General features: G+C 43.6%; 2 protein-coding genes across 7 annotated transcripts in view; both read right to left on the bottom strand.

The window, feature by feature from the left end:
• LOC128321938 (vitamin D3 hydroxylase-associated protein-like) overlaps positions 1-22,832 on the bottom strand; it is a 31,714-nt gene extending 8,882 nt beyond the window's left edge. For 3 of the 6 annotated variants that reach the window (XM_053242499.1, XM_053242497.1, XM_053242501.1), the window contains exons 1-12: positions 22,574-22,722; positions 16,388-16,654; positions 14,720-14,833; positions 13,273-13,416; positions 12,275-12,408; positions 10,216-10,422; positions 8,208-8,248; positions 7,464-7,588; positions 6,394-6,519; positions 4,231-4,328; positions 2,089-2,188; positions 1-5 (exon numbers count right to left, since the gene is read on the bottom strand). The exon at positions 1-5 is cut by the window's left edge and continues 39 nt beyond it. In XM_053242499.1, the coding sequence (XP_053098474.1) occupies positions 1-5; positions 2,089-2,188; positions 4,231-4,328; positions 6,394-6,519; positions 7,464-7,588; positions 8,208-8,248; positions 10,216-10,422; positions 12,275-12,408; positions 13,273-13,416; positions 14,720-14,833; positions 16,388-16,597 (1,304 nt within the window). In that variant the 5' untranslated portion in view covers positions 16,598-16,654; positions 22,574-22,722. The other 3 variants (XM_053242498.1, XM_053242500.1, XM_053242502.1) reach the window with 3 other exon arrangements.
• Positions 22,833-30,187: 7,355 nt separating this feature from the next.
• LOC128325035 (vitamin D3 hydroxylase-associated protein-like) lies at positions 30,188-71,464 on the bottom strand. The gene is made up of 15 exons (XM_053250386.1): positions 71,179-71,464; positions 64,743-64,856; positions 62,993-63,133; positions 61,192-61,325; positions 58,311-58,517; positions 56,535-56,575; positions 55,470-55,594; positions 53,159-53,284; positions 52,142-52,239; positions 51,083-51,182; positions 44,617-44,660; positions 38,441-38,480; positions 36,242-36,350; positions 32,342-32,487; positions 30,188-30,398 (listed from the first exon to the last, which is right to left on the bottom strand). The coding sequence occupies exons 1-15, from the start codon at positions 71,392-71,394 to the stop codon at positions 30,264-30,266; spliced, it is 1,776 nt and encodes a 591-aa protein (XP_053106361.1). The 5' UTR covers positions 71,395-71,464; the 3' UTR covers positions 30,188-30,263.
• Between the last annotated feature and the right edge of the window lie 625 nt (positions 71,465-72,089).

Raw genomic sequence — 72,089 nt, 5'->3', positions numbered from 1 at the left:
GGAAACTGGAATGAAAACAAAATGGGGTGAGAATAAACTTTCAGTAGTCCCATCATCATTCATACCATTATCAGGTAACAACAGGAGAAAATCTCAAAGCTTAACACTTTTTATGCAGGGGAAGGAGAGCATTTCCCTTCAAATTTCAGCATCTTGGGGAGCATTTCCCTTCAAATTTCAGCATTTCCCTTCAAATTTCAGCATCTTCAAAGATTGTTGAAAATCTTTCAACAGATTTTTTTTTACTACACATCACAAAGGTGGGAGGGGGAGAGAGGCTCAGCTCCACTGAATACAAAATATGGAAGAAGATTTGCAGACTTTCCCAAAATGTGGAGTGGAAGATGCATCCCCATTTTTTGGTAACTGGTGAAATTCTGGATCCATGTTGCCCCTTACTTCCTTGCTTCCTTCCTTCCCTTCCCTTCCCTTCCCTTCCCTTCCCTTCCCTTCCCTTCCCTTCTAGACAGGAAATATACTGCTGTGCATACATTGATAATAATGTGGGAATAACTGTACATGCTGATCCATACAAGCATACTGTATACACATTGTATGTGCATCTAACATAATATGTGAATCGAGTTACAGTGGAGGATAGAACTAATAGTGTGTTGCCTGAGGTGTGTAGATTTGGTGTCCAGTGTCCCACACCTAGAGACATCTGGCTTCATTTAATATAAAAACTGCAGCTGGACCAGAGAGATGTCCCTGCCAGTTAGTTGATAGATTTATTGTCCAGTTCTTTCCTCAGCTGCTACAGAAACCCAAGTATTTTACCAGATTGGTAGACCTGGTATCCACATTTTCTCCCATATGCTCCTATTGTTTGTGCCCAGACCCCCCCCCCAAGGAGACACGGAGACATTGCTATGGAATGAATGGTCGATTTATTGAAGTTTATGGTACAGGCTCATTGGCTGGGATTGCATGGGCATTCCCCACAACAGTGCGGTTCCTAATAGGCCGGCCACATCGTGGCCACCCCCACCTAACAGACCATGGCGATAGCACCTTGGCTCCAGGCAGCTCACCCGCTCTCCAGCAGGGGCGCCCTTCTCCGCTGACCTAAGGTCAGGTTTCTGACCTCCCAGCGGCAACCCCACCGACGCTGCACAGCCATACGGATGGGGTGTAGCCTGAAGAGGGGCAGGAGTCAAGCGTTATCCCTGATCTGTCAAGCCTCAAGGGATCAGCTCCTCCTCCCTGCTTTACATCTTACCTAAGGTGCCACACCCCCTTAATTAGCATTTCCTCACCGCACTGTACCTGCTGACCTGCGGAAAATCACCCTATTTAATCTATGACTAGCTACCGGGGAGCTCAGATATAGCCTGAGGCAGGCGAGAAAAGGTGCACACCAACAGCCCAAAAAGGTGTAGACCCCCGGCCCCAAAATTCCTGCCCGGCCCCAAATAATGACCAGCAAACGCCCAGTCTATATCTAAGGGCTGGGTGGGAGGGTCCGAGAATGAGAGGCAGACTGAGCCCGCGCAGGTGCGCTGCAGGGCTCAGCACTTCCGGTTTGCACTGGAAGTGTCCAGGAGCCAATGAAAAACAGCTCCCTGTCCCACGTGCTCCCCGGGTAAAGGGGGCTGGGACAAAACGGCCGCGCCGCAGAGGTGCGGCAAGCAGCCACCTTCTACCTTATGTTCCTGCCCCCGTCCCCCAGAGCCTATGCCTTCACAATGTTGTCTGCCCTCAGCATCAGCACTCAACAGAAAAGATGAAACTTAGCATAATTGTCATTCATCTGCAGATACTAATGGACAAAAATCTGAACTAAAGAACATTTTATTTCTAATAAATAAAAATTGGAAAGTAAATAAGTGCCTAAAAAGATGGTCAGGCTCCCCAATTTCTCTAAACAAGTCAATAGTGTGTGTGATCCTTCAAGTGGAGAAATCAACACTGCATAAATTTCACATAAGTGATGGTTCATTTTCCATTCTCCATACAAAATGTTGTAATATGTTATCATTCCAATAACAACAACAACAACAACAATAAATAACTTCTTTCCAAAGGCAGAGAACAAGATTAGTAGTATCAATAATATAAATGGACACAAAGAGGTCCAAGACTTACAAATGGCTTGATGATCATGGCCAAAACTTTCTTGATCACATTTGGGAGTCTAAGGAATTTCACCTGGCATTTCAAGCCTGGATCTACTATGTCTTTTTCACTGCAAGACAACACAGAAGGCAATGAAGTAGCCAGTCCAGTTCAATCATGATTTATCATGAGAATGTACTTGTCTGGTATCCAAGAAAGTTTCCTATGCTAAATATGCAGCATTAATTACATTTTATTATTAATATTTATATACCACTTTTCAACTAAAAGTTCTCAAAGTGGTTTGCATAACAAAATGAGTAAAAATAAGAAATGGTTCCCTATGCCAAAAGAACTCACATTCTAAAGAGAAACACAAGGGAGAGTGGCCGCCTTCAGACATACCTTTTAACTGCGGGTTCAACAGAACCGCAGTTTTCCTCCGAGTCCTCCAGCGTGATCCCACACAATCACGATCTGCAGTCTGAGAGACTGAAAAATGGGGCAGAACTGGCTGTGAGGGTGTCCTCCAACCCAGGAAGGAAAGCCGCAGCAGCCAATTGAGTTTAAGAGCAGGAGGAGCTTCCTACACTTATCTCCGATTTGGGCAGCTTGCACAAACCAGACAACATTCTCCAGTCTCTGGACTCTCGGTTTGGTAAGTGTACTTACTTCAAACCGAGGGTTCATCCGGAGGTTGGGGGAAGGGATTGGAACCACTGTTGGGTCTTGCAACCACATTTCCGATAATTCACACATCACGCGGGGCCAACCTGAGGTCGTTTTACCTCAGGTTCCTTGTGGCATCTAAATTCAACCACTAGCAACAGCCACTTGAGGGATGTTATGCTGGGTTGAACAGGGGCATCTGCTCTCCCTCTGCTAAGTTGAAAAGAGCCACCACACTAAAAGATGCCTCCTGGCCCATTTAACAAGGCTATGTACACTGATGGACAGAACACCACTACAGTACTTTCCATACAATCCTGATCCAGAGATATGCTGGGTGTTGCCAGGCTTCATGCGGCAGAAAAGCAGCATTATCACTCTTGACACCAAGCAAAGCACACTGCTGCCTGTCAAATGTCTGAAGAACAGGGCATATAGTGTCAGCCAGTTCTAATCTTTACACTACATTCCCCGAAGGAAAACCATACAGCTCCAGTGATGCTCTGGATGTTCATTTTGTACAGAAAACCTCCTATGATTTGTGTTAATGATCCAATGCTGTTTTATGTTACACTTCTTCAAGCTCTCTAATCCTGACAACATCTTGATGATAGGTATTATGATTATTCACATTTTACTACAGAGGGACAAAGGCTGAGAAGATTACTTGCTCCATATCTCCTAAACTTGTTTGTTGGGCCCAGTTATTCCAAAGTTTTATAATGATCATGCAAAAAAAAAAGGGCAGTAAGCAAGATTAATAATCTTGTAAATGAGCAACCATCTTTCGGAATTAAAAACTGACTCAAAGCCACCATTTCAACTACAACAATCACTGACTGACATCCGGACATAATTACTCAATGGAAGTCCCAGTAAAATTAATAGGACAGTTTAGTCATGACAAACTTGTCCTATTAATTTCAGTGGGACTTCTGTAAAATAATTTAGTCTGGATGTCTAAATTATAATAACCACTGTAAGAGCTGCTTTCTGTTTACACTATTAACACCAGAAGTTATTTGGTTCTTTTGAAATTTGAATACATAAAAATATAAAGATTTTGGCCATATAAGTTATTTCATTTTTAAGAAGAAACATCAAATGAAATCTGTGAATTCCAAAATATCAAATTCACTTGGGATAAGAACTAAGCATTTGTATTCAGATTTTGATTTTTTTTAAACTCACACAAATGTGTACATAGTATTGCTACTAGTCTAGGCCACAGGCCTGATCTATAGAAAGAGGAACATAGCAACCAATGTGATCGTTGTTCAAGTGAACCTGGTGAATTTGACTTGGAAGAGGTTAACTTATTGCAGAAAAGAGACTGCACCAATCAGGTTTGGTGACCATATCACTCACATCAGTTCTGTGGCTTATCAGAAAAAGTAAACTAATATGATTACTACAGAGTTTGCTTTGAATGCCTGAACAGCATTGTGTGGCGGTATGCTTACTCTGCTCTTGAAGTGCCCCTTACAGTTTGTAGTTACTTACAACTTGGCTAACAGAGTTGAGCCTCCATCAGCAAAAAGACTTTTGACAAAAAGTTCATCCATGACATAGGCTACTGACAGCGGGGTGAAGGGAACCAGCTGCAAATAAGGTAAATGGAATAAATCACCAAATGCCAGCTAACTGACTGAAAGCCTTATTTCACGGGTACAATCCAACAGCCTGCTGGACTGAGGCTGCAGAAAGCATGATGCAATAAAGGGGAAGCACTCAGGCTAGGTTTGCTTAAGTATGTTATAGATAAGAAAGTGGGGAGGGGGGGAGACCAATGTCTAGGTTCACTCAGAATCCATAATCAACCCAAAAGAATCCAGATTCATATGCTTAAAATGTTATATTAGTAAGAATAAAGGTATATTAAAATCATCATAAAAGCAGTCACTAAATCATTCAAATACAGTCATAAGAAATAACTACCATGAACTATTTTCACCAAAATAGATTAATGTATCAAGAATATAATAATTCAAAAACCATAATATAAAACACAGAAATTGATATTGACTAGTAATTCCCAAACAGAAAGAACCTGTTGACATATTCTGCAGGGACTAACCCACATAAATAAGGATAAATAAAAGTCTTTCAAATATGTACTGTGTTTGCTGCCAAAGGCCTTGATTCTCATGATCCTATGTTTTCATTGCCATCGTGCTACTAGAATGTCAGCAATGGGTGGTAGTGAATGAAAGTATCCTTCAGGCAGATGCTGTATTCATTATCAAAAAGTTAAATCCTTGTGGTCTTATATCGTCTGTGTCATCATGGAACTTAGTGTTAACAATGTTTAATAGCCAAACACATTTCGGCCAGTAGGGACGTGCTAAAATGTGATTCGGCATCCAAATCACAGCACACTCCCTTTAAAACTGAGGGCTTCCACAGCCCCTTTAACACGGGAGAGAGCAGGTCCATCCTTGCTCCTCCTCTGCTCGCTGCCATTTCCATACTCACGGTGCTCCCCTCAGTTATCAGCATGCTCCAGCAGCACTCTCCTCCCCCAACTGCCCTCATGCAGCGCCAGCATGCACATGGCCGCCATGTATGCATGGAGGCCATATGTGTGCCAGTACGGCATGGGGGCAGTTGGGGGAGAGTGCCGGTGGCTGATAGCTGAGGGGAAGTGCTGTGGGTCATCCCTCTACTCACACTGCAAAACCTTGTTGCAGCACATGTAAAGGGGCAATTCAGATGATTGCTCCTTACATGTGAGTAAAGAATGTGCAAAGAATGTCCCCTGCAAACTTGGCAAAGAGGCACCTTTTAACGTGTTGATTCTCTTTATTTAGCAGGGGGAGAGTAACTGGCCCTATCTACCTCCAGCACAGTACCTCCAGTGACTGTTGCTGGTGTCTCTCTTAGGTTTCTGTTTAGATTGTGAGCCCTCTGGGGACAGGGATCCATCTTATTTATTTATTATTTCTCTGTGTAAACCACTGTGAGCCATTTTTGGAAGGGCGGTATAGAAATCGAAAGAATGAATGAATGAATTGGCACATCCTTGAGTGACATGGGGTGGGCGTATTCACGTCGAGGCTCTAGCCATATGAGTGGTGGCAGGCTGAGGTTCATCTGAATTGATCCAGAATCTTCCATAAACATTTTACTCCCCCAAGGCCTCTGGTAGGGCTTCTTTCAGAGGAATGACTGTGACCTATTTTAATTTTTAGTTAGAGCATTTTTAGTCTGCATATGTGAATCCCTTTAATACTATTATTTTCAAAAGACTCCATGCAGAACTAAAACAGACCAGAACCCCATATATTCCAACACTGATGTTTGACTTTTGTATTATGCCCATGTGAGAAATTCATGAGGCATGTTCAGCAGGGGGGGGAATTGGTACATTGGAAAGCTAAACCACAATCCTTTACCACATGAACACATTTCAAATCTATACATTCCTATAATGGGAGACTAAATAAACCCCAGAATAGTTCTACCATTGGAATGCAGCATTTAGCTCTGTGTCTGTGTCTTGGATGTGAATGGGGCTTTTGCAGGAAGTGGAGAGAAGAGAAAATCACTTCCCCCGCCCACTTTGCTGGCATAGAATGTACCATATATATATTTTGCAAGCAACACTCTTCCTTGGCCTATCTAGAAAGGAATGAAAGAGACAGCAGCAACACCAAATGTACATACCGTATGACCAGCTTCTTGGAGAAGCTTCCTAGTTTCATGCACAGCCCTCCTCATGCAGGGAGGGAGCAAGAAATAGTTATCAGAGTCATAATATCCAATCCTGAGGGGCATGGAACTGGAGTATACCTAGGGGGGAAAGTGTACACTTTTAGTAGATATCATCAATGTATGAACAGCTGCAGAGTTAAATTACGAGGTCATTCACACAATCAAAAACTATGTTCTATCTGGGTTTGGGAGCTGTGTGTGTTCCCAATTTTTTGGTTATGTGGAAGCAAGTTAAGAGGAAAACCTGGGTAGAAGTGCTTGGGTGGAAGCAAGATAGGAGGAAAAACTACCCAGGTTTTCCTGGGTATGACCTTTCCTGTGTGAATGACCTCTATGACAATCACATTTTTATTTTCTTTGCTCTGACAATCCACTGGCTGGAATGGTCCCAGCCTTGGAAAAAACTACAAACCCAGCAAAGGTGGGGAGAGTCAAATCACAGAAGGTGGTTGCTTGTTCCCTCACAATAGAAAGTGAAGAGGTAGAATTGGTTCTTCGTTACAGGCCAAAGGCACCAGTTGGTGCTTCACTTCAGGCCAAAGAGAGTTGAAGCAGGTCGAATCTGAATAATCCTGTGAACATGAATCCCTCTGCTATGTATATTGTGTCTTTTTAATTTTTATATCATAAATCTTTTTACTATAAATGTTTAATGATTGTAAACTGCCTTGGGGGCCCCTTTTAGGGCCAAATGTTGGGATATAAATCCCAATAAGGAATTAATCCCAACTGAAGAAATCCCAGTTTAAAAAGCACACCTTATTTTTTTAAAGCTGCTCAGGCTACAATAGCAGGCAGGGAATAATACAGCCTCACTGCCTGGCCTGCTTTATATACAGCATTATATACAGCTTATATACAGCCTCACTGCCTGGCCTGCTTTATATACAGCATTATATACAGCTTAAAATGAGGCATTTCTATTTTCCACTTTCCATAATGCCAGGGATCTATGCATTGTCAACCACCGCACCAAATACAGATTCTCAATCACAATCACTTGTAGCCTAACCTTCATCTACCTTCTCATTGAAAGGCATAGGTGGCACAGTGGGGTCCAGCTGGAACATTTCATCACATAAGAGAGCCTTCATGCACAGTACCAGGCTGTCGACATCCCTTGCCATTGGACCCAGTGTTGATGCAACTGTAGTTGAAAGAAGAAGATAGACATGTGGTTTATTGACTGATCAATTTAAGAACTAGTATACAGCCTTTCCAGTTCTAAAAATGGAACCACTCAAAGTGGTTATGGATAATTCAACTCATGGGACCTGGTGTTGTCAATCAAATATGCAATGAAAATGTGAGAAGACTTAACAAGAGCCAGAGAATGCATTCTAGGAGAGAATCCTTTAAGGTAAAAAGGATGCCCTCTCATCCAAGAAACAGTTTCATACATGTTTTAAAAATGCAATCTTTTATTTTTTTAAAAGTGAAAGATGAACAAATACAACCTGCTACTAAAAAAAAATGGGGGTAGAGAGCTCACATGAAGCATGGGGAGAGGGGCAAGTGACAGTTGACCCAGCAATTAACTTGTTGGTATGTATGTACTCATTAAGTATAGGTCATGCCATGGATGAGCACTGTTTATATTACCCTGACTTCACCTCTTTTGGAAGATGATCTCTTCCTACCTCCAAGTTTGCATTTCAACAACCATTCACACAATATTCATTTTGCCCAAGCCTGGAAAGCCACTTCTTATATTCATGCATTTCCTTCTTTCCCCACTTTGGACAGAAAAAGAAGAAATAATTTACCAGAGAGTATTCCATCAACAGGGGCCTTTACTCCTGAATAGCTGTAGAATGGAGACATGTACAAAAACATGGTTGATAAATCTGATACATTCACAAGCAGAGGAAGCTATAAACAGATTACCACCCTGTGAAAGCAACAATGTACAAATTTGATCACAGGCATACTGTAACTAAAAGACAGATACCTATTAGTGATACAGAATAACCCATCTTTTAAAAAAATACAAGGCTCATTTGCATACATTTTAGAAATCTGTCCCAAAGTATTAGGTTAGATGACAAAAGCCAATCTAAGGTTCCACTCTGCAGGTATACATGGCAAACATTCTACAAATATTATGCACAGTGAAATAGAACCTAGCTTCTTGCTACAAATTCATTCATCATCACTGAGCTAGGTTATGATAGCAGAAGTGTTTCTCAAGAAGATGTGGCACATACTAACACAGGGGAAAGAGTCTTATTAGTGACCCACTTATGCAAATAAAAAAGAAACATACACATCTAGTGAATGAGACTATTATTTCATATTCAAAAGATGAAAAATCAGTCCATTTTACATATAAACAGAACCATGCATAGTAAAAGTCTCTTGTTAAAAGAAAAAGGATAAGAATGGGATATTAATAACACAGAAAACAATATCCAATTGCCAGTGAGCTGAAATTATTGCTTAATTCACTTCTCTACTGGAGAAATGAGCCTTGCATTTATTTCCACCAATTTCTTGTGAACCAATATAAGAACATAAAAACAGCCCTGCTGGATCAGGCCTGAAGCCCATCCAGTTCAGCCTCCGGTTTCACACAGTGGCCCACCAGATGCCTCTGAGAAGCCCAGTGGCAAGAGGTGAGGGCATGCTCTCTGAGGGCATGCTCTCTCTTGCTGTTGCTCCCTTGCAACTGGTATTTAGAGGCATCTTGCCTCTTAGGCTGGAGGTGGCCTATAGCCACCAGACCAGATCAGACCAGATCAGAGGCCTACATAGTTACTGTAAATCAGGAGGATAGTGCATTCAGATGCAAGGTCTGCCACTCAGAAGGAGTTACAGCTTACAGGATACAGGACGTTCTACCAGTTCTATTTGTATTAGCCCTAAACCAGCACAAGCGAATGGAGAAAAATCTTGCTGGAGAGTGGGAACATCATGCTCAGGGGCATAACTGTGATCATCCTATTTGTCGGGCAGGTTGTTTTAAGTAATGTGAAATGTGCACTTTTTGCTGTGTTGCTTTAATTTTGTTTATTTGCTCTCCCAGTGTTAAAGTAAGTGTGTGTGTGTGTGTGTGTGTGTGTGTGTGTGTGTGTGTGTGTGTACACAGACAGCAGAGCTGCCTTTGGAAGAAAAGCAGTCCTAGTGGTGCAGACTTAAAGGGCTAGATGATCTTTTCTCCACTGCAGTGAAGGGATGCCTTAATTTCAGCACTTTTAAAAGTACTCAAAATCATGTTAGTCTGGGGATGTCGCAGGCACTTCCCAAGAGGTAGAGGTAGTTATACCATGATAATCAAATGAATGAATGACTAAATAAATAAATAATAACTGTTCAGCCACATTTCAAATAGCACTTCCAGTCTCAGTGCCTGCACTCACAGGAGAAGAATTAAGCTCTTTCAGCAACTATTTTCAAATGCCTCAATGCTTGAAAATGTGAATTCCCTACAAGGCAAACACTTGCTGAACAAACATTTGGATCCTGTTGTGTGTTAAATACACAAAACCCATAAGACATGTAAAGGCCCATAACAGGAATCACTTAGTGAGTAGGCATCTTCACTGCCAATGTCTGTGCGTGACCGAGTCAGTCATTTGACTATCTCTCTCAAAAACATTGCAAATGTTTTCTTTGCACATGAATTCGTCCATGCTGCTTCTTTAAGTGTTTATTAAAATCATTACAACCTATGCTTTGATCCAAAATAGGATCTCCAAGACATCTAACAATAAAGTTAAAACAAAGAATATCAAGCATTTACACTAGCGTGCAAATAATAGTTTCAGCACATACCTCAGCCTGCCTGCTGTTGGCTTTAGCCCGCAAAGGCCACAGAAGCTGGATGGTAAGCGGATACTTCCACCTACATCTGAGCCAAATCCCAGGATTGAGCCTCCTCCTGCAATTATTGCACCTTCCCCTCCTGATGAACCACCAGGGCTTCTCTTGTGATCAAAAGGGTTCACTGTCTGGCCAAAAAATGAGTTACTGCAGTCATAGCTACAAAATGACAAAAAGGATGCCTGTTAAAAAAAAATTTCTAGACCATTGGACCACTATAGGGTAGCAGACTCTAGCTGTCATTCCCTTCTTAGAATGCAGTCCCCAACACACTTACTAGAAATGAAAGTCTGTTGGACACAGTGGGACTTATTTCTGAATAAAAGTATTTTGGATTCGGTTATTAGAATTAATACTGGCACATATTAGGTATATCCCAAGAGCTCTAGCAATTTCCTCAGATCACGCCGATTACAATGTACTGGGAACTGAGAGTAGGAACAGCAGGTTGTACTATGCCAGAGTCTGGTTAAAATGTCTGGTTAAAATGTGTAGCACACCAACTTTATCGCTTGGAGTTCTGCTTGGAGCACATTCTGCAAGTTCAGTACTAGCTCCTGAGTGCCTGCTAGGCTCAGCTGGAAGTGATGAACTCCAACATCTTCTCCAACCTGGGTAGCATCTACTCAGAGATGACCCAGTAGCCTGCATTCGTCTGTGATCTGCTAAGGGCACTTCCTTGACATCAACTGCACAGAGACATTTTCATTGGCAACTCATAAGAACATAAGAACAGCTCTGCTGGATCAGGCCCAAGGCCTATTAGTTCAGCATCCTGTTTCACACAGTGGTCCACCAGATGCCTCTAAGAAGCCCACAGGCAAGAGGTGAGGACATGTCCTCTCTCTTGCTGTTGCTCCCTTGCAACTGGTATTTAGAGGCCTCTTGCCTCTGAGGCTAGAGGTGGCCTAAAGCCCTCAGACTAGTAGCCATTGATAGACCTATCCTCCATGAATTTGTCTAATCCCCTTTTAATGCTATCCACTAGTGGCCATCACCACATCCCATGGCAGAGAATTACATAGATTAATTATGTGCTATGTGAAAAAGTACTTCCTTTTGTTGGTCCTAAATTTCCCGGCCTTCAGTTTCATGGTATGAGCCTTGGTTCTAGTGCTGTGAGAGAGGGAGAAAAATTTCTCTCTGTCCACTCTCTCTACTCCATGCATAATTTTTTACACCTCTGTCATGTCTCCCTGTAGTCACCTCTTTTCCATACTAAAAAGCCCCAGATGCTGTAGCCTTGCATCTGAGTTGTTTGTGTGATCTTTCTTCATAACTATGAAATGATTAAAGGGCAAGAATTTTCTTAGAGTTATGACCTGGTGACCAAAACAGAATTCTTGTTATTGTGAGTCTCCTTCAGTAAAAAATAAAAAACTGTATGAGCTGCCCCTTATAACCAAACTTATAACCAAGACAAAGGGAAGATTAACAACCCTGGTCAGAAGACCCATTCCGAGTCAAGGGACATGAGAATTAAGAAAAATACAAAGGAGGCTATCCTCACACACCCCACCTTGCACAATATATGAAAGATATTTCACATAGCTGATTAGGTTATGGAAATGAGGAAAAGGATCCTCCACTTTTCAGTCAAGACACAAGAAATATGTGGTTGGTGCACTACATATTTGGTTGGTGTTAAATATTAGAACCTCCTACTGTCGGCTTAATTCCACCCATGGACCATTCTTCCTGGTAAGGTTCCTTTCAATTTCTAAGTAGTGTGTTTCAGTTAAGAGCATGTTTGTTTAACTCCAATTAAAAAGTGAGTAAGTATGTCTTTATTCCAGAATCTAGGGCACTGTACAAAAGCTGGAGTCCGTGCTTCCTCAGTACTTCACTTCACACCCATCACTGAAAATAAAGTTCTGATCTGTCATTTTAAAGTCAACGAGAAATGAGTATTATGATTTGCTAAAAGAAAACATCAGAGTTGATGTGTGTTGTGGATTATTTGCACCAGTAAAGAAAAGGAATATGTTTTGTATTAATTCTGATAACTTACGTGAATAAGGATTGGGGAACATTGGTGATTACGAATGGATTAGCGCCCTGCCTCTTTAACACCTTAACTAATACACTGTCCTCTTCCTCCAGAACACTAAGTGACTGACTGAAGCCACATGTTGCTGAGTGGCCCTAGAAATGAAGCAGCTTGTTAGATATAAAGCATTGTTATCATTGGCAGTCATTGTTTTGTTGGCAGTGAAATATTGGGGGGGGGGGAACTGCCATTTACTGAGTCAGACCATTGGTCTATCTAGCTCAGTATCATCTTCACAGACTGGCAGCGGCTTCTCCAAGGTTGCAGGCAGGAATCTCTCTCAGCCCTATCTTGGAGAAGCCAGGGAGGGAACTTGAAACCTTCTGCTCTTCCCAGAGCGGCTTCATCCCCTGAGGGGAATATCTTGCAGTGCTCACACATCATGTCTCCCTTTCATATGCAACCAGGGCAGACCCTGCTTAGCTATGGGGACAAGTCATGCTTGCCACCACAAGACCAGGGAAGGGGGATAAAACCAAAACTTTGAATCCAGCATTTCAACAGCCATCCAATATAATCCACAGCTTCCATACTTATCCTTTAAAGGGTGTTTTCTGCTCGTGTGCATAACAAAGAGTTCTGGGCCACTTAAGCGCTTGCATACTTCTCCATCAAGGTAAAATGACCCAATAAATGTGATGTCATCCAGTGTCCCTTCTTCTTCACTACACATTACCATATTGATATATTACCATATCAAAAAGCTGAATGTCAAGTTGTCCCCTTGTTGTTCTGCTCTTATTGCAAGTTCTTTTTATTTCCTACATATGATCTCTTGCAAAGCCTTCATAGGCACACTCTTAATTTGCTGCTGGATAAGCTTTTTCTGAGGTTACAATCCTGTCAATGGACTGAACAATACCCATAGTTGCACTTTTGAGTAGGCTTTCGGTAGTACTTCTATGGTAGGTCTGCATCTGACTCTAGACACTTGCTGTAATTCATAGAAGCAGAATCACCTTGTAACCAATATGGTCTTTGATACTGACAGGTACACCATACAGCAAGCCCTTTTCCTTTTCCTTTTTCAGTTCCCGAAGATGTTGCTCACATTCTGGAATAAAATGGCTCACACAATTCACTTCCTGGGTTACTGTTAATGACTGTCCAGAGAAAGACAAAAAAACCAAAACAAAAAAATGGAGCGTTAATTAGCAATAGAACCATGCTTCCCTTTGCTATTTGAAGTCCTATGCATAGAATTTAGAGTGGGAAATGGAAAATTAAAACTGAAACATGCCCCCCACCCCACAAGTCCTTCCTTGTGGCTTTCTCATCCCAAGGCTTTCTCTTAAAAAGAAATACCTCCAACAATGTCTTATTCTTGCCCTCTGTTACCAATATTTATTGACAAAAATATTAATTCTATGGGGGGGGGGGAATGTCCAGATATTCCAATTAGAACACAATATGCAAATATAGTTTATAGACATTTGAATAGGCAACTTCCTTTGGTTTGGGATGTGGTGTGTCTGCTGGAAAATTCATACTAGCCCTGAATAACAATACCTAGATTCTTATCAAGGGATTAGTTCTATTGGCTTGAATATAACTAAAAATTAATATTTTTGTGTTAATTAATATTTGCTTAATGTTAAAATGACCATCCTGTTGCTTCTCAAACTGTTAAAATATTTGTTCTTTCCCTACTTCCATCTACCATGCAGACATCTTTGTTGAAGAGTACTGGGTAATAACTGTGGGAGACCCTTCTCTGAGGGTACCAGTGAGAGCAAATAGAAGATGAATCAATCTAGTGAAATCATGCTGTATTCACTGGGACCAGCTCCCTAGTAAATGTGACTAGGACTGCATCCTAACAATACCAAATGACAACCTAACAAAACCTCTTCCAGATGGTGATTTATTTCAACAGCAGCAGAAAATCCAAAGGGAGATTTAATGAGTTGTCCACATTATGTTCAAATACGTTGCATGAGTTCTTGGCATCATCCACCGACAACCCATGAAAATAGCCATGTCTTTTCAATACTACTTTTATTGGACTTGAAATGGATTGTCAGCAGATGACACCAAGAATTTATGCAATGTATGTGAATGTCAAGTGGACAAACTAAATAAATAAATAAAGAGTCTTTTAATTAGACTCATAGATTTTAACATTGTTTTAATTTTTAAAATTGTTTTAATTTGTGCTGTTTTACGGTAAACCACACTGAGACATAATTTTTGGGTGGAATATAAATATAAATAAATAAATAAACTCATTAAATCTCCTGTCAGAATTTTCACTGGTTGAAATAAATCATGTCTGGAAGAGCCTGGAATTTATGAAAATTTACCTAAATTATTAAGATTGCAGAATGTGATGTTTTGCACAAACATTAGAGACCCCCTTTTTTTTCTGAAGGCACAACTGAAGTAGCTGTGGTTCATTCTTCTCACCTTCTCCATATAGGCATAAAGGACACTTTCTAGAGACAAGGACCCATCCTTCTGCTTTTCCACCAGCTCTACCAAAGGCAGAGAAAGGATGTGAGCAGTTTGTATCCCGGGGTTCTGTAATGAGAGCATGCATAATAATTTGCCCTGACTTGGTTGAATGTAAATGGCTCCAAACATTTACCAGTCTTTCAACTTAGCCCTAAACCTCCATTTTGTTTCCACTTGGATTCTGAATGGCAAGATGAAAGACAGAGTCAAGTAGTGGCTAAAGTGTTGGACTTAACTGTAGAGACCTGGGTTCAAATCCCCATTCAGCCACAATGCTCAGTGGATGATGTCAGGCCGGTCACTATATCAATCAGCCTAACATACCTCACAGGGTTGTTGTGAGGATAAAATGAATGAGCAATGTACATTTTTGTGCCCTGAACTCCATGGAGGAAAAGCAAGTTTTAAAATGTACTAAGGTTAGAAGAACGAAGGGTGGCAATTTGCTTTACCTTCTGTCTGTGTCTGCTGGTTTATAGAGCTTTGTGAAGAGATAAGTCATCCTGAAGCTTTCTTAATGAAACAAATGTGAAAATCAAGCAAAGCTAAGAGTTTGCTGGTGTGTCTGTCCACAGCTTGCCATTCAGAAAGATAAAGACTAAACCAAGAGCTCTTAAACCTGGATCCTCAGATGTTGTTGAATTATAACTCCCATCATCCCCAGCCACAGTGGCCAAAGGAGATAAGAGATGTTGCTGTCCAACAATATAGGAACACAGGAAGCTGCCGTATACACTGAATCAGACCTTTGGTCTATCTAGCTCAGTATTGTCTGCACAGACTGGCAGCAGCTTCTCCAAGGTTGCAGGTAGGAATCTCTCTCAGCCCTATCTTGGAGAAGCCAGAGAGGGAACTTGAAATCTTCTGTTCTTCCCAGAGTGGCTCCATCCCCTGTGGGGAATATCTTACAGTGCTCACATGTGGTCTCCCATTCAAATGCAGCCAGGGTGGACCCTGCTTTTCTAGGGGGACAAGTCATGCTTGCTACCACAAGACCAACTCTTCTCTGGAGACCAAGTTTGAAAAGCCCTGAACTAAAGGATGGGAGCGGGGTGTGTGTGAATCATATTTGAGAATTATCAGGCTTCAAGCAATTCAATAAATATGTGCTAACAGGGTTATTAATTATATCATCATCATCATCATCGCCGCCGCCACCATGTGACCTGTGCAATAGCAGCATGCAAAAATAGCCAGTTCAGCTAATTCAGTTCTGTGGTTCAACACTGCTTACACACCAATGAACATTTCAATGGAAAGAACTTCAAACAAACTCCTAAAAATGGAATTCCTCACTCCTGGGCAATTTTACAATTCATGACGCTGGAAGTGAGCCAGAGTGAACCTCGGACTGCATTTGGGCATGTGGTTGAGGGAGCTGACCTCGAATTTCACAATTCTCAACTCTTTGCACTCTCAGTTTTACAATTCTTCTTTTTAAATTAGCTGAAATGTGTAGAACTGCAAAGAAACATTGGACATCAAAATCAGAGTATTCTCAAAGTCCGGTTATTCACTGGTGTTCCATTATGCATCATCACACAATTAGCACAAATCCTATGAACTGCAATCTGTGGTGAGACTATCCCAAACACACAAACACAGTTGGAGAAAGTATACCTGCTGCTTAAACTCCTGGACAGCTTTTGCCATTTGTTCCAAGCCAAGATCTCTCTTCCTTCTTGCTTCTTGTATTTGTTTTTTGATCCTTTTGTGGCCCACCCATTTGACTGTCAAGAAGGCTGCAACTGAGCCACAAGTCAGGGCAATTACAACACGAAGATCAGCTTTCACCTCAGGCCACGGCTGCCTCAACCATTCATGGGTCATAGTGAAAGCACCTTGCAGATATTCTAGAATCAGAGCACTGGATAGTGTTTTGGGATCCTGAAAGGTACAGCAAAAGTAAGGTGAAAACCAACTGATTTAATCCCATCAAGCTAGCCTGTGTTCACAGCAACTTTATTTTGAACCATATTGCAATGCCTTATTCATTCTTGGGTGGTTCAACAATTATTTTGAAAATCAAAGTTGACAACAATTGTTAAAAGGGTAAGAACAGTAACAGGTGGCAAAGAGTTCCACGTGCTATTGGACCTCCTGCCTATAATCTTTAAGACGTTGAATGAGGAATGATTGGCAGCTTCGGTAAGATTAGTACACACACACATGTTTTTATTATTCTTTACACAGCAGATGCAATATGTGATTAAGTATATCCAATACAGGACACACCATTTACACATTCACACGCTATTACCACTAAGTGAATATAAGATCAGTTCTAACCAGTCCTGCAAACTATTGTTCCAAGTTCTCATTGCCACTCAGTCTAGACTTGCCAAGGAACCCAAACCAGGATTATGGATATCAGGAATGGTTAAGCATTTGTCTTCTTCCTAAGCTCAACAAATGAGCCCAAATTCATCCTTTTTATGCTGCTGGACAAACAACATTTATATTAGCAATAGCAATAGCACTTACATTTATATACCGCTCTATAGCCGGAGCTCTCTAAGCGGTTTACAACGATTTAGCATATTGCCCCCAACATTCTGGGTACTCATTTTACCGACCTCGGAAGGATGGAAGGCTGAGTCAACCTTGAGTCAACCTATTAATGATACAGTTGGGTGTGTGTCTGATAAACAAGTCCAAATTGATATTGCTGGTTCAGCTAATGGTCCCAAAATAGCAAGTGCCCAGGCCAGACCTTCTGAATTCAGGTAAACCTCTTAGCCAATGTCACATGTGAGCTGATATCAAATCACACCCTTAATAGATCTTCTGGTTATTTTGTCTGGTTGCTGGTAGATTATGAAATGCCTATATAATCTATATTTGGTCAACTACTTGTGTTTTATTGGCTCTCAGGATTCAGGTTAGCATTTCTCCAATTTCTGGATAAATGTGGAAGAGTGATTTTAGTTGCTCAAGAGAAAATTGCAAGTTAACTAGCTGTTGGAAGCATTAGGCCATCAGGTTTAAGTCTCTGTCAATATTCTTGGAATGGTTTGGGATTCCAGTCCTTGGTTTAAAACATGTTTTCTTACGCTAAATACAACACTCCAGCTGGAGCCCTGATAATATATTAGTATGCATATTTCTGGTTTTGGAAATTTAAATACAAAGTTGTGGCATGCTTTCTGTCAAGGTAGCCAGCTAGCAGACAACAGGAGTGTTGTATTCTATCCAGTATATTTTATGTTTTGTTGTATAGAAGTTTGTCCCAGAGGGGATCTTGTAGTGTAGAGAGGGTGGAGGGTGGAGTCAGAAAGGAAAAGGGAGAGAATGGAGAAGGAGAAAATGGAGTTGTTATTGAATAAACTTAGTTAAATCTATACAAGATTACTTTGTGTGTGACAGAAGCAGCTATAAAACAAGTAGCTGTGTAGGCCATTATGCAAATAGATCAGAGACCCTTAGGCCAAGTTTCCTAACCAGAGGAATTGCTTACTGACTTCTACCAAGGCACACACAGCAAGGAATGCAGTGCTGCTGTACCACAGAACGGTTTGTTGACACACATATATACTAAGACAGGCCATGGTTCCAACCGCCTTGGGATTTTTTAAAATGAAAGGCGGTACATAAATTTAACAATAAAATAAATAAATAAATGTATTGGGGGACCATCTAACCAATAGAATGGATGTGTTCTGTTCAACATGTTTTTCAAGAATGGATGAAATGTATGGAAAGGGTCAAATTCTAGAGAAAGCTCTAAGATCTATTACTTGGAACACTAATCAAAGAGAACGCACTTTACACTCTGGTACAGCCTGTACTTCAAGGCAAGTTGACCTACTGAATGATTATTGGAAGTATGAACAGCAAGTGTGATTACAAAGTTGACACCAGCTCAAGTCAAGTCAATCTTTATTTACGGTCATTGACCAAACAAGAAGAAGAAGAAGAAGAAGAAGAAGAAGAAGAAGAAGAAGAAGAAGAAGAAGAAGAAGAAGAAGACTTTACATACTTAAAACAGTCAATCATGCATATAAAGATAAACATTAACAATTATATATAGTTACATTAAAAATCTATTCCTTTAAATTTCGCATTCTGGTGGCGACATAACAAAATTTAGCTACTACATATGATACTGTTACATTCTTATCTGCTAATAGGTATGTTACAACAAAGTAGTCTGTCTGTCCCTTGATTTCTTTTATCAATGGGCTAATTAGTTGATACCTCAATTTTTGATAGATTGGACATTTTAAAACAATGTGAACCATAGTTTCAATCGCCCTTCCGCAAAAGCATTTGCGATCTTCATACTGTGATTTCAGGTACTTCCTGTAAAGCTTTGCGGAGGGAAAAGCATTGAACCTAGCCCTAGAAAAGACCCAACAAAACTTGCTCAAAGTAACTGTAAATAGATATGTTGCCAGAACAAGATCCGACTTCGTGTATATTTGTTTATAAAAGGATGATAGGTGGGCTTTCTCTTCTTGGATATTAATATCAATTAATCTCTGTCGTAGGAGGCTACAAGCTGCATTATCACCACTCTCTAACAGTAGGACGGATGATAGGCCACATTGACACAATTTATCTATTATTTTCCGGAACCAGGATGTCTGAGGCTCGGCCTCAGAGATAATCACTGTTGCCTTCTCTCCCCACCTTCCACATGCTGAATACACATTCATATGCAGATACCACTCAGTTCATATCCATCCAAATTTTACACGCTTTACTTCTATTGTCTTCATGTCATATAGAAATCAGATGGTATGATTCCCCTTTCTTCTACCCAGTTCTGGTATTTTACAGTATTATTCCTGTAGCTTTATTCTTTATTACATCGCTGCTTTATTGCTGTTACCATATACACATTAAGTTGCAGAAATTTTAAAATAAAAATAAATTGTCTCACAAGGGAAAGAAGTTCACTAGAGATGTGCACAAAACCGGCCAGGTTCGGTTTTGGTTCCCTCGAGCCCGATCTGGTCCAGTTCGACCACCTAACCGGTTTGGACTGGTTTGGGTGGAGGTCTACTGGTAAAGGGGAATCTGGTGAGGATTCTTCTTTGCCAGTCAAGGGGCAAGGGACTTCCCTAAGTCTAGAGAGTGAGGGGGGGAGTTATTTAGTACTTACAAGTCCCATTTGTTGTGGTGGCTGCAGGCAGGGCAGCTCTCCCTCACCCCGCTGGCCTCCTCCAAATTAGCCCGGGCCAGTGGCAGCCTGGTTCAGGCCTTCTTCAGCCTGGTTCAGGCTTCTGTGCATGTATGGGGGCCATTTTAGTGACTTCTGCACATGCACAGAGGTCATTTGCACTACCACAAATTGTGTGGTCACACAAATGGTCTCTGCACATGTGCAGAAGTCACTAAAATGCCCCTGTATGTGCACAGAGGCCTGAACTGGTCTGCCGCCAGCCCGGGCTACTCTGGGGAAGTCCAGCAGGAGTGGGGGGACCCCCTGACACCCCCTCCCCATGGCCACCACTGCCACAACAAATGGGACTGGTAAGTACTAAATGATTCCTCTCGCGCCCCCTCTAAACTTAGGGAACCCCCACCACACCCCTTTACTGGTAAAGGGGAATCCTCACCACTGGATCCTCAGCATCCTCACAGGTAAAGGTGAGGAATCCTCACCTTTACCAGTAGACCCTGCAAACTGGCCCAGTCTAGTTCAACCCCGAACACGCCTAAAGTCCACATGATAAGGGAGGCATACTTCCCTACAGTCTAAGTGTCCAGAGAAGCATGGAAATTATTTATTCATGATTTATTAAATGATTTGCATCTCACAATATATTTTCTATTAGAGGAGTGTTCAGTGTTGCTAGCATTTCCAGTCAAATACAACACCAACAAAATATAAATACAAACTATCAAAAGAAACCATGAGTATTGCATAGTATCAGTATTATATGAGGGGCACACATAATCATGAGCCCTATGGGACAATGTCATTTTTATCAAATGATAAATCATCACCAAGAAGGAGCCATATGGGTTTCTTGAGGCAGTGGAGAAGACCCTCCCCTGCATATCCACTAAGCACACTTCAGGTGGTGTGCAGGGGTCCATCCAAAGATCTGAGCAGCCAAGCAGGAACACAAGGAGGAAAGTAGGGGTATGCAGATCGATTTGAATCTTAATCAATTCAACTCAAATCTGGGTGATTGGAGTGATTTGAATTTGAATCAAATCACTCCTTAAAAGGACAATTCAATTCTAATTCGATTCAAGTTGATTTGATTTTCAAAATTTGATTCAAATTCTATTTGAGAGCCATTTGGCATCTTTTTTAAACCATCCAGACCCCCTAATTGGTTTTAAAAGGTGCCAAAACAGGCTCGAATTGATACAAATTTGAATCAAATTTTCAGACCAGATTAGAGTTTGATTCAAACTCAAAATGAATTTTTGGAATTTGATTCTTATTCAAAATGAATTTTTAAAAATGGTTTCTTGCACATCTCTATAAGAAAGTGGTTCTTTCAGTCCCTTGAGCCTAAACAGTTCAGAACTTTAAAGGTGATAACCTCTATTCTGAGCTGGTATCTGAAACAAAGAAGAAGCCGACTTGGCTTATATAAGAAGAGTCACATTATCTTTGTTTTTTAAAAAATCTATATTTTAATCCTCTCCCTTAAAGTCAATCATCTGGTGAGGTTCTCTGATAGACTTTCAGTAACTCTCTGCCCTCTCATGATTACTAGCTATTCAGTAGAAAGCACCCAGAAATAGGAAGACAGAATGCTATACACCTCCATCTGCTCTGCTTGCTGCTTCCTTCCTTCCTCAGCCAGATAAACTAAACACCTAAGACCAAATGATTTCAGAATACAGAATGAAGGTAAGGTAATCACACCCAGTTTCCTAAAAAGAACTAGGGGTGAGGGGGGAAATGCAACAGTACATCAGCTTACTGTATCTCTCAATGCAGAGTAATTTGCTTTTACATTACCTAGCAATGGTTAAAACTAAAGGCAGGCTCACACCACAAATACATATTTTCTAATCCGAACAATGTTCACAATTTTGTCCTTAGTAATCAAGTCAGTTACGCTAAACTTTGATTTAATAAAGTTGGCGCCTCAATCTAATTTTTTAAACTTCTGGGTGACAAACGCAAGTTCAGATAGGAAGAATGGAAGAAAAGGTAAAAGGAATATTCCATTTCTACCTGAATGGAAAATGTTCTTCCAACAAACAAAGAAAGGAAGGAAGGAGTCTTGTTATCTGGGGCCAAGTGGTAAGTAGACCTATGTAAGAATTCATAGCTCCGTTAGAGAGGGGTGTAAATGGACAATGGAGACTAATACCCCTAGTGCTGCATTGCTTCCTTGATGTGGGGAGATCATTGCTGAGGAAAATTTTGCCACAGGTTCCTGCCAGTCAATACCTCCACCCCTGCAGTTTTACTACCACCACCGGTCCAGATCCTCCTTCCCAGCCCAACTGCCTCTAAAGCCCCCACTTTGCTACAACACATTTACAAAACTTACAGAAACTTGCTTTGCTCTTAGTTTCCCTCAGGCACCGGCGTGTTCATGTTCTAGCTGAACTGCACATAAGAAGTCCATTCTGCAAATTGTGTGAAAACAGTGCCAGTTTGTGGAAGAGGGACTCCTCCCCACCCCCAGACAAACAGGTGCATGAAGTTGTCCCACATACAAAGAAAATGCACTTACATGCATATACATATACAATCCAAGTTACAAAATAAAACTAAAATAAACAAAACAGTTCCACAAAATAAAAACAATGAAAAACAATTCACAGAATAAAGCAATTAAATTTCACAGAACAAACACTGCAACCACATTCCAGGACACTCACTATTGTTGTCCTCTCCGTTTCACTCTTCCTTTTACAGATAACAGATACTGCATCGAGCAATCACCCTTTGTCAGTTCTTAACTAATTCTAATCCTTCCATCTCATTTTGTCTCTCCCACACTCTCCAGGTCCTTTCCACAGAAAGCCACACTCACCTTCACCTATCCTCTTTACTGCGGCACACACTGTAAGGCATATGGACTGCCTGAGCCCTGGGAGGGACTAAGTCTACATGCTGGGCAAGGTGATCCGAGAAGCATGAGCAATGGGGGTGGAGTTCCAGAGAGTGCTCTTAATTTACCTCCTATGTTAAAATGAGCTGTTCAGATGGAAGGCCAATGAGTTGATGCACAAAAATAGCAAGGAAAGCACAGTGCAGGAGTGTCCAGCAGGCTTTGATCAGTTAGAGTTATACTTGCATAGTACTGTACAGACCTTCAGCCTATGGTGGCAGTTTTTAATAGCAGCATGAGGGGTAGAAATTGAACAATCTATTTATGCTTTTCCAGCATGAAGATGCTGCAATATAAAAATATTCACATGTTGAATTTATACTCGTCATTAAAAGGTACACAAGTCTGCAAGAAAACAAGTGGTGTCTGTCTTATTAGATTGTGAGCCCTTTGGGGACAGTGAACAATTTAATTTAATTTAATTTAATTTAATTTAATTATTTATATTTAAACTACTCTGGGAATTTTTTGTTGAAAGTGGTATCTATCTATCTATCTATCTATCTATCTATCTATCTATCTATCTATCTATCTATCTATCTTCATTACTGTTGGGGTTTGTGATAATTTAGTAAAACACCAAGGAAGCTACCACTCCAGTTACAGAGTGCAGCTGGCATATTTTCTATGTCTCACCATGTGGTGGGTTTTTGCATCTCTCCTCCTTTAGTCATGAGTGAGAGCTTTTTGGATGGAATCCCTTTGTTAGTCCTCTGTGAGTGCCTCAGTTCTGCCTCAGGCTGTGCAGCCCCTTCTGAATCTGTAGCCCCTTCTGAACCTGCTTCTGGTTCTGGCACAGATTCTTGGGGTTCACTGTCTGGCTCTAGCTTCATGAGGGTCCACTCCCATGATTTTTCTTTCACCCGGGACTCTGGTGCAAGTTCTGGTACATTACCTCTAGATGGCCCTTGTCTCTCATCAAAATACACCATATTGTGAATTCTGACCTCTCCATTTGCAGGATGAAAGATTCTGTACCCCTTTTGGCCAGGTGCATATCCAACTAACACTGCCAGTTTACATCTGCAATTGAGTTTGGTTCTCTTGGCCTTTGGGACATATGTGCAACCCTTTGATCCAAATTTTCTGATATGGTTTAGAGAGGGTTTGCGCCCATGCCATAGTTCAAATAGTGTCTTGTCTATTGATTGCTTTGGTTGGCAATCTGTTTTGCAAGTAATTTGCAGTCATCACTGCTTCTCCCCAGAATTTATTTGCCAAGCCAGCATCATATAACATGCATCTGGTCATTTCTTGTAGAGAGTGATTTTTCCTCTCTGCCACATCATTCAGTTCTTGTGTGTATGTGAGAGTAGGTTCATGTGAAATCCCATGTTCCTTTAGGAATCTTTTCATGACACTTGACATGTATTCACCTCTGTGTCTAATCTTAGTCTCTGAGGTTTTCTTCCAAATTTGTTATTGACCAGCACAACATACTCTTTAATTTTTTCAAACACTTGAATTTTCCCTATCAGAACATTTACATAAGTAAATCCTGAAAAATGATCAATAAATGTATGTAGCAATTGCCACCCATACTATTTTCAAATGGACCACAGACAACAGAATGTATAAGTTCCAGAGGATGTTGTGACTCCCTCTGTGTCTGTCCACAAAAGCTGGGTCTCACCCCTATATTAAGTATGCAACATTGACATTTAGTTGTGGCTTCTTTGCATGATTCCACTTTAAAATCCTTGATTAGTCCATTTTTGTCAAGCTCCTTTATCACACTTATCTGCCTATGCATTAGTCTTTTATGCCGTATGGTAGAACAATTCTTGTGTTTGCCTGAAACTGCAAGACTTGCCTGTCCAGACCAACTGAAAAAGCTCATCTTGACTCATATAGGCTGTCATAATTAAATCATCATCTTTGATAATGTAGCAAACTTTATCCTCAAAAGTCATTTTGCAACCTTTATTGAGTCCATGCCCCACAGAGATCAAGTTACTGTCCATATCAGGGACTAAGAGAGCATCCTGGATACAAATCCTTCCAATCTGTCCATCAGACTGCTTGCAATACAGTTCAGCTGATCCACTCTCCGTCAAATAAATTGCGTTCCCATTAGCAATAAGAATAGGAACTTATCAATATGCTGATCACACCCAGATCTATTTCTCCATACTAATGCCATTAGGAAATGGAGTGACCCCACCACCCATGTGCCTGCCTGGAGGCGATATTGGGCTTGAAGAAGCATAACAGGCTGAAGTTGAATCCAAAAAAGACAAGAGGTACTGTCTATAGGGGGTCGGGATATGAGAGATGGTTTAGATCTGTCTGTTCTGGATGGGGTTACACTCCCCCTAAAACAGGGATTCTCAACCTTGGGTCCCCAGATGTTACTGGACTTCAGCTCCCATAATCCCCAGCAACAATGGCCTTTGGTTGGGGATTATGGGAGTTGAAGTCCAACAAGATCTGGGGACCCAAGTTTGAGAACCCATGCCCTAAAAGATCAGGTTTGTAGTCTGAGAGTGCTCTTGGGTCCCAAACCCTCCCAAACCCTCCCTTTCTTGGCTTGAGGCTGTGGCCAGGAGTGCTTTTTATCAGCTTTGGCCGATATGCCAGATATGCCCATTTCTGCTGACAAATGACCTTAAAAGAGTGATTCATCTGCTGCTCCAAGCTTGACTACTGTGATGCACTCTATGTGGGGCTGCCTTTGTACGTAGTTCAGAAACTACAATTGGTTCAGAATGCGGCAGTCAGATTGGTCTCTGGGACAACATGAAGGGACCACGCACATAACACCGATTCTAAAAGAACTGCACTGCCTGCTGCTATGTTTCCGAACAAAATACGAAGTATTGGTTATTACCTATAAAGCCCTTAATGGCTTAGGTCCAGGGTACTTAAGAAAGCGCCTTCTCTGTTGTGAACCTGCCGCCTATTAAGATCATCTGGAGAGGTCCAGTTATGGCTGCCGCCAATTCATTTGGTGGCAACTAGGGACCGGGTGAGGAGCACAAGTGGGTGGTTGGGCAGGCAACAGGGACTGCCCGCCCCTCAGATGATGGCAGGCACCTACCTGTACAGTTGAAGGGGATGGGCCAAATCCAGGCTTCACCTGGGGTGCCAGAAATCCTTGGGCCAGCCCTAGTTCTGAGACAAAGGGAATTAGGACTAGATAGAACAATATGATTCCTATGTCTTGTCTTTGTGCAGCTAAGGCCAGGGCCGAGTGTGGGGGACCTGCTTCAAATGACAAGCTGCAGCTGTGTGGGGGCTGTATCACAGAGGCCTGGTTGGGAGAGGCTAGTGGTCTGGTTTGGTCCCAGCTTCTCCTAGAGGGTTACTCCATGGTGGAACAGGTGAGAGGATGTGGGTGGGGAGGTGGGGTGGCTGTGGTCTATAAGAATACCATCTACCTCACAAGATCTCTGCCAGGGATTTGGCCTATATTGAATGTGTGTACCTAAGTCTAGGGACCAGGGATAGACTGGGACTTCTGGTGGTGTACCAATCACCTCACAGCCCAGTGGAGTGCCTAACTGAGCTGATGGACCTGGTTGCTGAGTTGGCATTGGCGTGGCCTAGGTTGTTGGTGGAGGGGGACTTCAATGTTCATTTTGGGACCGGGTTGTCGTGTGTGGCTCAGGAGTTCATAGTGGCCATGACGACTGTAGGCCTATCACAATTGGTCTCTGGACCGATACATGGTGCTGGTCACAAACTCAGTTTGGACTTTTGCTCTGATCAGAGTGGTGTTCCATGGATGGTAACTCCTGTCATCTCCCCATTGTCATGGACGGATCAACATCTGGTTAAGGTAGAACTTACCACCACAACCCACCTCTGCAGGGGTAAAGGACCTATTAGATTGGTCTGCCTGAGGAGGTTATTGGATCCAATAGGATTCCAAGAAGCCCTGGAAGGGTTTAGGGTTGGCTCTGCTAGTGATTCTGTCGATGCTCTGGTGCAAACATGGAAAAAGGAACTCACTAGAGCAGTAGACACAATGGCTCCTAAACATCCTCTCTGACTTGCTTTAAAGGCAGCCCTGTGAATTTAAATGTGATGAACTATGGGAGCTAAAGTGGTGAGGTAGAAGACTAGAGTGCAAGTGAAGGAAGACACAGTGCAAGTCTGATCGGGCACAACACAGAGCACATTTGAAGATCTATGCTCTGGCAGTGCGGGCAGCAAAGAAGCAGTTATTTTCTTCCTGCATTGCTTCCACAAATTCGTGTCCAGATGAGTTGTCTAGGGTTGTGAGGGGGCTGGTATGTATCCCCTCCCCCTTGAAGTTGAACTTGGAACCATCAATTACTTGCTGTGACATTTTTAATGACTTTTTTTGCAGATAAAATTTCTCGCTTTCAGGCTGAGCTGGATTCCACTACAGAGTCTACTTTGGAGGTGTCCAGAAACTCCTCTTATGGGATTAGATTGGATCTTTTTCAGTTTGAGGAAGTGGACAAACTACTTCAGACTGTGCGTCCTACAACCTGTTCTCTTGACCCTTGCCCAACTTGGCTTATCTCATCTGATAATCATATTATCAGAAAAGGTCTGGTAAATATTATAAATGCTTCCCTGAGGGAGGGCAAGATGCCTCCTTGTCTTAAGGAGGCTGTTATTAGACCATTTTTGAAGAAAGCTGCACTGGACCCCTTAGAGTTAGTTAATTACAGACCTGTTTCTAATCTTCCATGGTTGGGCAAGGTGATTGAGTGGGTGGTGGCCTCTCAGATCTAGGCAGTTTTGGATTATGCAGATTAACTAGACCCATTTCAAACTGGCTTTCCTGTGAGCTATGGGGTTGGATGATCTCCAACTGGCTATTTGTCAGAGTATGACTCTGATGATCCTTTTGGATCTTTCTGCAGCTTTCAATAGCATCAACCATGGTATCCTTCTGGACTGCCTGAGGGAGGTGGGATTGGGTGGCACTGTTTTAAAGTGGTTCCGGCTCCTACCTCTCTGGTAGATTCTAGATGGTGTTGTTTGGCGACTGTTGTTTGCAAAGCGATAGCTAAAATGTGGAGTTCCACAAGGCTCTATATTGTCTCCATGCTCTTTAACATGTAGATGAAACCACTGGGAGACATTATCAGGAGGTTTGGTGCACAGTGTTATCAATATGCTGATATTGATTGCGTATTTGTTCACAGAGTTAATGTGAACAATTAATGTAATTGTTCACAGAACCTAATGAGTTCACAGAGTTCACAGCAATTAAGGCTACACACTATTCTTTTTCTGAATTGGGGAGGGATTCATATTCATTGCATTGACATTCTGTCACAGGCTAAAAATATTTTTTTTAAAATTTAAAAACCATGAAGCCCACTGGCCTGGGGCTTCCAGGGGAGTTGTGGCACAATGCGTCTTGCCCCCAAACCCACTTTGGGGTGCCCAGGAACCCCCAAGGGGGTGGATGGGGCAGCCTAAAATCCCCATTATTCCCTATAGGGAAAATGGGGGGACAAATGAAAAATCTTCCCCCAAAAACCCATTACAAATCACAGGAGTGTCTGATTGCTTTGGGGTTTGGGTGGTTGCTGACACCCATGGTGACTACCACCTACCCCGGTTTTGTGCCCCTAGGTGCTCTGCATAGGGAATAATGGGCCAGTTTGTCCTCATTATACCCTATGTAGAACCTTTTAGAACCAGTTTGAGTTGGGTTCAAATTTGAACTGAACCAAGGGGGCTTCAAGCAAAACCAAAACCAAACCTACCAACCCTGGTTCGAATTTGAACCAAACAGGCCAAGCTGGTTTTGTGCACACCCCATTATGTTTTCTTGGCATATAAAAAGTTTTTATATGCCAAGAGAACAGGCGTAGTAACATGCCGAATGTCCACAGCACAGTAAAATTCTGGCCAAGGTTCACCGGTGGATGGATTGCAGGTTGTTATAAACCAACAGCTCACTAACATTCACTGCTCAATAAACCACACATTGAACCAGGACCACCTCCAGGTATGACAAGGTCCTTGATAGAGATGTACATGGAACTGATTTGGCCGGTTCAGTTCAAATCTGGACTGGATTCAAACTGACTTGGCCCAGTTTCAGGTTCATCAAAACTGGATCGGGTTCAGTTCAAATCTCGAACTGGGCCGAACCAGCTCATGGACTGGTTTGGGTATACATGTAAAGGGGAATCCTTGAGGATTTACAAGTAAAGGGGGCATCCATAATCCCTGTCCTAAAGGAGAGAGAAAGGCACCTCCATATCTTTAGAGGAGGCTGTTGAAGAGGTGCCAGTGAAACATCAGAGGAGATGGGGGATCATGCCCCTGCCAGCCTCCTGAGTAACAGCCTGGGCCGGCTGGAGCCTGATTCGAGCCTCCATACACACACAGTGGCCATTTTCACACAGTGTGCACATGTGTGGAGGCCATTTGTGTCACCATGCGAACTGCATGATGATGCAAGTGGCCTGTGTGCATGCACAGAGGTCGTGAAATTAGCCTCTGCACATGCAGGGAGGCCTGAACTGGGCTGCAGCTGGCCTGGACTGTCATTCAGGAGGCTAGCAGAGGGCTTGGAGTAGCCACCACCCACCACCTCCAATGTTTCTCCACCACCTCTACCGCAGCCTCCTCTAAAGGTATGGAGGCGCCTTTCTCTCTCCACCCCCACCCCCATGCCTTAACTTGTAAAGGGGATTCCCCTTTACAAGTATACACGACCCAGTCTGCAAGCCGGTTCTTTGAACTAGGGCCAGGCCGGTTTGAACTCGGACTGTCAGAACCGGGCTGGTTCGATTCAAACCATAGTTTGAATTGAACCAGCTCGCACATCCCTACCCCTTGGCCTTCTTGTGGGCCTCCATGGGTTTGCTGTGGGTTTATCTGGATAGGAACAGCACCAGCAGATTACTTTTACTCATTTTGGGGAGCAGTGGCAGCACCAAAAAAATTTGAGGGTAGGCACAGAAGGGGCAAGGTGCATTTATGGGTGGCTGAGCTGTGTCCTACATATTAGATTCCTGAAACAGAAATGGGGGGTCAGGTGCTTGTCTCCCTGGGTCCTCGCCCACCCCAGAGCTGCCCTTGTATGGCTGGAAGCCACAATTTCCCCCCCGATATCTCTATTGTAAGCAGCATTCAGGGACATGGTGAGGAGAAAATGGCAGCCTCCAGTAGCAGCCACCATTTTGCCCACAGAATGTCCCATAACAACACTACGTTGGCACACTGTAGGAAAAAATGCAGCTGTAAGCAAAATGATGGTCAGGCCCAGTCTTCTGGGGGATGGGGTGGGGCTTAAGGACAGGTGTTAGAGGTATACCCTGGTGAACTGGCAACTGCCCAAGGGTGTCACATGCTGATAATGGGCCTGCATAGACCCATTCTTTCTTATAGCCTTGGTGAAAATGAAGCTAAGAAAATTCAGAAATACAAAACACAGCAATAAATGAAAGAAGTCAACAAAAGTGTTTATTAGTAGATACAGAACAACATTCTTTGCAGTCTTCTTTCTGACAGACTCAAACTTTCCTCTTCCCTCTCTTCTCTTGGGAGAGTGTCTCTACCTCCTTCATGAACCGAAGACACAGTTCCTCCTGCCATGGCAAGGCCACACACTGGACTGCCACAGGGAGCCCCACAGCATCCTCCACAGCCTGCAGGAGAGACACAGAGCAGTATATTATCCAAGTGTGATTAAATGTGTAAAGACTTAGGGGACATGTTTTTGTCATCTATATCTCTTTTTTCAGTTTATGCTGTAGTGGTAGTTTTCCCTATGCTCGTTTGTCAAGTTTAGGATCAGATGTCTGGGATTTTGGTGACCACATCTCTGCCAGGAGGAGCATAGATAGGAAGATAGATAGTTATAGCCACTGTCTTTCCCAAAGGCTACTGGACCAAGAACTTATAGCTTATGGTGAACTCTAGTCAAACATTTCCACATTAGAATGGAGAGATTCCACAGAGAGAATGGGGTATATAGAAGTAAAAGTAAAGTAAAGTGTGCCGTCGAGTCGGTGTCGACTCCTGGCGACCACAGAGCCCTTGTGGTTTTCTTTGGTGGAATACAGGAGGGGTTTACCATTGCCATCTCCCGCACAGTATGCGATGATACATTTCAGCATCTTCCTATATCACTGCTGCCCAATAGAGGTGTTTCCCAAAGTCTGGGAAACATACCAGCAGGGATTCGAACTGGCAATCTCTGGCTTGTTAATCAAGTCATTTCCCTGCTGCATCATTAGGAGACTATATAGAAGTAAACATAAAGCTATATAGATTGGTGGTGGTGGGTGGTAGTGGTTCCAGCTCCCCTTCGTTCCCTGTATCTTCACTCCAATTTGAGACACCCTTAAAGACAGGGAGTCTGGAACACACATTTCTAAGATTCTACAGGAATGTAACCTCTCTCTCAATCCAGGGTACTTTTCGCTTAACCTCAAATCTTGAATATGATTTTAAAAGGGGGGGGGGAACCTTTTGAAAGTAAAAATTCAAGTAAAATAATATATATTTATTCAGATATTAAATACTCACTTAACATCTATAGAAGCATATATTAGTATAGGTACAAATTGAATATTTATCAATTTTCCATCTTTGGCTCATGAACTTGTGAAACACAATTCCTACATTTACTTGTTTTGTAAGCTTCATTCAAGGATGTACCTATTAAACCTTTTAAAGAAGACATCCATCCAGTTTGTGTGATTTCTCTGTCTGAACCATACCACCCCCCACCATAGAGAAAGGGAAGGGAAGGGAATGAAAATGCTTCCATACTGCAGTTGCTTTGGCTCAGAGGAATCATTGGAAACCCCTTTGGGAAATGGGGAAATTTTGCCCACGAGAAAATGGGAGAAGGGAAAGCCCTCCTTATTGAGATCCAGTAACTTGGAATTTCAGCTTGCCTGGAATTTCTTTCCATAACATTACATGCATGCAATCCATTTTGATACAAGGGCATTCAATTGCTGAGGGAGATGGCAGCTTGCAGCTCTCAAAACATGCATCCAGAAGGCTTCTAAACCATATGTCTTTTGAGGCGATTGTGACTTTCTCTTCAAGATTCACTGGGAAGCGAGCAGGCTTGTCTTTACCAGGATAATGGAAAATGCTCCCAATAGCTGAGCAACATGGCCACATGGTTCCTGAACACATGGCTGCAAGAGCTATCATGTTTTGATACGTGCTTTGGATTGTGAGCCGTATCACACAGAGAAGGCAGGCATTTGTGGCAAAATAATGCTTTGTGGTAACACTGTGACCTTTCAGGCGTTGCTCTAAGGTCTAGGCTGTGATCCTAAGTGCACTTACAGGCTGTAAAGTCTCACTGAACTCAGTAGGACTTATTCCAGGTAAATACACAAGACCGTGCTGTACAAATTACTCTCAAATAGCCTCCCAAAACATACTGGCCCTGCCCAGCCTAGAAGCAGCCAATGGAAGGAGGAAAGGGGGATTCCTGAAGCAGTGACAATTTTACATTCAAAGGCAATGTATTAACCCTGCTATAATATCACTGATTTTAGAGGAGAAGTAAGGTTCATAGTTCAGCACAACAAATCCCAACATATGCTCATTGCTATGGGCTGACCTCTTTCATTCTCTTATCCCAGGGGTCTCCATAATGCCCTTTGTAAAGTCTCAGCTCTTCCTCATCTGCCTGCGTCACTGTAGAAACTGGGACAACTCCAGCAGGAAAATTCAGGACGTTGTACAGGTGCGTGTAGGTAGTAGCAACTGGAAGAGACCACATCAAATATAAAGCTATGATAGCTCTTACTTAAGCCCTTTGTTTTGTAAGCCCTGAATACAAGTGGCATAAGTGATACAAAACACACCTGCCCACACAAACACACCTTCTAAATTCCTCTGTTCTAATTTGGCAGTTCATATGAATTCTTTATTCAACCAGAGGCAAGGATTTCTCATTTCAGTGCCTGACATCCTGACTAAATTTAGTAGAGGAAGTCCTACTGAAATTTAGTAGGGATGTGCACAAAACTGGTTCGCCCGGTTCGGTTTGTATCCGAACCGGGTCCGAACCAGGAGGGGGTGGTTCGGTTTTGGTTTTGTCCGAACCACCCCCTGGTTCAGTTTGGATCCGAACTGGTTCAGATCTCAAAAAGTAGCTAGGATAGTAGCTGGCACCCAGGGGTACCTGTCACCCAAACCCCAAAGCAATCGGACACTCGTACGATTTTTTATGAATTTTTGAAAATTATTTTTTTCTCATAGGATATAATGGGACTCGAACCAGGCCATTATTCCTTATTGTGGAGCACCCATGGGTGCCAACAACCATGCAAACCCTGAAGCAATCAGACACCCCTATGATTTTTTATGAATATTTGAAATATTTTTAATTATTTTTCTCATAGAGTATAATGGGACCCGAACCAGTCCATATTCCCTATTGTGGAGCACCTAGGGGCACAAAAGCAGGGTGGGTGGTAGACAGGCAGGGGTGCCTACCACCCAAAAAATCCCAAGGCAATTGGACACTCCTCTGATTATTGGTGAATTGTTAAATATTTTTGAATTCCTCATAGAGAATAATGAGGATTGCAGCAAATGTATAGCTTCACGTCGGGGGGAAAGGGGTGTCGTAGAGTGGAGTGTGGTGGGTGGTAGTTCCTAGGGTGGGCAAGGAAGCTACCTGAATTATTTGAAAGGAATTGGGGAAAAGGGTGATTTTTGGTTAATTGTTGAAGTTTACGCGTCTTTAAGGTTTTTCCTCATAATAAGTTATAATGGAGCTTTCAGCAGCCCCATAAGTGCACAAGTGGATTCTATGATAGCAAATGAGATTTTCAATGAGACTCCATGAATCCACTCTAATATGCTATCATAGAATCCACACTCAATACCTCAGAAACAAGAGAACCCTATACCCCATGGGTTAGAAACCCATGGGGGTGGTTGGCACCCTATGTGCACTACTACACCACTCACTCTGGGCCACCCCAGCACCCCCCAAGTGCACTTATGGGGCTGCTGAAAGCTCCATTATAACTTATTATGAGGAAAAACCTTAAAGATGCGTAAAATACAACAATTAACCAAAAATCACCCTTTCCCCCAATTCCTTTCAAATAATTCTGATAGCTTCCTTGCCCACCTTGGGAAATACCACCCACCACACTCCACTCTACGACAACCCTTTCCCCCCGACGTGAAGCTATACATTTGCTGCAATCCTCATTATTCTCTATGAGGAATTCAAAAATAATTTAACAATTCACCAATAATCAGAGGAGTGTCCAATTGCCTTGGGATTTTTTGGGTGGTAGGCACCCCTGCCTGTCTACCACCCACCCTGCTTTTGTGCCCCTAGGTGCTCCACAATAGGGAATATGGACTGGTTCGAGTCCCATTATACTCTATGAGAAAAATAATTAAAATATTTCAAATATTTATAAAAAATCATAGGGGTGTCATTGCTTCAGGGTTTGCATGGTTGTTGGCACCCATGGGTGCTCCACAATAAGGAATAATGGCCTGGTTCGAGTCCCATTATATCCTATGAGGAAAAAATAAAAATAATTTTCAAAAATACATAAAAAATTGTACGAGTGTCCGATTGCTTTGGGGTTTGGGTGACAGGTACCCCTGGGTGCCAGCTACCATAATAGCTAATTTTCAAGGTCTGAACCAGTCCAAACGAACCACTCCCGGTTCGGTTCAGATCCGAACTGAACCAGGGGTGGTTCTGTTCGGATCCGAACTGCCGAACCAAAACCGGTTCAGATACGAACCGAACCACACATCCCTAAAATTTAGTAGTCTAGAGTAACTTCTGAGTAGTAGTACTACTGATTCTAATTTAGAATGTTGGCCAGTATCCATTGTTGGTTTTTAAGTGCACCAGCAGAAAAGGACCAGCAGAACTAGATGGGGTTGGATTTCAAAGACTTGAAAATTGAATGCTGCCAGTTCTTCTTCTCTCTTGTTCAAGAGCAAGAGTGTGGGGTGGGTCAGTTTTGGTTTTTACTGTTACTGATGTTCCTTTTTATGAAAGGACCACTTTAGAGCTGATCACAAATCCAGTTACGTAAACCACAGAAAGCTCAAAGGCATGAGCCTAACAAAATTCATAATCCAAAGTAACAGACACTAAGTAAACAGGCACCCAAATCACCTGTGCCCACATCTATAGAATCAGGTGTTGTCTTCCTTTCTGGAAGGAGGAATCAAGTTTTCCAGCTTAGCTTCAGACATGTTGCAAACCTGTGGAACTGGTTTGATCAGAGCATGTTGCAAGAAGGTTAGGTACTGTGGGCAATGTGGGTGCTTTTAGACAATACCATGAACATTTTACATTTGCCTGCAGCCACTTCTTAAGCGAACAAAGAATTCAGTGATTGGAGAACTGGTTCAGGCAAATGATGGCAATCCACTTCTGCCATGAGGTTTTTTTAAAAAACAACTGAGGTCTGATTCACATAGTTTATTGTTACTGTTTTAGATTGTTTGTTTCCACACCATTTGAAGGGGAAAGAATAAAATGAAAAGTAGGGTTCCATACAAAGTAAAGCCAAAGAAACCCCAAGCTACTCTAGATGGAAGATGGCTAACAGAAGACTGGCAACAATGACATCGAGGAGCGCTTCTGCAGCCTATAGCTCTACCCAGCATGCATGACACATTCACACAACACTGCGTTGTGGACTGCGTTGTGGACTGGTGTAGCCATGCGCTCTTTGGGTTGGAGATCCCACCTCATTGGTACACAATGGAGGGGGCTATTCGGGAGCTACTGCTAGTTTCTAGCCCTGCCCTGAAAACCATTATAATGGCTGCACGACTCACTTATGCCACGTGAAAGGCCAGAAGCAAGGTGAACCTTTTAACGTGGTGATTCTCTTTAGTGAGCAGGGGGAGAGTAACTGGCCCTATCTCCCCCCCACCCCAGCACAGTACCCCATGACTGCTGCTGGTGTCTATCTTGTGTTTCTTTTTAGATTGTGAGCCCTTTGGGGACAGGGAGTCATCTTATTTATTTATTGGTTCTCTGTGTAAACTGCCCTGAGATACTTTTGGATGGACGGTATAGAAATCAAATGAATGAATGAATGAATGATAAATAAAATTAATAAATCCAAAGAAGCTCTTCACCACTGTACAGGGTTTTACAAGAATGAACTACAAATCAGTATATTCCCCTATATCTGCCTCCTGCAAGGTGGGGTCTTTTGCCAGTAAACAGAGCAAATGATGTAACTGATGAACCTAGATTCCTTCGCTCCATAAGCATTTGCAAACATATGGATGATAAAGCTGGGAGTGACTAAAAGGTAATTGTTAAACCGACTGCACCAAAGCAGGATCCCCACACATCAGTGTCTCAGATAGACTAGTATAATCCACCCATCATCTTCAACAAGTCAAGAAGAAGGTACACAGTGCAGATGGCACCAATATGACTACAGTATACAAGCCAAGTTATACTCGGTGCTCCACATTGCCAGAGAATGGGATGGTCAGGTGATACCAAATAGCTTGCCAGCATATCCCAGATTAAAGGCTGGTCCCAGAGCAGGACAAAGCACAACATCCAGATTCAGCTTCCTCCATTCTGCAATGAATTCATCACGGTAAGCCTGGGGCAAAATAGAAAGATATATTTCGCCTTATTGTACCACACTTTGAACTTTTATAATAAAATACATGTATATCTCAGTTTAAGTGGATTATTACACTAGAAATGTGGCTACATCCTGGCATTTGGAATCTGCTAGCTACTGATTAGTAACTCAGCCAGAACAGAAGACAGAAGGAAAATCTCAAATGCACTAAATACTCAAAACAGAAGGCATTTGGGAGGGTCCAGCTATAAAGGGGTTGAGAGAAGCTTGGTACTTTGCTCATCACCCTTTCCTCACCATCAAGGGCACAGGGACAATTGTGATGGGGGTGCAGCTGAGGCAAGGCCACAGCTGCCTCTTGGGGACCATCCAGGAATGTAGCTATAATCGAGCAGACGGGTTCAAAGAACCTGGGCCCCCCAGCTCCACACCTTGCTATTTTCTTCATGGTCTCCCTCACTTCTATGAGCTGCTGGGGAGAGGGGCAAACATGGGCCCTCTCTTCCCTAGCTGCACCCCTGGGGCCACCAGCTACCTCCCCTGCACTGGGCACTCTGCCAGCTGCACTCATGAGAGTGTAAGGCCATGGGGACACCCCCTCACAACTCATGAGAAGAGCCATCTGTCAGGGCAGGTGTGTCAGGTTGAATCACTAATAATGTGTGACGACAATCCCCCTTCTCCCACAGACTGCTCTCTCATGAGAGTGTCAGGCCATGGTTGCTCTAAACAAGCTAGGCAGGTACTGCCCAGCCAGGTTACCAGGCTGGGGATGGGTATCCAACCAACAGCTCTAGCTGTCTTGGCAACTGCCGCCAAGAAGCTGTCAAAGCTTGCCCTCTGCCAGCCCATCCACCCATTTGGACATGTCCACCCTTGCTTGTGTCCCAAAACAGTGATCCCGCTCTCCTAGGGTCACTGGAGGCTTCCCTCTCCCACAATGCTCATCAGCGGCAGTTCTGCATATGGCACAATGCTGCTCCAAACCTGGGAATTCTTAACGAGAGTAAAGATCTGTTCCCGCACCAGCTGCTCTCCCTGTCCGCACATGCGGCAAGGCTCTGAGACACAGAGCATCAACATCTCTTTGGGGTCCATGCAAGCCTCCCCAGGAAGGATGGGGTTGCAGTGCCAAGGTTCTATCATCAACCAGAGAGCATGGGGGGCCCACACAAGGGGGGCCCACGCAAGCAGGGACCCCTGTATTGGGTTTTCTCAGCTCATGAGTGCACAGTCTAATGGGAGACCATGGGTGTTTGACCCCAGTTGACTGGCCCTCTCATGAGAGTGCTAATGCACTGGCAGTAAGCAGCCAGGGTGCCAAGAGTATGGTTTGGTCTGCATGGTCTGCTTTCCCGGGGTGAGTCCCTACAAGAGTCACAGCAGGCCAGACTCCCCAGGATCCTTTGCCCTCCCTCATATACATATATGAGGGGTCCTAGGAAGTCATCATGCCCCCTCCCTTTCCTGAGTAACAGGAAAATAGTATCCCTCAAGATCCCCCCCCAAAAACTGTGCATGTGCAAGACAGTTTTGTTTTAGGGCTCTTAGGATGGCGGTGGTGCAATCGCTGTTAACAGAAGCACTGGCATGGCATGGCATTTGAAGGGATTTAAATGCCCTTTCCATGCCGAAGTTGGGCAGACCATTCTCAAAAGACATGATTGCACTCAACAAGCCCCCTTTAAGGTTGTGGTCAATGGCAGCCACTCTAGTGACATGATGACACCTTGTCCACAGTCTGGCTATGTGAGTACTGTGGAGCTTGCTGGGATGTGCCCTCGGATGTGCCTTCTCTGTGCAGAAAATGGAGGTTGCTGGATGAACGTCTGTAATGCAATTCACAGTTTCAAATTGACACCATGGGTCCGTTGACCTCCGGTTTCGCATTACATGCTAATGCAGTTATTAGGTCCTTCTTGACCATTCTTTGTACTTCCCGCTAGTAACGTGTGAGGAGCAGAAACAGCCAGATATGGACAATACATATATTGTTTTCCAAGATTCTGCCCTTTGAAATTGGTTACTCCCCGGTGAGCTGCAGCTAGGGAAGAATTTCACCAAGCTTACTTTTTCTCTGTCTTGCAAAAATAAAACAAAATTACCATCCTGTCAGCGTTGTTCTTCCAAAAGCTTTTCACTGACCTAGGAAATTTCCAGAACACATGCGAATTAGCACTAAGATGCAGCAACATGTCAAATAATGAAATTACTAGAAAATCAGGGTGGCTATAAACCCCAAATAAAGAATTAGAAGCATGAACTTATGAACTAACAAATCTGGAATTGGAACACTGTTATTCAGTTAACACAGCAATTAGCTTCTTTTGAGCCGTGCTATTTCTCTCCCTCTCCCCACACCACCAATGTGTAATATTTTGTATTTTTTAAAAAAGTCACATTTCATTGCTTCCAGTCCACTGTTTTAATTTGTCAAGTCAAATCCTGTCCCTTATTGTGTTTATTTCCTAACTTTATTTCATCTGCAAATTTGAAAAGTATTTGTCTGTAAGCAGATGTCAGAAATTTTAAGGCATCAAAGGAATTGATTTGTCACACATGATGGGCTAGTATAAGGCTGTGTTAATGGTTCATAATGCTAACCTAGACTGAAGACCATTTATAACATATTTTCTACATGGAGCTAAACTAAGAAAATCATGTCTAAAATCTAATCAGAAAAAGTAATCGGGGGGGGGGGACCTTAATTCCTCCAAACCATTCAAATAACAAACAGCAAAAAAATAACAAAAGAGCAAAAAATAACAAAATAACAAAAAAGGGATAGCAAACAGGGCATTGGAGTTTTTCAGGAGTTTAGCGGGAAGTGTGTGGGGGAGCCTGGAACAAGCCCCGTTGATCGTAAAGAGCCCAGTGGAGAAGAGAACGGAAGTACAAATCCCTCCCTCAAAATTCTTGAGAAAAGCTGTTTGGAGAGTTAAATAGCTGACTGAGACCTATCCTAATAAACTATCTCTAAATACTGTAAACAGCCAACAAAACCAGTATGAAGATAGAAAGTCAGCAGGCAAGCGGGCACATCCCAGTGTATTCTACAGAGTGCCACATGTATGACGATTTTCCCCATGTGCACAAGTCATGGGTGTATGCTTGGTGCGATGAGCTCCTGGCTCTCAGGAAACAAATTCGTTCCCTTGAGACCAAGGTGGCGGATCTGGAGAAGCTCAGAGAGACAGAAAGGCAAGTGGACAAGACCTTCAGGGATGTGGTAGAGGCATCCCACTTCAGGCCTGATAGCTCCTCTGCTCTCAGGGAGAATGAAGGTCTCCGGCAAGGAGGACATTGGTCTGAGGAAGAGGGAAATGCTCCTTCACTGGACCCCTTCAGTTAAAGATAGGCCCATATCCTCTCACACAGGGGATACTCCTCCAGGGGGTGGGGGCCTCCTTGTAGTGAGTGATTCCACCATTAGAGGTACAGAAAGATGGGTTTGTGACCTGTGTGTTGACCAGACTTGCCTGCCTGGTGCAAAGGTTGCAGACATCACACAGCATCTAGATAGGCTCTTAGGCAGTGCTGGGCAGGAGACAGCTGTCGTGGTACATGTCGGCAGCAACGATGTGGGGAAATGTAGTGCTTTTTGGTTTATTCATAAATGATCTAGAAGTAGGGGTAAGCAGTGAGGTGGCCAAATTTGCAGATGATACCAAACTCTTCTGGGTAGTGAAATCCAAAACTGATTGTGAGGAGCTCCAAAAGGATCTCTCCACACTGGGTGAGTGGGCGACAAAGTGGCAAATGCAGTTCAGTGTTGGCAAGTGTAAAGTGAGGCACATTGGGAAGAAAAACCCCAACTTCAAGTATACACTGATGGGATCTGAGCTGTCAGTGACTGACCAGGAGAGGGATCTAGGGGTTGTGGTGGACAGCTCATTGAAAGTGTCGACTCAATGTGTGGCAGCTGTGAAAAAAGCCAATTCCATGCTAGGGATCATTAGGAAGGGGACTGAAAATAAAACTGCTAATATTATAATGCCCTTATACAAAACTACTAGCTGACCCCGCACAGAGCATCTGTGCGGTTGTGCACTGAGCCGGTGGCATCCCCCCGCAGAACTCCCGCTCGCTCGCTCTCCCCCCCGCAGCTCGCTCGCTCGCTCTCCCCCCACAGCTCGCTCGCTCCCCCCTGCAGCTCACTCTCTCCCCCCCCCCCGCAGCTCTCCCCATTGGGAGGGCCAGGGTCAGGCCATCCCATCGCCGCCTCCCACCTCCTCCTCCCGGCTGGTAGGGCTTTGCCTGCTGTCTGCTCACCTCCTCACCGCCGCCATTATTTCTCCCCGCCACCGCCCCTCTCCCTGGCCAGCGGGGCTTCGCCCGCCGTCCACCCACCTCTTCTGGCCAGAGGGGCTTTGCCTGCCAGGCCTCCACCTCTGCCTCCTGGCCACCGCCATTATTTCTCTCTGCTTCAATTCTGGAACTCTTGCATGCTCTAGAGCAGGGATTCTCAACGTTGGGTCCCCAGATGTTCTTGGACTTCAACTCCCATAATCCCCAACCAAAGGCCACTGGGGCTAGCGATTATGGGAGTTGAAGTCCAATAACAGCTGGGGACCCAACGTTGAGAATCTCTGCTCTAGAGCATCTTTGCGTAAGTACTTGATTGCTCCCCTCACCCACCCTCCCCTCACCCACCCACCCCCTTGATTGCTCCCCTCCCCACCCTCACCTGAGCTGCACTCCTGCTCCTCCTCCATCCCGTTGCTTCCATCCCCCTCACCCTTCTTGGTCATGGTTGCAGCATTGCTGCTGCCTACTGGCCAAGCTGCAGCCCCCTATCACCAGAGACCTCCCCACCCTCACCTGAACCCCACTCCTGCTCCTGCCTCCAGGAGCAGCAGCAGTGGTTGACCGGGCTGTTCCTCGCTGCTACCATGGCTGCTCGTTCACCTCAGGCCGCTGACAGGCCTGGGCCCATCCCTTGCCTGCCTGCCTCCCTCTGACAATGGCCTCGGTAGCCCCAAACAGCAGCAGTGGTTCACTGGGCTCTTCTTTGCTGCTAATGCTGCCATGGCCGCTCGTTCCCCTCAGGCTGCTGACAGGCTCAGGCCCATCCCTTGCCCTTCCTTCTGTCTCTCTTCTCCCTCCCTTCTTTTTCTCTTTCTCTCTCCTCCACTCGCTCTTCCCCACTCTTTCTTCCCCCTCCCTTCATGTTTTTTATCTCTCTCCCTCCCTTCCTGAGTTAACAGATTTTGTTCATCTTGTTTCCTCATTTAATTCACACAACAGCATCCTCCTTCTCCTGAAGGGGCTCTTTCCTCCCTCACAAGCCGTCTTTTTGCAGACCCCTGCCTGCTATCCTTTTAGATAGATAGATAGATAGATAGATAGATAGATAGATAGATAGATAGATAGATAGATAGATAGATATTCCTCTCCTCTACAATCAAGAACATCTTCCAACCAGTAACCATTGCATTCCAACTGACCTTAACCATCACAGGCTCCTCCTCCCTATCTGCATATGGAATCCCCACTGCCCAGTCAGGTGCTTCTGCTTGCAAACTCTATCAGCCAATTGCCTCCTTTCTACCATGTCCCCATGCATGGCCTGTCTTGGAGAATTAATAATATAGATGGTGTGGCCACACCTGGAGTACTGCATACAATTCTGGTCAACACACCTAAAAAAGGACATTGTAGAACTGGAAAAGGTGCAGAAGAGGGCAACCAAGATGATCAGGGGCTTAGAGCAGCTTTCTTATGAGGCAAGGCTACAACACCTGGAGCTATTTTTTTTAGAAAAAAGTCAACTGCGGGGAGACATGATAGAGGTCTATAAAATCATGCACAGTGTGGAGAAAGTAGATAGAGAGAAATTCTTCTTCCTCTCACATCACACTAGAACCAGGGGTTATCCCATTAAATTGATTGCCAGGAAATCTAGGACCAACGAACAGAAGTACTTTTTCACACAACGCATAATCAACTCGTGGACTTCTCTGCCATGAGATGTGGTGACAGCCAACAACCTGGATGGCTTTAAGAGGGGTTTGGATAACTTCATGGAGGAGAGGTCTATCATCGGCTACTAGCTGGAGGGCTAAAGGCCACCTCCAGCCTCAAAGGCAGGATGCCTCTGAGTACCAGTTGCAGGGGAGTAACAGCAGGAGAGAGGGCATGTGCTCAACTCCTGCCTGTAGGCTTCCAGTGGCATCTGCGGGCCACTTTGTGAAACAGGATGCTGGACTAGATGGGCCTTGGGCCTGATCCAGCATGGCTTATTTTCTTATGTTGAGTGATAAGGCAGTATCATCTAGCATGACATTATTTCAGTTTTACCAAAAATCATGAACAATGGTGAAAAACCACAAACAATAAGAAAAGCCATTTCTTATCAATGGCTACTAGTCTGAGGGCTATAGGCCACCTTCAGCCTCAGAGGCAAGATGACTCTAAATATCAGATGCAGGGAAGTAGCAGTAGGAGAGAGGGCATGCACATACCTCTTGCCTGTGGGCTTCCCAGAGGTATCTGGTGGGCCACCGTGTGAACCAGGATGCGGGACTAGATAGGTCCTGGGCCTGATTCAGCAGGGCTGTTCTTATGTTCTTAATTCCCCCCCCCCAAAAAAATGGTAATCAAACGTGCCCCCTATAGATACATCCATTTTGTTAGTCACTTCAGCATTGATACAAATCAAGTTTGGATGCAAATTAATACACTCATTTGGAAAAATCTATATAAGATACCCAGGACCTTCTTAAGAATCTGAGAAGTCCAGGGGCAGAATGTTCATTTGAGCCCTCCACACTTTCTTCTCTCTGGCTGACAGACTAGGCAATGTTATGCACACAGTGGAATGTAACATTTACACAGTTGCACAAGATTGCTGTTGTGCAAGCACAAAAACTACACTGAGTTGTATATAATAGCTGCACTTTTGTGCAATTTGTGCAACAGCACTCTTGGGCAACTGCACAAATGTTACATTCCACCACATGTGTGTCATTTAATAATAATAATAATAATAATAATAATAATAATAATAATAATAATAATAATAATTCAATTTCTATACCCCCCCTTCCAAAAATGGCTCAGGGCGGTTTACACAGAGAAATAAAAAATAAATAAGATGGATGGATCCCTGTCCCCAAAGGGCTCACAATCTTAAAAAAAACACCCATGAGATAGACACCAGCAACAGTCACCGCTGGTACTGTGCTGGGGTGGATAAGGCCAGTTACTCTCCCGCTGCTAAAGAAAGAGAATTACACAGTGTCAGCCACTGCATCCGGTGTCAATGTAATAACCCCAAATACTGAAATAACTCCTTATCCTGGGGTTATATTTGTAACTGATCCATTTTATTGCCTTGAATGAAAAGAACTGATCTGATCATTTCAAAGACTGAATCATATATTGGACAATTGCCCTCACTTACCCACCCTACAAAAGGCACATACCAAATGCATACCCACTCTCAGATCTTCATCTTCAGCTAATAATAGTACATTACAGCTCTCAGATTTTCTACTGTACTTCCTTCATAATATTAAGGCAGCTGTTCTTTCAGTCATATTGCTTAAATCTCTCTCCTTTTTGTATCCTTGTTTATCTCCATATGTTGTCATTTTTCATTTTTTTAAAAAACTATTTCCTTTGCTGTGGTAAACTCTTGTTTCTTTGCAGGAAAGCCAGTAACAATGAAATGCATTGTTTCCAATGTGCAAGAATGAAGATCAGGCAATGGATAAAAGCTTTTGAAACTTGGTTATCCAAAACACTTGGTTATTCACATTTATCGGTATGTCACCCATAAAATACTATGTCAAGATACTCCTATGTAAATCAAAACATCTTGATCCAGGCATATAAAGTTAATAAAAATGTACTGTGTACATCACACAAGTTTTTCTTTTCCAACTTTCCATGCAGAACTCATTATTTGTGGCCACATATACTACTGCACTCTACTGGATGGAATATAATATAACAACTCCTTCTACACAGATGTATCATCATCAGTGATCTACAGCCAATTCTGGACCAATATGTCCAGCCAATTCTGGACAATACCTTTCTCTCACTAGAGGCTGAATTCTTAGCACACCAAGCAAGGTGAGATTGGGCACACATATTTTTATCATTGTGCTATATCAAGTGCACCTGCTTTTACAAACATCAGTTCATGAGCATCAAATGCTTTGATCACAAATTCTAAAGCTGTTGGTATTTCACAAACACCATCATGACCGTATTTAGAGTGAAAGAACGAGTCCATTGTAAAATATATCATCATCATCATCATCACTCTTACCTTATTCCAACAAGAGCATTCAGATGTCGGGAAATCCGTGGAAACTGAAACCAAATATAATATTTGGAATTCAGTACTCAGGAATGTAAATATTTAGATGCATTTAAAATCAAGTTTTGCTTTTTAAAATGCATTTCCATTTAAAGGTCCTAAGAGCACAATAATCTGAAAAAGGAAAACATCATACCCCATTGTCGTATGTGTCCATATAACAATAAATAAATAAAACATCCTTCCATGGAAAGTACATGCCTGAGGGGTGGGTGTGTGTGCGTGCGTGCGTGTGTGTGTGTGTGTATACACACAAGTGTAGACTGACTAACAGGGGGGGAAATGTGGTTTGGCAGCATATCCAAATGTGTAATATTCAGTTCACTTGATGAATGTTTATAGCCTAAACAGTATATATCATAATCAACAACTATCAAGGAACTTCCTGACACAATAGAACCAGCAGCGGCACGGCGGGGTGGCGGGGGGTGGGGGGGGGAGACACACAAAGAGGGGAGCACAGAAAGGACAAGATGCATGTATGGGTGGGCGAGCTGTGACCCACGTGTTAGATTTCTGTAACAAAAATGGAGGCAAGGTGGGGGGAGGGGAACTACTGGTCTGAGGGGGCACTTGCCCTGCTTCTTGAGCTTCCCTTGGATAGAACACTTTGTAATTGGGAGGTCTATGGAAGAAAAGAAAACCCAGGAAGAAACAGTCAGGCCTACAGAGTTGTTATAGGAACAGATCAAGATCTGTGGCAACACTATTTTCTCCATGCCTCCACTTTGCTTCCAGCCCCTTCATTTTGTTGAGAATGGGATCATCAAAAAACAGCATATGAAAACCTGGGACTGGCTGTATCAAAGTCATTATTATTAGATTATGATTTTCCACCTTGGTTATTCCACTTTATAAGGAAGGCAGCTAGAACTTGATTTCAGTTAACAAGATTGACTGAGGCGACCGAGCTCTAAATGAAATAGTCATTTCAAGACGTTGTATGAGGGAAACAATCAAATATACAAGTTTATTTTATGATTCAGCTTCGGCTTGGAAGAAAATGGAACACGGTTTGCTTGCTCCGAAGCTTCAGAGTCACTTTCTGATTTAAATATAACAACAGTAATGCAAATAAGGTATCATACAGTATGCTTCCTGTATGAACACACAGTTAGGGAATCGGTAAGCAATCTCATTTTCAGATGTACTATATAACAAAGGATTCAACATATTTCCAAAGAGAGCAGAGCAGCCTTGCAGACTTATTCCTGGATCTCAAAATGTCTAGATCAAACAGAAGCCAACTACAAATGCCATCATCTGTCTGTGAAATAGGGATGGACAGACATCTCCTTAAAAGGTCATCTAATGAAGACTGGATATGGTTCTCTATCCTTCAGACCCCAGGCAAAAAGAGTAAGATGCCAATAGAGTTACGGTTCCAGCACAAACAGCCCTACGGCCAGCTAAATATCTAGTAGCACCAGCTTCTTTGAGCAAGAGATTAGGACTCCACTGAGCTGAGGATCCTAGCCCTTTATTGTATGACCAAATTCAGATGCAACGCAAAACCGGAGTCAAACAGAGCAGAGGTTGGAACTCCATTATGTCTGAATGCGTGCAACCACGGTTTTGAGTCAAAAGTGACCTGCAGTTTGCCTTGCCAAACTCCAATTTGAACCTTTGTTTGGAGTAAAGTTCGCCTCTAAGACCCGAGGCTTGGCCACCAAAGCATTATGTCCGAACTTGGACATCACCATAACCAAGGTTTCATGCTGTTTTTGACACTGCAATCATAAAGACAGCGGCCCAGACCCATCCAGGGATGTGGTTGCTCTGTGCATGTTGCAGCTGTCCATGGGCCAAAAAACGTGGCTCTCTCTTGGCCAAAGTGCCACGTCACCCTCCCCACATCCTCCTTTCTCTTCCCCATTCTGCTTGGCAATGGTGATGCATACAGAATATTTAAAGAGACACTACCCTTTTGACTATCCCCTTTGGCTATCCCCTTTGGCTACCACAAGACCAGGAGAGCTGGTCTTGTGGTAGCAAGCATGACTTGTCCCCATAGCTAAGCAGGGTCTGCCCTGGTTGCATCTGAATGGGAGACTTGATGTGTGAGCACTGCAAGATATTCCCCTCAGGGGATGAAGCCACTCTGGGAAGAGCAGAAGGTTTCAAGTTCCCTCCCTGGCTTCTCCAAGACAGGGCTGAGAGAGATTCCTGCCTGCAACCTTGGAGAAGCTGCTGCCAGTCTGTTAAGACAATACTGAGCTAGATAGACCAATGGTCTGACTCAGTATATGGCAGTTTCCTATGTTCCTATGTTCCTATCCAGCCACCACAGCACCCATTGTCCTTCCCATGCATGAGTGTCACAATTGTTAAGAAGGTTGCTTATTAACATCTGAACCTGCAGGGATGCTTGGATGAGGGGGTTGGTGCATGAGAGGAACCTTGTCCTGCTCCAAGAATAGGACACAGATGTTGATGCCCCTGCCTTCTTCCTCCGTACGAGCAGTCGATGAATCTGTCATCGATGCCCACCCCAGTTGTCCTTGGAGTTATCCAATGCCCCACAGCTGCCCCTTGGTCTAATGGCTCTATTGCACTATCAGGGAATGTCTGCAGTAGATACTCTTGATGAGGCCTCAAGGGCATAAGGGCTGTGTCCTTGCACCTGGCCTTATCCCACTATGGGGGAACTGCTTGCTAGAGGTGTGCACAAAAGCAGTATGCCCAATTCGGTTCGAGTCTGAACCGGATTTGAACTGGACCGGGCATGTTCGGTTTTGTGCACACCCGAACACCACCCAGTTCAGTTTGAGTTCAGGGGTTCTACCTTAAAAAAAATTTTTTTTTTTTAACTGAAACCACTTCCAGTGGCACTGCTGTCAGGGGAATCTCCAGAGGTTCCCCCTTCCCCGGTAGGTCTCCCTTGGTGTCATTATGGCCCAGTTCAGGTGGTTTTCAGCCCATTCCAGGCTGCTGTGTAGTTGCAGTGGCCATTTTGGAGGTCACCATGCATATGTAATGGACCTCTGCATGGCCTGGTCACACAGAATTTTTGCAGACCCAGTCACACAGAGGCCCATTGCACGTGCACAGCAGCCTCCAAAATGGCTGCTGCAACTAAACAGAGGCCTGGAATGGGCCATAAACCACCTCAATCGGGCTGTAATGACACCAGGGGAGGCCAGTAGGGGAGTGGGAACTTCCCGAGACCCCTCCCCCACATGGCCACAGCAGCGCCCCCAGAGATGGTAAGTTTCAGAGTTTGTTTTTTTACAAAAATTAAGGTAGAACTCCCAATCTGGCCAGGAGTGTTTGGCTTGAGATCGAGCTGAACAGGGGCAGGTTCAGTTCAAGACCAGCTCAATGTTGAACCCTCAAACTTGGCATGTTTGATGTGAGTCAGCTCGAATTCAAACCTGTTTGCACACCCCTACTGCTTGCCTGGCCTCATTCACACATGTCCAGTCATAGGAACATAGGAAGCTGTCATATACTGAGTCAGACCATTGGTCTATCTAGCTCAGTATTGTCTACACAGACTGGCAGTGGTTTCTCCAAGGTTGCAGGCAGGAATCTCTCTCAGCCTTATCTTGGAGAAACCAGGGAGGGAACTTGAAATGTTTTGGTCTTCCCAGAGCGGCTCCACCCCCTGAGAGGAATATCTTACAGTGCTCACATGTGGTATCCCATTGAAATGCAACCAGGGCAGACCCTGCTTAGCTAATAGGACAAGTCATGCTTGCTACCACAAGAACAGCTCTCCTCTCCTCTCCTCCACAAGCATCCACGTGGCAGACAATCCATTGCATACACCCTCCCCGATTGCCTGTCACTTGACCACAGCAGTTTGGTGGCCCATGACCTCAGGTTTGGTCAGTTGGCTAGCTGCTCCTAACAACCATGGAGTCCCAGCAATCTGGTGCTTCCTTTTTCAAGCACCAAACCAGCTTGAATTCCGGAGTTCAAGCCAGCTCAATGGAAGGGGATGGGTACTCTTAAGATGCAGGTAAGGAGCTCCTTGCCTGCTCACCCCCACCATACCACTTCCCCCCCGCAACAATGCACATTCCCCCCACCCACAAGGCAACAGCACACACATGGCCAGGGTGCACATGTGCTGGCCATTTGTGTGGACAGCATTGTGTTGCTTACCATGCAAATGTCTGGTCCGTGTATGCCCTGGCCATGTGCATGCTGATGCCACATGGGGCTGCAGGAAGCAGTGCTGCAGCCCCACATGGCTGCTTCTAAAATGAGCACCGGTGGAGGGAAAGCGGTGGGGGCATGGGCGAGCAGCTAAGGAGCTCCTTACCTGCATCTTACCTCCCTGTCATGCAATGGAGTGCACAAACAGATCATACACATCCCTATAAAAGGGAGACATGAAAATGCAACACTCTCCTATTGTGTTATCTTATGGTTTTTGTCCATTAAGCATTCTTGGACTCCAGCCAAAATGCAGTCACTACCAACTTCTGGAAGTACAGTATGATGATGTAACGTTTATATACCAACCACAAAAAGGAGGTGGTTCCAAAAAAATCAAAGGTAAACCACAAACTAGAACCTCAATAAAAAACCAAGATACAAATAAACATATATAAAGCAATCTGTATTGATACTACAAACATTGCAAACACAAACAATGGCCAACACATAGATTAAAAAACATGGCTATGATGAGTTTTCCAAATAACAACTGATTTTAATACTTTATCAAATGTATAAGGATTATTATGTGAATAGATAAAGTCGAGGAGGAATCGAGCTCTACTTATTATCCATTATGGAATTGTAGACCCGTGTGGGTCACTTTTTGTTTTAGCAACCCTATATTTTTGTTCATTCACATACACATTTTTATTAGGGGTGTGCATAAAACCAGTTTGCCTGGTTCGGCTTGAGTCTGAACTGGATTCAAACTGGACTGCGCATGTTCAGTTTTGTGCGCCCCTAAACAACACTGAACAGCCCCTGATTCGGCTCAAATTTGAGCCAGTCCAGGTGTTCTGACTGTAAAGAAAAAAAGAATTATATGAACTCACTGCCTCTGGGGGTGCTGCCACAGCTGTGGAATATGTGTCTCTGGAGATCCCACCCCCCTCCGCTGGTCTCCCTTAGTATTGTAAAGGCCCGGTTCGGGCAGTTTTCAGCCTATTTCAGGCCTCTGTGTAACTGCAGTGGTCATTTTGGAGGCTGCCACGCATGTGCAATAGGCCTCTGCGTGGCTGGGTCATGCAGAGTTTTGTGCACATCTGGTCATGCCGAGGCCCATTGGACATGTGCGGTGGCCACCAAAATGGCCACCACAACTACACAGAGGCCCAAAATGGGCCGAAAACCACCCAAACCGGGCCTTTACCAGACCAAGGGAGGCCGGTGGAGGGAGGGAGAACCTGCAGAGAACCCCCCCGTGGCCATGCCAGCACCCCCCAGGGTGGAGTTCAGCTTGACCTCAAGCTGAAACGAGGCAGCTTTGGTTCAAGGCCAACTCAGTGTCGAGCCCTCAAACTCGATGTCAAGCCAGTTCGAATTCAAACCAGCTCGCACATCCCTAATACTTTTATATTCGATAAAATATTGGAATTAGTTGTTATATGGAAATCTCATAGGAAGGAAGGAAGGAAGGAAGGAAGGAAGGAAGGAAGGAAGGAAGGAAGGAAGGAAGGAAGGATATTCACAGGACTGCACAGGGAGGCAGGCAGGTGTGGGGGGAGGCAGAGTTAAACCTACCTTCCCCAAGACAAGCAGTCCTGATTCTTTTGGCATGCAAGTCATGCACCCACATGACCTGCACTGCTGGGAACACTCCTAGCAGTGTGGAGCAACAGAGGCCAGGATAGGTTTTCCCAGCCTCTGCATATCCCACAAGGCACTGCGCAATGAGCACAGGGATTTGGGAGATTCCCCATCAGATGAGTGATATAGGCACCCGTCTCTGTGTCTCCTTGGCTCTCTGAAACTGAGGAGACACACGAGCCTGGCAGCCAGGTTAAGGGAGCGCTTTCTCCCTTAACCTCAGCTGAGAGCTGGGCTTAGGAGTGGGGTTAGGCTGGGCAGGAGTGCCAGGATCCATGTAGATCCTGGTGCTCCACAGGCTAGGCTGCTCACGAGAATCTATGTATGTAGCCATTTTTTGTATCTGCAGTGTTTATATTATCAATACAGATCCCTTTTGTTTGTTTGTACTTTGGGTTTTTTTTAATTGAAGTTGTAGTTTGTGGTTTACCTTTGGTAAGGTTTATATATGCAACACCTCCAACCAATAGGTGGTGGTGGTGGTCCATGTCTGTAGTGCTGCTTAGCTAAGATTTTTGTTGTGGTGTCTTGGGCAAGTTCTGTGCTCATGCTACTTGGATTACTTGAAAATCATTAACAAAGCTTATTTCTCTAAGCAAGTGTTACATATATGGAGAACATCTCTCTCTGACCTCTGTCACAACCCTAGAAGACTCACCACAGGCATTAAAATGAGAGCCAAGATCCTCTTCAGCAGATTTGGCATTCTGTAGCAACGCATCTGGTTTGTCCAAGTGGAATCCACAAATTCTCCATCACTGGAAAAGGGGCCGAGGGGGCAGGGGGGGCAGAAACAGATAATTCCACAGATTTATAACCAACTGATAATATCTAGAAAACTCTGTCTTGCATGATAATATGCCAAATCAGGAGTTTTACTGATTCCATGAGTTAAAATCTGAGAGAATTAAATGCACAAGTTTAAACTGCTTTTAATTAAACCCAGGCTTTTAATTAGATATTGTTTTAATAATTTTAACTTTTTAATTTTAATTGTTTAAATGTTTTAATCTTTTATTGACTGTTTTTATTGTTTGTAAACCACCCAGAGAACTTGCATTTTGGTCAGTATAGAAATGTATTAAATAAAATAATAAATAAAATAAATGCCCCTCTTTGGTGGAAGTAGTAGTAGACTACTACTATTAGGACTCATCTATGTCTTCTTGCCCATCTGAAAGTGAAAAGTGAAAAGCATGGACTGCTGTGATACCAATTAGGTATCTACCAATTAGGTATCTACCAATTAGGGTTAGTGGATAGACCAGCCCTCTGCTCCGGACTTCACACATCTGCCAGCCTTGGAGGACTGGTCTTCCAGTTAGACCAGTCCTCCAAGGCGGGCAGACACAGCAAGTCTGGAGCGGAGGGCTAGTCTACCTACTAACCCTAATTGGTAGACTGGCTTTCCCCAGAAAAAAAAATCACCATTTTGAGGCCCATTTTCCCAAAAAAATGGGCCTGGCAACAGTGCTTGAATTGCCCGAATCAACTCAGGTCAAATAATAGCTGATTCTCTTTGACCCCAAATCAGGTCCTCTATTTTGAGGGAGATTTGATCTGAGGTTGAATCAGTGAATTGCCCCCAATTTGACCTTAATCAATTTGAAGTCAAATCAAATTGCATATCCGTAATGGAAACCACTATTCTGGATCCAAAACATCATGTCCCCATTGCTATTTGCATCATAGTTATGAAATCTTGGTATTTACTTACAACTTCTCCACTAATGTAGAACTTCCATCAGCATAGAGGCCTTTCGTGAAAAGCTCATCCACCAGAAAATCAATTCGAGGGGGAGTGAAGGGTATAAGCTGAATGAAAAAAACAAGGATGATATCTAAAAGCAACACAAATAATGTAATACACAGATATAGAGATTATACAGATAACTCTGCAGTGAACAAAATGAAAGAAGCAGCTATGCATTGCCCCAAGCACTGATTCATTCTGATTACCTAAAATCTATTTTTAAAAATTGACATGTGATCTCTTACTACTGTACTGGAGATCCAAAGCGCTCTCTCTCTTTTTTTGGTAGCAAATAGACCAACATTAAAGGATCTCATGATAGCTAAGATCAGAAAGAAGCAGCAATACTGGGTGGATAAGATTCTCCTAAGATCTTCATTGTTATCAACTTTTTTTTGCTTAATGATGATTGGCATGCTGAGATAGCAAGTCTGGTTACAGAAAGTGCAGCAACCCAAGTGTCCATGGTACTTTTTCAGAGATCCCAGGCACTTTCTTAGAAAATGACATAGTTACCTAGATGAGATCTCTAGAATCTGATGAAGCGTGCTTTTCTCTTATTATTGTATGCCTCTTTCCATTCCGTTTCACCCTTTATCTTTGAGATACTCATCACATATCTTTCACTTGCTATTTCTTTTAACAAATAGACTTTTACATGCTAATTCAGGGATGGAAAGTCAGTGATTGACATCCATCTCTGACTAAATTTCCTAGAGGAAGTCCTGTTGAAATGTAGTAGTTCTTTAGAGTACCTTCTGAGTTGTACCACTTAGTACAACTTAGTACTGCTTAGTTGTACCACTTAGTCTGGGTGTCAGCCTTGTTAGTATCACATATTGTTTATGCATATTTTTCGCTATTGATCTATTAAATGTATTATGAAACCTCAATAAAATGTAAACAACTTGATGAAATAAATATGTACATTATACATTAGAATTAATAGAACAAAGAAAGAATCTCAAGAATAGAGCCTACCGTATGTCCTGCTTCCTGTAGCAGTTTTCTGGCTTCCTTCACTGCCCGCCTCATGCTGGGAGATGGCTGGAAATAACCATCTCCATCATAGTATCCAATTCTAAGTGGTCTGGAACTAGAATAAATCTGCAAAGAGGTAGATCTTCATTTAGTGCCAGTCCCCAGATCAATGAGATGATGTTTTCTGTAGAAGCTGCTCTGGTTTTTCACAGCTTTGCCATATAGCCAAGAGTGAAGCCCTAATTGTGCAGCAAGCTGAACAAAATGAGGCAGTCCTCATGCATGTTTCTAGCCAAATTAACTTAAGTAATATTATCTCAATCGAAAAGAGAAATCATTCACACAATCAAAAACTGTGTTCCAGCCAGGTTTGGGAGCTGTGTGTGCTTCCAGTTTTCGGTTGTGTGAAAGCAAGGTAGGAGGAAAACCTGGGTAGCTTTTCCTCCTACCTTGTCTCCACACAATAACTTCTTCCCAGGTTTTCCTCTTACCTTGCTTTTTCACAACCAAAAACTGGGAACACACACAGCAATAAAACCCAAGTAGAAAACAGTTTTTGATTGTGTGAATGACCTCAGAGTTTTGGAGATCATCTGAATCAGTCAGGACATGTTTGGAATAAGAGAACTGAAGAGAGAGTGAAGGTCCCTGAAGGCTCTTGCTCTCTGCATGTCAGTGTGTCAGGACCGGATGGGAAAGTGGCAGGGGTGTAGCAAGGTTGGAGTGGGCCCAGAGACAAGATTTTAAAATGGTGCCCCCTCACTGAAGCTCAGCTCATGAAGTAAAGAAATCTTAAATGAGGCTGAATAGTGGTAACCAAAAGCATATATATAAACACTCACTGAAGCCACAATAGATCATCCTAAATTATTTTTTAAAAGGTTTTGTGAATTTTGGACGATGCAAGTCATTTAATGGTACTAGAGAAAGACATGCTGTTCTGGTAGCTCCAGGTCTTAACACTCACATAAGTTTCAGAGGATGAATACAGCTGAAGGAAGCCCGGGCGGGTGCGCGGCTGGGGGAGTCAGTCATGTGACTTGCCTCTGGGGGCCCCTCCAAGGCAGTGGGCCCCCAGACAACTGTCTCCCCTTGCCCTATTATAGTTACGCCCCTGGAAAGTGGGACTCACATGTGAACCTACAGAGTTCTGGACTAATCCCACTTGTAACAGAAAACCTTTAAAATAGTTCTTAGGTTTCTGTATACCAGAAACAAGAAGGTACTCATGTTTTACCTTCTGATATAGATTTCAAAGCAGGCATTGTTTGTTGAGACAACTGACTCCATCAATTGCTAAGTTCAATGGTTCAATTATTTTGTTTCATTCATTAACATGGCCAGATTTACACTGAAGCACATGCTTGTTAGGCATTCCAGTTAAAAATTTAGATAGCTTATTTAATGCTTCCAGACTTAATCAGTGAAAGTGAGGGATTCACTTTAGTCCAAATTATATTTTATGACACAACCTGAACCCTGAAGCTTACATCCTGAACAACAAAAACTCAGCTGATGACATCTGAAAAATGAATACATAGTCCTGCTTCTGGTGTAATCTTGTCACCCAGCCTTAAACCATCACAGTCCAATCCTGTTCTATCTGGTCCTACCCTTCTGGCTTGGAGGTATGATTTGATGAGAGATTTCTGAACCCTCACATCTCAGTTCTGGCTCCTTTCCCCCTCATGGTTGGTTTTAAGACCTATCATTTGAAACAAGTTTAGTTTTGGGCCTCCCAATCTTTACCCTTCCAATCTTGACTTCATTCTTTAGCTGACCATCCCATCCCAGAGCAAAACTGAGGCTTCAGTACAGCACAAAATTCCAATCACATCATCTGACACCCCTATTCACTGCACTCAGAACAACTCAGCAGTGACATAGTTGGTGCGGGTGGGGTTTCAAAGGGGAGATTAGATAGATAGATAGATAGATAGATAGATAGATAGATAGATAGATAGATAGATAGATAGATAGATGCTTTCATTATACATTAATGACCTATAAAAATAGTTATCAGAATAGTTATCGTAAATGCACATCTCCAGGCCATGAACATTTAAAAAAGCATATTAAAATACATGAAGCAATAAAAAACAATAGTATAAAACAAATTAAATTTGTTAAAATTAATTCTAATTAAAAGCTGGTAAGAACAGGAAAGTCTTGCGGGTCTTTCTGAAAACCAACAGAGAAGGAGATGCTCTTATTTCAGCAAGGAGGATATCCCAAAGCCCAGGAGCAGCCACAGAGAAATCCCAGTCCTGAATGTTCTTCCCCAGCCCTTCCCTGAACCCATTTTAATTACCTCCTCATTAAAGGGAAGTGGGGGCACAGCTGGATCCAAACGAAACAATTCCTCACACAGGAGAGCCCTCATGCACAGAACCAGACTATCCACATCTCTCGCCATAGGGCCTGTCACAGAGATGACTGGAAGAAAAGAGGGAGACTTTTGAAGATGGAGAAAGAAGAAACAGGTTGGCTCAAGGGCTCATGCAAAGCCTTCCCTTCACCAGGGTTTCTACTCGCATGGCAATGCGCTTAGGATCAACTCATAGAATATCACTTCACAGTGATTTTGCTGTATCAAAAATAGTAATATGAGTCATATTACCATTTTTGATACAGCAAAATCACCGTGAAGTGACTTTCTCCCCTCAGTTTTTAGATGGTGGCCATGTAGAACCCCTGCCCCACCCCCAGAGTGAGATGCATAAATTAGAAAGATATTTTTTCACAGAGCATGGTGACTTGAGGTCTCACTTTGTTCTTGCTACACAAACAAATCCACTTCACACTTAAAAGTGCATTACAAATGAACAATAGTGCTCCTTGCTAACTGAACAAAGAGACACCTTTTAAAGTGGCCTCATATTTAGCACAACCCTCCAGTGGCTCTTGCTGGTGTCTACCTTATGTTTCTTTTTAGACCGCGAGCCCTCTGAGGACAAGAAACCACCTTTTTTCTTTTTCTGTGTAAACCACTTTGAGAACTTTGTTGAAAAGTGGTACATACATACTCCTAAAGGTAAAGTATGCCGTCAAGTCAATTTTGATTCCTGGTGCCCACAGAGCCCTATGGTTTTCTTTTGGTAGGAGGGGTTTAGCAAATAAATAAATGTCACCCACATTTTCCTTGCAAAACCTGTATGGCTTTTTAAATGATGATTCTCATTAAACAAATTAGAAGTCACCAAGAGAATAAAGAAACAGCTGACATGAAAGAATATGGAGGCCAATTTTGGAAGGGTGTTTGCTTATCAGAATAGCAGCCTATCCACCACAGGACTTGTGCTTGTTTTAAGTTTTCTCATGAACTGAGAAAGAGTTTTAACGCTAGTTCATATTTTATCAGGATGGACTTTCTCACCTGAGTTCATTCCAGCTACAGGAGTGGTAGCACCTTTGACGCTACACAAGAGCAAACGAGAAAAGTAAATTAATGATGGAGAAAAGCCAAATGACAGAGAGAGCCAAAGAGACCAAGCCATGAAATGCAAGTGACATGTGTCAAAGGATCTTACTAATAGCTGAAAGCCATTGGAAAGCCATTGGAAACTCTACACAGATTACATTCAGGGTTTCCCCCTCCCCTTGATAAAGAAATATTGTGCTTACCTTTCATTATCCCTAATTAACTTTTTAAATATACATGCGGTAAGGAGCTATCTGATTTCCTCCCCTCACTGAAGCAGATCAGGATATTTTAACTATGCAGCTTGCATATACTGTGGATTCAAACAATTTCACTTCCCTTCTAAGAATTGAGACCAGAACTAACAACAATTTGCAGAGAGATTTGAGCTTTAAGTGAAAACAGTCTCTGGACCTTCCTCATGTTTAATACTTTCAGTGGCACAGCCCACTTTTTTAGTCCAGAAGTTAGGAGTTATGCTAATATGGTTCCCTCCCCACTCCCCTTCTTTCACATATATACAGTCAAGTTTCCTGGAAGACTGTTTCCTTAAATCCTCTGAACATTTTTTCTGAGCATAAATTAACATCTCATAAGAGCTATCATTACCTTCCAATAAGCCAGCTTTGCCTAGACATAGAAGAGTGAGGAGACTTTACTGCAACTTGGTGGTGGTTTATAGTTTGGGCTTATATTCAGTCAGGGCTCAAGAAGGTTTAGTCCCAGAATCTGTTTTCAAAGCCAAAACTCAGCACTGGAATATACTGCCTCACCACTAAGAAACCACAACTCTCCTCACAACACATACATATATAATCTCCTCACAACACATACATATAGTCCGGGACTGGGGGAAAGGGCCCTGGGCCTCAGAGAAGGTTGGTTAGTTCCACAACTTTAAGTGGTTGGCAAGTACCATTAGTCAGCCCCTTTAAATTGCAAGGGGAAGAGGTGGAACCAAGGGCGTAGCTACCATAGAGATGGGGTGAGTGGGTTGAATATCCAGGAGTTATGTGTGTTCGAGGGCCACCTGCCACCTCACCACTTGGTGTTCAGCCCCAATTCATGCCAACCATGGGGATCAGAGCAGCTCAATCTCACTGAGCTAGGGCAGCTGCAGCAGTTTGGTGAGGCGAAGCTGCCCTGATCCCATCAAGAACCAGTAAGGTTCACCTTTAAGGCAGCCCTGTTCTCACAGGCACTGGAGCAGCCCTGCCTCACTGAACTGCTCAGTGATGTCATCAGTCACATCAGATTGACTGGAGAGTGAACAGTGCAGAGTTGTGACTGGGGTGGCCAGAAGTGCTTGCATTCCAAAACCTTGCATTCCAGTACCGACTGACCCCACCTCCTCAACTGCCCATCTTCAAATCTTGTACCAGGGACCCCCTCTAATCTTCCTACATGCAAGCTGAGAAAATATTCCACAATCACCAACCATCTCATACTGCACCAAGTATCTCTAATCCCTCTGGGTGCCCCACATAGCTTCCTTAATAGCCTTCAGTTCTTGAAAAGTGTCCAAGCCTACTAACCACTAGGAGTTATGTTCATCACCCAGAGCACTAGTTTCCTATGGCTTCCTAAAATGAATAGAGCCATTGAAAACATTACATCAAAGGATTTTGAATGCAGTGAGCTTGCTTTTCGGTTGCAATTCTACTGGTATTCACTGGGCTGATTGCATATGATTTATGGCTACTTGTTTGTTTCCACACTTGTGAAACTTACCTCAGCCTATAGCCAGTTGGTTTGAACCCACAGATCCCACAAAATCCACATGGCACCCGAATACTTGCAGCCACATCTGTCCCAATCCCAAGAATGGACCCTCCTCCTCCAATGAGTGCTGCTTCCCCTCCACTAGAGCCTCCAGAGGTTTTCTTATGGTTGAAAGGATTCAAGGTTTGTCCAAACAGTGTATTGCCACAGTCAATGCTGAGTAGGATAGAAAAGAGCTAGTAAATTAGAGCTCCCTGCATCAGGACATTTCCATTGGTATACTGAGGCCCTGAGTCAAACATGCTGTTCTTTAACATACAAACATATGAAGCTACCATACAGAGATTCTGGCCATTGGTCTATCTGGGTCAGTATTGTCTACAGTGACTGGCAGAGGTTCTCCACGGTTTTAGACAGGATTTTTCCTCCAACTCTATCTGGAAATCCCTGGGATTGAACCTGGGACCTTCTGCCTGCAAAGAATGTGCTCTACCACTGAGCTGGAGCTCAAAATGCTTCCATGACTAAGTGCATAGGGTTGGGATGCCTTTTCCCATCAGAGTGCTAGCTGTTCAAAGTGACACCCAAAGTTAAATGCCATCAGTTTACAGCGATTAAGCAATAATTTTAACTGATGAATAGACTCTTGGCAACCTGGTATGGTTTTTTAAACCATTTTTTAAATTTTTATTTTATTTTAATACCCCGCAGCTCCAGTACACTACTGTTCTGGGCAGCTCACAGCATTAATAAAATAGATACAATATAAAGTAGAAAATTAATAAAATTAAACAAGTTAAAAGACCATGCTAAAACCACATTTTAAATCACATTTTTTTAAAAGTTATTAATAAAAAGCTACAAACTAAGAACTAAAAAAACCTACTGGATATAAGCAGTAGATAAAATATTTAAAAGCCTTTTTAAAAATATGTGTCTTTAATTGTTGTTGTTCTTTTAAAACAAAAGACTGAGGGAGGGAGCATGGTGAAGCCCTTTCGGGAAAGGCCACAACTGAGAAAGCCCGGTCTCTAGTCCATGCCAACGAGATCTCTGATAGTGGCAAGGCTATGAGCAGGGCCTGAGATGCCAAGTGGAGGGTCCTGACAGGTTGGTATGGGCAAATGCGGTCTGACAGGTATCATGGCCCCAAGCTGGGTAGGACTTTAAAGGTCAAGACCAGCACCTTAAGAACATAAGAACAGCTCTGCTGGAACAGGCCCAAGGCCCATCTAGTCCAACATCCTGTTTCACACAGTGGCCCACCAGATGCAACCTTGAATCGAGTCTGGAAGCGGACCGCTAATCAGTGAAGCTGCTGCAGGATGGGTGATTCATGAAGTGACTTGCACGCACAAGCATCCGTGCAGCAGTGTTCTGGACCAGCTGAAGCTTCCAAATCGTCTTCAAGGGCAGCCCCACATAGGGCACATTGCAGTAGTCCAATCTGGAAAGTAGTAGCAATAGCAATAGCACTTACATTTATATACCGCTGTATAGCTGGAAGCTCTCTAAGCGGTTTACAATGATTTAGCATATTGCCCCCCAACATTCTGGGGTACTCATTTTACCGACCTCGGAAGGATGGAAGGCTGAGTCCTTAAAAAGGACATTGTTGAACTGGAGAAGGTACAGAAGAGGGCAACCAAGATGATCAGGGGCCTAGAGCACCTTTCTTACGAGGCAAGACTACAACACCTGGGGCTTTTTAGTTTAGAAAAAAGACAACCTCGGGGAGACATGATAGAGGTCTATAAAATCATGCATGGCATGGAGAAAGTGGAGAGAGAGAGATTCTTTTCCCTCTCACACAACACTAGAACCAGGGGTCACTCCATGAAATTGATTGCCAGGAGGTCTAGGACCAACAAATGGAAGTACTTTTTCACACAACACGTGATCCACTTGTGGAACTCTCTGCCACAGGATGTGGTGACGGCCAACAACCTGGATGGCTTTAAGAGGGGTTTGGATGACTTCATGGAGGAGAGGTCTATCAATGGCTACTAGTCGGAGGGCTGTGGGCCACCTCAAGGGTGTGCCTCTGAGTACCAGTTGCAGGGGAGCAATGGCAGGAGAGAGGGCACGCCCTCAACTCCTGCCTGTGGCTTCCAGCGGCATCTCGTGTGCCACTGTGCGAAACAGGATGCTGTACTAGATGGGCCTTGGGCCTGATCCAGCAGGGCTGTTCTTATTTCTTATGAGTCAACCTTGAGCCCCTGGTCAGGATCGAACTTGTAACCTTCTGGTTACAGGGCGGCAGTTTTACCACTGCGCCACCAGTAGTCCAAACCATGAGTGACTGAGGTCATTTCTAACTTCTCCAAGTAGGGTCGCAGCTGGCATAGCAGCTGGAGCTGGTAAAGAGTGCTCCTGCATACCTCTGCAACCTGTGCCTCCAAAGAAAGTATTGGGTCCCGAAGCACCCCCAAGCTGCAGACATATGGTATAGATACTGTTTTGACAACAGCAACCAAGGAGAAAGTTACTTTGGCTTTCTTGGACAGGTGGTCTCAAAAGCCTACATTACAATCATGGATTAATTGCAAATGGCCAGCAGATAGCACTGTGAAATTGCATGATGGCCCAGAAGAACATCATCTGGATGTTCTTCAGTAAAGAAGTGGTAAGAACTTCTGTTTTAAAATGGAGTGTTTCTCTCTCTGGAAACACCCAAGGCAGTCTTTGCATGGCAAGGTGTTGTTCCCTCCACCCACCCCGCCCACCGCTAGCACAGAGGTAAGGTTGGGGGCGGCAGGGGGGAGCTCTGTCCAGTTAAAGCCACAGGAGCAGGGACACCAAAAATGGCAAGCCTACTTTGACTAAATCCAGCTGTTGACTTCAAAAAATGCACATGGAAAATTATTTAAAAGAAGAAACAAATACTTACTTTAATATGGCCTGTGAAGTGTTAGTCTTTACAAATGGAATTGCCCCTTGTTTCTTTAAAACCTTGACTATTACAGAATCATCACGCTCAGGACAGTCCAGAAATTTCACCAAGCCAAGTGTATTGGGGTAGCCCTTTAAGGAAGAGAAATAAATTAAGTACATCATCTACCTTTAGTTCTGTTGCCAGTCTTCCACACTCCTGAGACATTAAAATGGAAAGCAGAGCAACATTTTGTTAGAAAAGGAACAGCAAGCTCCCAACCATTAAGTGATGCCATCTACTTTATTTCAGACACTATTTTATTTTATTTATTTGAAGGTTTATATCCCACCCCTCCAGCACACTGTTGTTTGGGGCAGTTTACAATAGAAGCATAAAACAAATTATCTGCATTAAAACAATAGAAGACAATAAGACACACTAAAAGTTCCGCATATCTGCGGTTGGGTCATAGGGACCCAGTTTCTTTATTAGTGGGGCATTATTTTAACCTATCTGTGGTTCTTGAGTGGCCAGAAATGACTTCTCACATCATTTTCTAAACTTCAAAAGAAACCAAAAACCAGACGATTTGGAAGTTTGCGGTGGGGGGGGGGCATTTCTGGAGAGCTGAAGAGCAAAGTACTGTGCTTATTTCTGCTCCTGCCTGCTTTTTCTTGTGATTTGCAGCACATTTTAGTGTAGGGGGTGCACGGAACCGGCTGGTCCAGTTCGGTTCTAGTCCAGCACCCCCTTGACCCCCCCCCCCGTTTGGTTCAGTCCGGGTGGGGGGGGGTGTTCATGAACATTTTAATTTTTTTTAATTAAAAAAATGTTTTTACTTACCCCCTTTGGGGGAGTTGTTGGAGGGTCCGTGGAGAGTTCCCCCAACCCTGCCGGTCTCCCTTCATGCCCATACCGGCCATTCAGCCAGCTCATCAGCCCATTCAGGCCTCCCCCTCTGGCGCGGTGGCCATTTTCGAGGCCACTGTGCCTGCACAATTGGCCTCTTCATGGCTTGGGACACACAGAGAAAATTGCACAGGCACGGTGTCCTCCAAAATGGCCACCACACTGGAGGGGGAAGGCCTGAACGGGCCAAAGAACCGGACAATGGAGGCCAGTGGGGTGAGCGAGAAACTTCATGGACCCCCCCCACAGACCCCCCTGCTCTGTAAACCCCCCTCCAACAACTCCCCCGAAGGGGATAAGTTAATTTTTTTTAAAAAGTCTGCAAAACACCCCCCTGCCAAACAGTCGGGGGGTGTTCAGTCCAGGGTTGGACCAAACAGGGGATGGTTCGGTTCGACCACGAACAGTACAACCAAACCAGTTCCTGTTTGCACATTCCTATTTTAGTGTGCTTAGGAACCTATTCCCCCAATCCCCATAGGGTTAATGTGTCTTTAAGGATAACACAGTTTCATTATCCATGGAAATAGGCAGGAACGGAGCCCCCACAAATAAAGAGGGCCTCCTGTACTATAAAACCAGTTCAGGGATTACTAAACACAAAGTAGCACTGAGATGAGTGCACTGGAGTTGTGTTCCACCATCATGGGCTCAAAGGGTCAACAGTGGGAGGAGTAGCAACAGAGAGCAGACAGCAAGGAGTAACGATGCCTAGAGAGGAAAAGCAGTGCTCTAGAAGAGCAGAGCAGGGACCATCAGCTAAAGAGTTGTCCACAAGACTCATTTAAACACACAACCTGAAGTATGCAAAGGTCAAAATAGTCACTGTCCGTGACTTTAAATTCACAAATTCCGCATTCGTCTTCCCCTGACTCCAGTGGTTCTGGGACAATGGCAACAAAAGTACCTTGCAGGCAACATTTTCCTTGATACTGACAGGGACCCCATAAAGTAATCCTTTCTCCCGTTTCTTCACTTCCCGGAGCTGATCTTCACACTCTGGAAGAAAATCTGTCACACAGTTGATTTTCTGGGTTACCTCTAAGGCCTTTGTGTGAGCAAAAAACAAAAGAGAAAGGCGAATTAGTGGAACCACCTCCAAGTTTCTAATGATTATGACAATGGTGAAACCAAAAATCCCACTGTGTGGCAACTTCAGCTTGCAAAGGGTCAAAGGCAATGCCATTTTGCCTCACCTAGGCATTATGTTAGCTGGTATATTTTCCCATAGCCTTTATGTTTAGAGGTGTCTTAGTTTTCCCTCTGTGAATCTGTAAGCTACTGACTAAGCCTTACTGTTTGCTGTCAGGTAGTGATCAATCAGCTCTATGTAGTATTTTGATTAATGCTTAGTTTAGTCTTGTTCAGTAGTGAGAAAGCTTTCAGCTGGAGTAGTACTCAGTCTTTGAAAACTATAGATTGGAAGGCCTGGTGTTTAATGTCTATAACTAAACTGATTCTATAGATGGACTCCAAAGAAAGATAGGAACATAGGAAGCTGCCATATACTGAGTCAGACCATTGGTCTATCTAGCTCAGTATTGTCTTCACAGACTGGCAGCAGCTTCTCCAAGGTTGCAGGCAGGAATCTCTCTCAGCCCTATCTTGAAGAAGCCAGGGAGGGAACTTGAAACCTTCTGCTCTTCCCAGAGTGGCTCCATCCCTTGAGGGAAATCTCTTACAGTGCTCACACTTCTAGTCTCCCTTTCATATGCAACCAGGGCAGAGTCTGCTTAGCTTAAGAGGACAAGTCATGCTTGCTACCATAAGACCAGCTCATCTCTCCTAAATTCCATTGGCAGATCCTCTTACTCAGAAAACTTTGGGAACCATATCCTATCCCACCTAATGATACTGGCTCATTTGGCAATGAACCACATCAGACAAAATAACAGCAACTTTTGTGCACTTGAGCCTATGTCTGCTAGCTGTCAAGTGGCCACTGCATCCACTTAGCAAAGTCGCTGCTCCCCTCCTCACAAGCCAAGCAGCTCCAAAAAAGGAAGTCTCTTGTAGCTGTTAGGAGCCATAATAAATTTATCACAGCTGAAAATAACTTGGCAGATCACATGTTATATCAAAGGTCTCAGTCCATTGCATGCCCTAGTTGCCTGAAGGGGGAAGGGATGATAGATTCCCATTAACCGATAACAGTTAGAAATCTGGGAGTCATTGCAGAATCTGCAGGGTACTTATTTAATAAGGATAGCACCTATCTTATCAACATTTTTGCCATTTGCAGCTATAAACTGAATTTGTGACTAATATTGGAATATATCCTTCAAAGATGCCTATTTGGCTGGTAAAATATGAACTGTATTGTTTTTATACCAAGGAAATTGTTAGAAAACCTGTCCTAATTATGGACATAACTTCCATTATGCAATAATAGAAATTATTAGTCCTCTTCAGAGATTAAAAAAAGAGGGACACTCTGAGAGCGTGCCCTGAAGCCTTGCCCTAGTGCTGAAATGCTCAGAAGCCCCATCTACCTGCTGTCCATGCTTACAGCATCTGCCTGAAGGTGAGCATAGATGATGTGCTGTGAGATACTGCTGATTTGTATTGCGTAAAGTGCTTTGAGGCTTACAAGGCAGAAGTGCTGGGTTTGTAGAAACAACATATCTCATCATTCTTGAAATCAAAATCATTCTTACCTTTTCCATGTAGACATACAGGACACTTTCCGGAGACAAAGAACCATCTTTCAACTTTGCAGACAGCTCCACAAGAGGAAGAGGGAGGATCTGAGTGGCTTTCACACCTGGGTTCTGCAGCAAGGAGAAAACACATTGCTAGGACATTTTTTTTGGAGATGGGACTCCATAGGCATTAATTATTCCTTTTGGCCACTAGGAACATTAGGAGTGGAAGCAAAGAGTATATATAGGACTGCCTGCCCCCTTGTTCTCTCTGTACTCTCCAGTCTCGGCTCTGAGTTTGTTGTTATTGGCTGAAACTCTTAGGGCACTTCCTTCTTCTCCATTCTCTCTGTTCCTTCTTCTTCCTTCCACCATGAACTAGTTAGTAGGGGTGTGCACAAAACACATTTTGCATTCCATTCCAAGCTTGGAATGGAGTGCAAAATACACAGAATGTTTGAGCTGGTTGTTGCAAAAGAACAACCTGATTCTGAAGGGGAATGGGTCAGTCATTCCATTCTGGAGCTCAAAACAGACCCTCTTTTTAAAGGTGCTCTGTTTTGAGCTCAGAATGGTTGGAATGGCCCATTTTGAGGCAGAATGTTTTGACTGTGGAACATTCTGCACATCTCTGCTAGCTAGTACAGAGTGTAGGCTTTTCTATTGTCAGTTTGTAACTTCTGTAAATAAACCTTTACCTAAAAAAAACCACCCCTTGGTATTCACGGGGTTTTTATTCCCTGCCATTGCCGTGGATAAGGAAATCGTGAATACCAAGTCATTAGGTCTATGGTATCACAGGGGTTAGGTTCGTGAAGGCTGGGAAACTGCAATGAAAATGGGTCAAAATGGAGGGGGAAAGCAACGTAGTGGTCTGTGGGCCTCCAGCACTCCAGCAATGCCCCCCCCCAAGTGCTAAATTTGGTGGTGACTCCAGATTTTAGTGGCAAACTTGACTCTACTTTTTATCACTTTGTTACAGAATAACTGAAACATAGAATTGGCTTCTTTTTTGGCTAACCAAATGCTGATTCCCAATAGGTAAATAAAAACAGCTCTGTTGGGCACTTTCCAGAATAGACCCTACAATGGGTTCAGGATGTACCTCAGAAGTGTGCTTCCACACTTCCTGAGTCATGACACTGCAGTCCCTACATGGACAGCAGCATACCACACACATTTTTAATGCCTTGTTTCGAATTTAATTGCTGCAATATAGAGCTAGGACATCGTGTATCTAGTGTGAAAAAGTTGCTGTTTTTTCGGTTTGTTGGTTGCTGCAAGACTGCTCACCCTGCTGTTTATGTTTCGAAAACAACTTTCCCAAATGGAGGCATTTTGCTGCTGATGAGCAGCTAGTCTGGAAAGTGCCCTGATGATGCCCAGGCCTATCTAGTCCAGCATCCTGCTTCACAGAGTGGCCCACCAAATGCCTCTGAGAAGCCCACAGGCAAGAGATGAGGGCATGCTTTTTATCTTGCTATTGCTCCCCTGCAACTGGTGTTCATGCATCTTGCCTCTGAGGCTGGAGCTGGCCTATAGCCACCACTAGTAGCCATTGATAGACTTGTCCTCCATGAATTTGTCCAAGCCCACTGCAAAGCCATCCAAGCTGGTGGCCATTACCACATCCCGTGGCAGAGAATTCCATAGGTTAACTATGCACTGTGTGGAAAAGTACTTATTTTTTGTTGGTTCTAAATTCCCTGGCCTTCAATTCCATGGGATGGCCCCTGGTTCCAGTGTAGTGAGAGACGGAGAAAAAAATTCTCTCTGTCCACCTTCTCTACTCCATGCATAATTTTATACCTCTCTATCAGGTCTCCCTTTAGTCGCCTCTTTTCCAAACTAAGAAGCCCCAGATGATGTAGACTTGCCTCACAAGGAAGGTGCTCCAGACCCCTGATCATCTTGATTGCCCTCTTCTGTGCCTTTTCCAGTTCTACAATGTCCTTCTTAAGATACTGTGACCAGAACTTCATGCAGTACTCCAAATGTGGTCACACCACAGTTTTGTATGAAGGCATTATGATGTTAGCATTTTTATTTTAAATCCCCTTTCTAATGATCCTTAGCATGGAACTTGTCCTTTTCACAGCTGCCATGCACTGAGTGGACAGTTTCAACAAACTGTCCCACCTCAACCCCAAGATCTCTCTCCTGGTCAGTCACTGACAGCTCGGACCCCACCAGTGTATATGTGAAGCTGGGTTTTTTTTTGCCCCAATATGCATCACTTTACACTTACATACACTGAACCGCATCTGTCATTTTGTTGCCCACTCACCCAGTTTGGAGAGATCGTTTTGGAGTTTTTAACAATCTGATGTGGATTTCACTACCCTAAATAGTTTAGTGTCATCTGCAAATTCAGCCACTTTGCTAGTTGCCTCACTTCTAGATCATTTATGAACAATGAAAAGAGCACTGGTCCCAGTACAGATCCCTGGGGGCCCCACTTCTTACTTCCCTCCATTGTGAAAACTGTCCATTCATCCCTACCCTTGATTCCTGTCTTTCAACCAGTTACCAATCCACACATGAACCTGTCCCCCTTATCCCATGACTGCCAAGTTTATTCAAGGTGGGGAACTTTGTCAAAAGCTTTTATGGTTCAGGTGAAAGACCCTGAACCATATTTGACCCTGACACACACAGTTGCTTTATAGCTTGCATGATATGGATACAATAGTCTTTACAACAACACCTGGGGCTGTATGCACAGAGACATCACTGTTCGGCTGTAGATCAGTATATCTATAATAAACCAGCCCTGCAGATTGCATAGTTGTACTCAAGCAGAGATTTCCACAGATTGGAGTTGAAATGAATTTGATTCCAATAATTGTCCTTCATTTGTTTCTTTGGTACGTATTTAGCAAACATTTGACATTTGATATCAGCTACATAGATCAAATAGTCACCTTAAGTGTCACAGTGGGGAAATGCTTGACTAACAAGCAGAAGGTTGCTGATTCAAATCCCCACTGGTACTATATTGGGCAGCAGCGATTTGGAAGATGCTGAAAGGCATCATCTCATACTGCATGGGAAGAGGCAATGGTAAACCCCCACAGGGCTCTGTGGGCACCAGGAATCAAAATCAACTTGACGGCACACTTTACCTTTGCATAGACCAGTGGTCTGACTTGGTATGGCAGTTTCCTATGTAGTGTATAATAAATAACTTGTGTATTCACAGAAGAACAACATTCTCCATCAAAACTTCCATAGGGAAATGGGATTGAACCCAGAATGTTTGATTAAAAGGGATCATTGAGAATAGGGATGTGCACGGAACTGCTCCAGGTGGTTCAGTTCGAGTTCAAACTCAATCCAAACCTCCCAGTCCACATACTGGTTCTAACGAACTAGCCAGCAGTTCAGTTTGTGCCTAGAACTGGGATTGAACTGGGTCAAACTGGTTCGACTCTGGTTCTAGTGCTTACAAAGGGGAATCCAGTAAGGATTCCCCTTTACAAGCACTAGGGAAACCCTATGGAGTTGAAAGGGGGGGGTGAGAGGATACCTCACATGCTGTGGCAGTGGCATGGCTCCTCGGGATGGCAGCAAGGCAGCAGCGGCAGCTCCCCTAGGAGCTCCCCCTGCCGGCACTCCCCCTCCATTAGCTCAGACTGGCAGGGGCCTACATTTTGAGTCACCAGTAATATTGTTCTCAATGGATGCCAGCTGCGTTCATTTCTTGAGGTGAATGACCTCAAAACAGTGGTACATCTGCTGGTAACCTCCAGACTGGATTACTGTAATGCGCTCTATGTGGGGCTGCCCTTGTACGTAGTCCAGAAACTATAGCTGGTCCAGAATGCAGCAGGTAGGCTGGTCTCTGGGTTATCTCGAAGAGACCATATTACTCCTGTAATGAAGGAGCTACACTGGCTGCCAATATGTTTCCGGGCAAAATACAAGGTGCTGGTTATAACCTATAAAGCCCTAAACAGTTTGGGCCCTGGGTATTTAAGGGAACGCCTTCTTCTGCATGAGCCCCACCGCCCACTGAGATCTGCTGGAGAGGTCCGTCTGCAGCTGCCACCAGCTCGTCTGGTGGCCACTCAGGGACGGGCCTTCTCCGCTGCTGCCCCGAGGCTTTGGAATGCGCCCCCTAGTGAAATAAGAGCCCCCCCATCTCTGACAGCTTTAAAAAAGTTTTTTAAAACACATTTCTTCACCCAGGCTTTTAATTAATGTGGTTTTAATGGTTTTAATGCTGTTTTGAAATATTATTCGAAAAAATTTAAATTGTTGTAATGTGTGTGTCCCCCCCTCCATTTTTGTCTTAACGAATGTTTTACTTTGCTTTTATTCTGTTGTAAATTGCCCAAAGACTTAAGTTTTGAGTGGTATAAAAATGTTTTAATAAATTTTAAAAATAAAATTAGGAGTGTGCAATCAAGTTCGAGTTGAACTGGCATGGTTCGACCAGTTTGAGCTCAAACATGACCGGCCCTCCAAAAAGAGGGGCCAGTCTGAGTTCAAGGCGAACCAGGCCCAGTTTGGATTGCACCGGTTCGGCCCGCTTTGACGGGTTCTAGTACTTGCAAAGGGGAATCCAGGGGAACCCTATGGGGTTGGAAAAGGGTGGGTAGGAGGTTGCCTCACATGGCACCACATGTCCCCTTGGCCCCGCTGGCACTCCTCCTCAGCAGCTCAGACCAGCAGAGGGTTATTTGGGCCTCTGCGCATGAGCAGAGGCCATTTGTGTCACCACCTATTTACCAAGATAAAATTCAAAAATTCATTTAATATCAACTGATTGCCCAATTGTTTTGTGGTTTGGGTGGTAGGTAGATTGTGTCATGCCCTGCCACCCATGGGGAACAATGGGGTGATCTGATTTCCCCATTGTTCACTATGGGTGATTCATGAATTTTCCTCAAATTTCTGATTTGATTCATTCAACCAGCCTGTTGGCTGGTTCAACAATTTGGTGGTGGTGGGGATTCAATTCAAGGTCAAATCGAATCACCAAAACAAACAAACAAAAAGATTCTTGCGCACCCCTAGGAATAACTCATTGTATAGACATCAGTGAGCAGTTATGAAGGGGGGGGGGCGAGGAAGGTCTTCTTTACACTGAAAGATGCACAGTGCAAGGAATCGGGGAAGATAATGTGAGTTCTCTCTGTAGCAGGGAGACTTCTGGGCTGTATTCCCACAAAGCCCATGTGTTAAAGTTGAGTAATGGACATTGAATGTTCTCATTTAGAACAACTACAGTATTAGTCACTTACCCTGATGCAAAAAGGAAGTCAAGAGGAAAGGCTGCTCCTTCTGTCTTGACATAACCTCTAGCAAGAAAGTGCAGCATGGCCCTGGCATGCACCAGCACCTGCCAAGCACATGTAAGCTCAAATATCTCATCTTTAATGACAGATGATTTGTTACCGGCCAGCTAGAAACTGGGGCAGGGGCAGGTGCATTAGCTGCCCAGTTTAAATGTAGGAGAAGGAAAGAGAGCAACTTTACACCTTCCTTTCCATAAAACAAGTCATGCTTCAGTGTCAACACACTCCTAAAGTTAGATACGATGAATAGTTCAGGAGCAACCTTCCAAAATAATCTTCTCAGAAGGGAACTGAAAAGGTATGAAATGCACTGCTCTACTAGATCTGCAAGAAGACAGAAAAATAAGCAGATTTCAGGGAATGATGTAAGTCTCATCACTGCAAGGCTACCTGGAAAGTATTGCCATCTGTTAGGATATTAGCATTTCTTTAAAAAAAAAAAAAACTTACAGCAAAAACACTTCATATTGATATTGCTTTTGAATGTTCAAAGTGCTCCATAAATATTATCATGATGTAGCCCTTGCAAAACCTCAGTACGGTGAAGTAAGATTATTGTCCCCATACTGAAACTAGGAGCTGAGGCTGAGTGTTTCACCCAAGGCCAGCAAGCGAGTCCACTGCAGAGGCAAGATTCGAATCAAGGAAGTCTTGCCTCACAGCTCAGTCTCTTCGCCACTACACTAGACCAGCAGCTGTGGAGCCCTAAGGGGAATGCATCCTACTGTTCCACACCTAGGGGGACTGCATGCCAGCACTCCACATTTTGGGGAGAATCTTTCCCCTAGTACAGCATTTATCTCATCAGACAAACACTATACTGTACTTGAGTATGGGGGTGGGGGGTGGGATTAATCAGTGTTTCAGCATGGGGGAGGAGCCTGCCGGACTCCCTTGTTGAGTCTGCATTTCAGTACGGCCTCCACACTTTGGAAATGTCTGCATAGCATGAGACTCACCAAGGATCTGACTCAAGTACATCTCAATTGAGTGCCAGTGTAGTGCAGAGGTTAGAGTGTTAGACTAGGACCTGGGTTATAAATGTGAGCAATAACAACTTAACAACTAAAGTCAAGAAGAAAGGGTGGGGGGAGCCCCAGGCAACCTGCATGCAACCCCCACTGCACACACTCCCAAGAGCAATTCACCTGCTGTTTAAACTGCTTTGCAGCCTTCTCCATCTGTTGAAAGCCAGCCTCTTGCCTCCTCTTTGCCTCTTCGAGTTTCTTCTGGACCCGTCTCTGGTTCATCCATCCTAGCACCAAAACGGCAGTGGCTGAGCTACAAAGTACGGCTGAGACAATGCACACGTTGACCTCTTGAGCCTCAGGCAAGAGCCCCTTGACTTTCTCTAGAGCCATCATGAGAGATTTGCTCACCGCTCCCAGCCAAGGGGAGTTATTTGAGCTTCCAGCTCCTCTGAGTGAATGACAAGAGCAGCGAAGAAGGGAAGAGGGTGGTGATTTTTAATCCCACCCAGGAGTTGTCAGTTCCAAGCATGTCAAGGGGTGAAGAACTTTTTGGAAAAAAATCTCGCTAGTGCAGTCAGACAGCGATGATTGGCAGAGGCTTACAGACTCTGCGGTGTTTGTTTGCCATCAGTGGGGAATCCTCCCCAACATTCCAGCATGTTTTACAACCAGTAAGTCTTAGCTGTCTGAGGGGCTCCACCTGTTCCTTTCTATATTCCACTGAAAATACCTTCTCAGCTTGCAAGGATGATGTGTTGGGGAGGGGGAGGGAGTGGCATCATGGTCCTCTGGAGACAATGAAGTAGTAGGTGACAACTTATACTGATGAGACATGTCACTATGGTGCGAGATCAATCCCTAGTGCAGCAGTCTGCATTTCATGCAAACATTAGCTCTGTTCAGGCATTATGTTGTATGAATGTGTAGATGTCTCTACACTCGTACATGTTGTTGTGTGAATGTGTTCATTTAAAAAGTGCACCTGGTTACAGGTCCCTCAAATGCATGATGCATTAGAAAGTGTACTGCTATACCTGTGTTCAACATCACATGAATAACTGTACTTGTGTACACTGTACACTCATATT

Source organism: Hemicordylus capensis, chromosome 4 (assembly GCF_027244095.1).
Source record: "Hemicordylus capensis ecotype Gifberg chromosome 4, rHemCap1.1.pri, whole genome shotgun sequence".
Lineage (NCBI taxonomy): Eukaryota > Metazoa > Chordata > Lepidosauria > Squamata > Cordylidae > Hemicordylus > Hemicordylus capensis.
The sequence above is the reverse complement of the archived record's forward strand: the minus strand, read 5'-3'. Positions and strand labels throughout refer to the sequence as shown.

Coding starts and splice junctions, on each gene's coding strand:
- LOC128325035 (XM_053250386.1), bottom strand. CDS start 71,394: ATGATGGCTCTAGAGAAAGTCAAGGGGCTCTTGCCTGAGGCTCAAGAG. Junction 58,518..61,191: donor ACTTCACAGGCCATATTAAA/GTAAGTATTTGT, acceptor TATCCTACTCAG/CATTGACTGTGGCAATACAC. Junction 55,595..56,534: donor TGTAGCTGGAATGAACTCAG/GTGAGAAAGTCC, acceptor CTTTTCTTCCAG/TCATCTCTGTGACAGGCCCT.